The sequence below is a fragment of the Mustela lutreola genome, chromosome 13, assembly GCF_030435805.1.
Source record: "Mustela lutreola isolate mMusLut2 chromosome 13, mMusLut2.pri, whole genome shotgun sequence".
NCBI lineage: Eukaryota > Metazoa > Chordata > Mammalia > Carnivora > Mustelidae > Mustela > Mustela lutreola.
Window position 1 is genome coordinate 52,553,957 of NC_081302.1, and position 72,089 is coordinate 52,626,045.

General features: G+C 43.8%; 1 protein-coding gene and 1 long non-coding RNA gene across 2 annotated transcripts; both read right to left on the reverse strand.

Annotated features, from left to right (window-relative positions):
* Nucleotides 1-24,768: 24,768 nt before the first annotated feature.
* Nucleotides 24,769-35,024, reverse strand: LOC131814007 (uncharacterized). The gene is made up of 3 exons (XR_009347087.1): nucleotides 34,617-35,024; nucleotides 28,668-28,792; nucleotides 24,769-28,374 (listed from the first exon to the last, which is right to left on the reverse strand). It is a non-coding gene; the product is annotated as an uncharacterized LOC131814007 (long non-coding RNA).
* Nucleotides 35,025-37,543: 2,519 nt separating this feature from the next.
* OLFM4 (olfactomedin 4) lies at nucleotides 37,544-59,596 on the reverse strand. The gene is made up of 5 exons (XM_059144484.1): nucleotides 59,379-59,596; nucleotides 54,100-54,252; nucleotides 48,011-48,223; nucleotides 46,869-47,028; nucleotides 37,544-39,632 (listed from the first exon to the last, which is right to left on the reverse strand). Exons 1-5 carry the CDS (start codon nucleotides 59,544-59,546, stop codon nucleotides 38,830-38,832), a joined length of 1,497 nt encoding a protein of 498 aa, XP_059000467.1. The 5' UTR covers nucleotides 59,547-59,596; the 3' UTR covers nucleotides 37,544-38,829.
* Nucleotides 59,597-72,089: the final 12,493 nt, after the last annotated feature.

The window sequence follows — 72,089 nt, forward strand, 5'->3', positions numbered from 1 at the left end:
GTGATGCAACATGGAGGCTTAAGTGGGTAGAAGAATAAATGAAACAAGATGGGATTGGGAGGGAGACAAACCATAAGTGACTCTTAATCTCACAAAACAAACTGAGGGTTGCCGGGGGGAAGGGGTTGGGGAGAAGGGGGTGGGATTATGGACATTGGGGAGGGTATGTGATTTGGTGAGTGCTGTGAAGTGTGTAAACCCGGTGATTCACAGACCTGGGGATAAAAATATATGTATATAAAAAATATATGTTTATAAAAAATAAAAAATTAAAAAAAAATAATAAATAAATACAAATCTTAAAAAAATAAAAAAAAAAAAAAAAAAAAAAAAAGAAAATGTCATCAATCTTAGTCAAATGAATTTTAATTCAAAGATAATATCATTATGAGTATTATGCTTAAGTAATTTTATTTAATTAATCATAAAACGTCCTCACATATGCCTTTAGCCCCCAATAAATCATAAAATAGCTGACAAATTTTCTTTCCAGGAGAAAATTAAACATATCAGTTTGAAGCACTTTATTTTATATTATTGCTTGATGTGTTCTGAAATGAAAATGCTGTTTCAAAAGACACCTTCTTGCCCTTTCTCTCTACTTACACAATCATATAGGATGGCCATTCTCTTGTGAGCTCTCTTATATCCATGAATAAAATAAACTTCTCCAAGTTATTTTAAAGGAAAAGATGTGTTTTCTCAGGCTTGAGAAATATCTGAGCTTGTTTTTCTGAAACCTTGGCAGAAAAACAAGGACCAACTACTGAATAATCATTCAAATGACAAGTCTTCATTAGGTTGAATTACTGAAATGAAACTATTTCAGTAATTGTTATTCCTCCCTCATCCTATGCAGCAAGCTAAAATGAACAAAATACACTTCGGGTCTAGAAAGCAGATCCCCCAAAGCCAATTAATGCTCCCAAGCTAGTAGGATACTAATTAGCAATTATTTCTGCCCAGTGATGCCCAGGCATCCTGGGTTGCTAAATATTCCTCTTGTCCTAAACTGCCAGAGAACACTCATGGAATAGTGATAGTTGTTTCGAGGGTGGCTGACAGAATGTTTGTCTGTACCCATACCAAATGCTCTCCTTCCTCATCCCTGAGAAAGACCAGTGGGTGCAGACAAGGAAAAGCCAAGACAAGTACAGAATAAAGAGGGACATATTTAACAAAAGAAACTAAGTTGTGATTGAACAGCCTGCAAAGGGTGGCAAGCGACAAGAAGGAGGGATGCCAGTAGAAAGGAGGTGTGGTTTGGGAAGACAAGCAGGAGGAGGTGTGGGGAAGAAACAAGCAAAGAGAACACCTCCTCCTCCCCCACAGGGTGAATCCAAAACCAGTTCATATGGTGGGACCTAATTAAACCAAAAATAACTCTCCAGGAGCTCCAAAATCACTTGATGATCCTATTGTCTGTAGTAATCAAAATGCCTGGAGAGCATCAGTGGTGTGAGGAAAGGTAAGTCCAATTTTGAGGCAATCCTAAGCATTTTAAGGATACTTGGATTGTTGCCATGACTCTCGTATCTTCCTCCAAGCATGACCTTCCTAAAATAAAGAAAGAAATCTAATAATTTTTTTTTCCTTTCCAAAGGAAAAACTTAAAATGTGCAGTGGGTTTAAAAATATCTTTTTCATGCATAGGCTACAAAGCCCTTTCACTTGATGCATGAAAGCTTGAGGAGATTCACTGTTAAACTATGGTTCTCCTAGCCAGCACGTTTTTCTAGAGAAGATGACATGATTTTTACCTTTACTGAATTAAACCTAACACATATTTATTGAGTACCCATTACACTCAAGGTAGTATGCTGTGAGTTATAGAAAAGTCACAAATAAAATTGTGCCGGCCTTCAAAAATTTTGCCATTGGAAGGATGAAAACAGAGACTAAAATAAGATGAGTAGACACATTAACAAATGACTCTAACAGAGGCAAAATAATGGAAGGGCCATAAAAAGATATAAACAAAATGAAATGAGGTATCAAGGAAGGTGTCTTATTCTGTTCAGTCTTCTATAACAGAGTATGGTAGACTATGGTGGCTTACAAACAACAGACATTAATTTTCTCTCAGCTCTGGAGGAAAGAAGGCTGAGATCATGGTGGCAGCATGGTTGCGTTCTGGTGAGAGCCTTCATCCACATTGCAGACCCTCAGCTGCTTGTTTTATCCTCACAAGGTGGAGGAGAGCAGAGAGGGGAAGCAAACTCTCTGAGGTCTCTTCCTAGAAGGGCCCTAATTCCACTCAGGAGGACCCCACTCTCATGACCTCATCAAATCCTAATGAGTCCCAATGGCCCTGCCTGCTGAAAGCATTACATTTGAGGGATAAAGTTCCAACCTCTGAACTTGGGAGGCAGACAAACATTCAATCCATAAACAGAGGGAGAGAGGATACCTGATTTGTTTGGGTGGATTCATTCATTCATTCAAAAAAATCATGTCATGTGCTCTGCCCCTCGCCTGTGTCCTGTACCAGGACTGGTACACAGTGAACAAAACAAACAGAAAGGAAAAATAAAGCACCAGTTTGAACATTGGGTATATTTTTCTTTCAGTTGGTTTACTGGGTACCTTTTTCCACAGGCTTACCAATTTGTGACGGTGTCAGACTTTACTTTTTCCACGCAGAAGGTAGACATGTTGTTCCCAATCTTAATTTGCATTTTACAAATAACTAGTAAAATGGAAAACTTTTCGAATGTTGTGTATTTATTATTCATCCATATCTTGTGACTTGCTTTTTCTATCCCTTGACATTTTTTTCTACATTCTGTTTGTCTTTTTCTTATTCATTTATAGGGATTTTTAAATTTATTCTAGACACTGGTCCTTTCTCATGTACACAGAAAATAGCCCCTCTTAGTCCAAAGGTTGTTTTTAGACTTCATTTATACAGCATTTTGCCCTATGGAGTCAAATTTATCTAGCTTTTCCTTAATAGAACGTTTTTTTTGAACTTTTGAAAAAATAACTTTTTATCTTGAGTTCACATTTTTTCAATTATTTTCTGTTTTTTTGTTTTGTTTTGTTTTTACGTGTTTTCCCAGTGATTTCTTCTCATTGCCTAGAGTCTGTCTGTCTTTCTTTATTTCTCTCTTCCTTTTTTGTTGTTGTTGTTGCTCCTTGATGTCCTAGAGTTTCATTTTTCACATTTTTCTCTGGAATTTGTGTGTGGTGTGAAATAGTGACCAAATTCTCATTTGCTTTCCTTGAAGAAATTCACCTGTCTCAACGTCATGTACTTTGTAGGATTAGCTTTCTCCCACTGGTGTGGCTGTCCCCTCAGGAATGAATCAAGTGCCCAGCCTAAGTTATTCTCTGGGGTCTCTCTGCTCACAGATTCCTCCCATGTTCTCTATTTGCTGTGCTTTCACTTTCCTTCATGTATGTTCTTGTCCTAGTTTCTGTGAATTAATCACACTTTCTTCATTTCTTTGATTTTCCTTTACTCATTTAGCATTTTAAACTATGTTTGTTGCTTTATTCACTACACCTAAATTTTTCCTAAATATATATCATTAATACATATAATTATAATATACACAAAGCTATACATGTATAGGTAAATTTAAGTTTTTCTATTAAAGGCTAAGGTTCATACACATAGCTGTCATTCTTCTAAACTAAACTAGGACCTGTATCATTTAACTCTCTTCAGAATCATTCCCTTGCTGTTGTGCTCTGTTTGTTTGATTTTTAGGGATCATTTTGTTTTTAGCACATATAATGAACAATGTTGTTATTATTCTCACTGATTGTAATGTCAATTCTCATTTAGATTTACAACCATAATTTATTTGTTCCCTTTGCCACTTGCATTCTGCTTCTTCCTTCTGAATACATTTTTCTTCAAACTAAAGTCTCTCATTTAGCAATCATTTTTGGTGAGCGTGACCTGTCCCGTGTTACTGGGGACAGTAACCTTTCTAAGTGCTAACAGGTGTAAAATGCTTCATTCTTACGTTCACTCCTCTATTTAATTTTTTAAATAGATTAAAACAAGCCTGACCCAAAAAAATACAAAGCACAAGATATCCTACTCATTATAAATTTTTAAATCCCCAATTATTTGCCTTTGGGACTTCAAAAATCTATCCCACTGCCTTATGGCAGCTATCACTGCTAAGAAGTATGCTGCCCATATTATTATTGGAGATTGTGGTTTACCTCTTTACTCTTCCCCTCCATCGACTTTTAGGATTTCTCATTATCCTGGATATTCTGCATCTGTTCTACGGAGAGCTGAGGTGTGGAACTCATCCATCTATCTGCATCTATCTGTCTGTCCCTATTTTTCTCACTTCTTAACCTCCCTGTTGGCTAATTTTACAGTTTCTCTGCTCAGGCACGGTGGGCTTGACCAGTCCCAAACCGGTGTTTGAGCTTGTGGTCTCAGAGATCCTGCTCCACACAAGGCTCTGTGTCTTTGGGAGCTATCTTGGCATTGACCTAGTAAGATGGCTTCCACCCTTGGCCTGAGGCAGCAGTGTATCTCAGGCTGTGGCCCCCTGTGGTGTGATTATTATTTTTCCTTACAAGGAACTGAAGCACTTTTCCAGACCAAAGTCTCACACAGGGCATTCAATTTCTGGGACCTCCCAGCCCCACTCGGGGTCTGTGGACTTAACCTTTATCCCCAAGATACTGTTCACAGCATAGCCCCTCAAGCAGGCTCCAGGCCTCCCTGAGCAACATGGCTTTACTTCCTACTCACACTCTGAGTTCCCTTTTTATTTTTAACATTGGACAGCCTCGTAGCTTTTAGTGTGCATTTTAACTTTTAACTTTTAAATGTTCTACCCAGCAATTTTATTAATTTAGATGGTGAAGCATGTTTTATTGTGTTCAGTCTATTCTCCTGTCCAGGACATTTCTTAGTATTCAAGGTCACACAGATTGGAAACCTGAGAATCACATAGGATCCCTCTCCTCTACTTTAGTCAGTCAGTTACAAATCCCTACTTATTCTCTTCCTGAAGATCTCTCAATTTTGTGTCCTGTTCTCTCAGTCACCTGTATTACTACCAAAGCCACTTTCCCACTTTAAGCTACCAGACTTCCTTACCTGGAAATTTTCCTTCTAGTAACAAACCTTGGGGGGGGGGGGGGCGGTCCAAGCTATATTTTGACAACTAAGTCCTTTTTCTTTTCATCTCCTTACTGCCTTCTAATCAAGCCTGTGTAATGGCACCAAATTAATATCCATATTTAAAATATTTTATTTCTGATTATAATAGTAATTAATTATTCTATACATGGCATTGGGACATTGGTTAGCCTTTGGAATAAACAAAAAACAAAAAACTTACATCCCAATATCATATCATGTGCAAAAATACTATACTCTGCAAACCATAAAAGCACCAAAAGTAAAACATAATTTAAAAATTAGTCTAGTGTAGAAAAATCTTTCCTAAGTAAGACACAATACCTAGAAGTCATAGATGAATAAATTGTCAGGTCTTATTTCCTATAAATTTTAAATTTCCTTATAATAAAAGTGAAAATAAACAAAGATAAAAGTTAAGTCCCAAATTGGAAGAAATTTTAAATATCACATATTAAAAGACTCCACAAATTAATAAGATAAAAATGAGAGTCCCAATTTCTTAAGTGGGCAAAGGATTAACACTGTCAATTTACAGACTAAGAAATACAAATAGAAAATGTACATAAGAAAAGATCCTCAGCTTCATTAGTAATAAGGAAGACAAGTATTTTTAAATGAAATTTTGGTCTCAGAAATGGGAAGAAATACAAAATAGTGGTAATTTCATTCAGTGAAAAAATGTAAAAGAGTGAATTTTGCAAGTCATTTGACAGTATTTCTCACAATTTTAAATGCTATATACTCTTTGACCCAACAATTGTACTTGTAAGAGTCTTAAGAAAACACCTGCACCTGTGCACAGAAATTCATGTACAAAATACCCTTGAAGTACTGCTTCTTACAGCAATTCCCTTCAATGAGGGAGTGGTTAACATCTATTAAATTGCATCTATTCTATGGAATACTATGAAATCATCATAAAGACTGAAATAACCCATGTGTGGAAAGAGTTGCAGTGTGCAAACACAAGTCATTAGACAGAGGCATTGCATGGTTGTATCTAACTTGTAACCAACAAATTTGAGTCACACACATGTATATGAACACGCATGTATATGTGTACACACACATACATATGTGTGTACGCACACACATACACACAAATGCATAGCAAGGTAAACAAGGGACTGAAAGAATAAACCAAACTTTTTTAAAAATTAATGTAAGTTGGTGGGGAAAGTGGTAAGGAAAGCCAGGATTCTGTCTGTATATGTCTGAGTTTTTTAATCCTTTTGATGAAAATACATTCATGCAACACCAAAACTGAAGCAAAGAATCCTGAAAATACCAAAAAGGTCAAAGAAGAAAATGAAAACCATGTATAATCCCATAGTGATCTTACGTAAATGAAAATCTGATCCCTACACGTATCAAATCAATGGCTTGTCCTTCCCTATGAAATCAACTGCAAATGCCGTAGCAGGAAACATTCTTAGCCCTGTCTCCTTCCCAGCTTCACATCCTCTTCCCCCCAACCAGTAACCGAACAGCTGTCCAGGACTTGAAGTTTTCTGAATCCTCTGGCTATTCCTTCTGCCTGAAATACACTCTTCCACCCCTGACTGGCAAGCGATTGGTGGTTCTGTATCCCCTTTGCTGCTTCAGATGATGGTACTTACCTAAATACTTTTCCTCTCCTAGCATTCGTTTACCTCCTCTGCTAGACCATCCACATTTGAGGGAAGCAATTCATCAATGCCTGCCCCTACTTGCGCACCTACCCAGTGACTGGTACAAGCATTGGCTTCCTGGTGGGACACTCGGCAGGTGATGAATGAGGGCATGCATAAACGGAGGCATGCAAGCACGAGAGAAACAATACAAGAAAATAAGGATTACTGAGCAGCAGTGGAGACTCAGCTTGAAATGTATTACATTTCAAGGATCCAAATCCATCAATTAACTCCATTCTACCACTTCCTCAAACAACACCTAGGGGCACCTGGGTGGCTCAGTGGGTTAAGCCTCTGCCTTTGGCTCAGGTCATGATCTCAGGGTCCTGGGATTGAGCCCTACATCGGGCTCTCTGCTCAGCGGGGAGCCTGCTTCCCCCTCTCTCTCTGCCTGCCTCTCTGCCTACTTGTGATCTCTCTCTTTCTGTCAAATAAATAAATAAAATATTAAAAAAAAAAAAAAACACTTCACAGGTGGAGAGCAGAAGTGGAGCAAAGGGGGGAGAGTTGCTTAGGGACGCTGATGACAAGCCGGCACCATTCTGGAGTGGTGCTGAGCCCCTGCATAAGTGACTGGTTGTGGCTGGTGAGGTAGCAGGACCTGGAGTGCCAGCTCAGGGACTGAAGTGAAAGAACGGGGTGGTGTAAGTTGCGAGATGGGGTTCAAGTCAAAGCATTCCAGAATATTGTTTGTCAAAGCGGTGCCAAAATATGTAAGTAGCATGTGAATAAAAATGTATGCCATGGGAATGTCTTCCATGGCCAAATGTTTGGGAAACACTGGATTAAGTAAAGTAGAGACAATTCCCAGTAGCAGAGACCTGACTTGAGTAAACTGCTTTATGAAACATCAAAAGCAGGATCCTCTACCAACGTTTACCAAGTGTATTTGACATAGTCTATCAGTTTGCTAGGGCACCCCAAACTGGTGGTTTCAATAACAGAAATTATTGTCTCACAGTTTTGGAAGCTGTAAGTCTGAAATCAAGGCATGTTTACGGGTTGGTTCCTTGGAGGCTGTGAGGGAGAATCTGTTCCAAGCCTCTCTTCTAGCTTCTAGAGGTCTGCTGGAAATCTTTGACATTCCTTGACTTGTAGAATCACCCTAACTTCTGCCTTCACGTTCACATGTCATTCTCCCTGTGTGAGTGACTGCCTCCCTATTTTCCTTTTCTTTAAAGACACTAGTCACATAGGGGACGCCTGGGTGGTTCAGTTGGTTAAGCAGCTGCCTTCGGCTCAGGTCATGATTCCAGTGTCCTGGGATCGAGTCCCACATCGGGCTCCTTGCTTGGCAGGGAGCCTGCTTCTCCCTCTGCCTCTGCCTGCCATTCTGTCTGCCTGTGCTCGCTCTCTCTCCCTCTCTCTCTCTGACAAATAAATAAATAAAATCTTAAAAAAAAAAATAATGACACTAGTCACATAGGATGAAGGTTCCCCCTAAGACAGTATGACCTTATCTTAATTGACTAATTACATCTACAACAACCCTATCTCCAAAGAGTCACTTTCTGAGGTACTGCAGGTTAAGATTTCAACATATAGATTTTAGGGGAAAACAATTCAACCCGTTGTGTTGCTGGATGAACTGTGAAGTCCCCTGGTCCTGGCGCCTCAACTCAGTGAGACCAGAAGAAGTTGCTGAAGGTTCTTGGTCTGGTCACGAGAATGAATTTAATGACAGGCATGCAGCACAGCAGCTGAGTCACACAAGCAAGAAAGTTTATTGAAAACTAAATTACACCCTTGAGATATAAGAAGGATTGAGTGAGAGAAAGAGAGAGTGTAAGAGCATACACTGTGTGCCCTGGGGGTTGGATTTCTATCTTTTCTTAATAGCTGTTAACTAGAGGGTGGAATATTTATTACTTGGGGCAGAAAGCACGGTTTCCAAGCATTTTCTTCCTAATTTGGTCAGAGGTTTCCTATAATAGCATCCGCCATCTTGGGTCAGTCTGGTTAGATCCAGCCGCATCCAGAATGTTGCCAGGACCAGCCTCTGATCTTCCCAGTAGCCAGCCATGACTTCCACAATGCTCGCCTCCAGGTATCCTGCTTAAACCTAACTGCCTATGCTAACACTAGCATGCACTGACCTTTTGACATGTAATGTTAGCAAAACCGCTGCCTTGCTGAACCCAGTTTTGGTAAGAGCTGCTAGAGTAGATTCTCTATCATAAGTTTCTTCCAAAAGAGAGCTAAGGGTAGAAGCCCACATTCTCTGAGAACTTAGACTGCATCAGGCAATCCAGGAAAGGTCATATGGCAGTGACAATATTATAAATGAGAAATGAGAAATTTACAAATGAGAAAAGAAATTCTGATCACTGAAGATACCCTCGTAAGGTGACTGATCCAGGTTTCAAACCAAGGTCTGTCTCATTACCAGACCACTTCTCTCTCCACTCCAACTTGCTGTTTCCCAAATGAATATGAACATCATTAAAGTGAGATCCTTGCTGTGGAAATAATGGGGTTATTTTTCCACCCTTCACTAATGCCTAATCCATACAAAATGTGGTTGAGATTTGAAACAAAGCAAAGGCAGTGAGGCTTCTTTCTCATGGTTGAAATAAATCTGTTTAATATGTAGGAAGCACTCCTGGTTAAATGTTTACCTTTTGAACCCTACACTGAAGGAAATGGTTTCCTGAAGCTTTGGCTAATCTTTTAGCAAACTGTCAAACTAAAAACTTGGGTGCTTCTTGATGAGGATTTTAACTGCACTATTGATTATAGTGCAGCTAGAAACCATTTTCAGACTTATCTTCATATGATTTAATTGACATTGAGAGGTATTTTAATTGAAACGTTAGACTTCCTCAGTAGAACTACCCTTTGTTTCTAGCAAGGCAATCTAGCTTTTATGCTTTTAATCGCCATCTGTTGTTCAATAAATGTCAAATCGTTCCTAATGGTCTCTCTAAGCATAGGGTTGGTTCTTTTTTTTTTTTTTTTTTTAATTTGCTTTTGTACTCAGTGTTCGTTATGGGCAAATGAGTCCTTGCCATAAAAGAGAGCCATTTCTCATGGTGCTTCAGTCCCGTTAGAAGGAAAAAGTGATTAGAAATAAAGAGACAAGAGAAATGCTTCTTTCTTTTTTTTTAAACTCTTCTCAGCAGTGGGGAGATTTAGAAAGTCTATAAAAATGTTTCCTCTCAGCACTGCTGCTGATTTTACTCCCATTCAAAGCATAAAATGAACAGAGACCTCCAAAATCTTTGAGTTGCTTAAATTGTCTGAAAAGATAGAAGCTAACTAATATATTTAAAAAGGTGGGTAAGAGAGAACTTCCACTGGACTTAGCCAAGTTTGAGATGCACCAAGGAGCTCTTGACTTCATAAGCCAATGGGGTCTCTCTCTCTCTCCCTCTCTCTCTCTCTCTCTCTTTTTTTCTAACCTTGTGGGAATTTCATAGAGATAAAGCAAAACCATACAAGGACTCCATTACCCAGGACCCCACAGTGGATTCTAAACTGACCCAGCCTACTTTCCAGAGGTGGAAGAAGAGAATGGCCAGTGACTTCAAATGATGTTCAGCAATGAGAGGGAAGGAAAGACCCTCCCTGGGGAGATGTAGAAAATTCTTGCCAAAAAAAAAAAAAACAAAAAAAAAAACAAAAAAACAAAAAACCAAGAATTTTTTGCTTTTCCTCATTAGCTTCCAAACACACTATCCTCCATGAAGGATCATCTTATCTTCCAAGGTGAGGAAACCAAATGATACTGGCTCTTTGGAGCCCTGGAGAGCCCTGGACATTAGGATTGTAGAGCTGCTGGGAAGGAGGGGGAGGGGTCTTTCATTGGGACTTGCATGCATTGGGTCACACTCAGCTTGCAAACCAAGAAGTATGCTTGATTGCTTGGATAAGGGCTTGAAATATTCTCCAAGGACTGGAAGAAGTATATTCTAAGAAGTAATTAGAACTGGTTGAAATACAGGGCTATAAATGGGGGACTGGCACAATTTTACAAGAAACAGATCATAACTCAACATTCTAATGACTTTTTCTTTGGAGAAGGTCGGCAAAGCTATTAACAAGGGAAGTGGGCATGCAGAGTTCTCCAACCCAGACTGTGACTGAACTTTGAACAAAGTCCCTCCATCAGGATTCTGACTCTAATTACCCGAGCCGCAGCCTTGGCTCAGGAGCAATTGCCGAGAGGGGGTAAATGGGCAGCTGGGCTTCTGATGGCCCTTCTGTGCCTCTCTAGCCCTCTTCCCCGAAAGGGATAAGAATAAAGATGCTGACAAGCTCATTTTTTCAGGCACTATGGCCAAAAATACCACGGATTATTACAAATATTAAAGTTCTCCAGACCCAAATAGAATTTCCCAAACATTTAAAAAGAGAGAGAGAGAGGAGACTTAACAACAGTCCCTCTGTCATCCTGTCCTCTTGCTTGAGACACAGGCAAAAAAGTCAACATGGGCCATGTAGCCACAGAGGGATTTCAAAGGGGGACCTGTCCCCGGTGCCTCAGTTTGGAAACACAGCCTGGGTGATTTCAAAATGAACTCACTTGCCCCACAGCTGCTGTTGTTACTTCTGTACACATCAGCTATCCTGCTCATTAGGGTTATGCTAAGGTTAGGGAATGTGTATGTGTATTTTTGTTTCTCTGCTCCCCATCCTTCAGTATTCAAAACAGTGCCTGGAATCTCAACACATATTTTAAATTAAAAAATAAGAATTAGAAACTGTGAGTTTTCAGGGGAGCCTCAGAACAGCTTTGAGCACCTTCCAAATTATCCTGATCTTTTCCAGTAACCCTGGAATTTAGAGGGGGGCAGTATTACCTTCCTACATCCTTCCTGCTTTCTCTAAAAATCCAGCACCCCTCCTATTCTTTTGTTCCTCTGAGGGTTCATTACTGACTCAGGATGAACTTTGGCCCTAAGCCTCTCCTTTGCAAGGCCAGGACCAAACTGATCACCAGAGTCAGTGCCAATAAAACTATATGTCTAGATATAGCTCTCTCCAAGTGGCCTCACCAAATTAAAACATTTGGCCACTGGGCTCCAGAATCAAAGTACTGTCTAGTCAAAACTGGGAGGAACAAGAGGGAAAGATATTGTCAAAAGGTCATACCTTCCTTGCAGATCATTTATCACTCCTCAATCATAATGACTCCTGATGGCCTGTATTTCCGTCTTCCAATTGCCCTGTGTATGGTTATATATATCTTATGATTACATATGCCCAAAATGTCCTTTGCTTCTAACACTAGGCAGTGTTACTTTTATGTTGAACTTAACCCTCGTTGCTCTCAGCTTTGAAAAAAATTGAAGAATTAATGGATGGCATCCTTTAACCCAGCTCCTTTAGATGCTTCCACCCTTAGACTCCAGGTTGGTGGGCCTACCCTTGTCTTTGCTTCAGCTCACCTGAAGTCTGTTTATTTTCTGACCCTCTGTACTCTAGGCTCGGTTCTGTGGAACCAAGGTAACAATATGTTGCCTTAATTACTCTTCAAAGATGTTTATTGTGAGAGGACACCAGAACAGCTTTTCCAGCCTCCTGCTGTTAAGAATTCTAAAGGTTAAGGCCTCCAGTAAACTGTGATTAGAAAAAAAAATCAACGGAGTAACTACATAATCACCGCTATATTTAGCAGGCTAGTGATTTCCCGAGAAAGCTGGCATTTCTGCCCTGCAGCCTCCTTCAACCCCTCAGGAAGTCTTCTGGCCAGAATCTGTGACACTCTCCTGGCCCAGCACCTGGAGCAGGGCTACAGGCCTGAAATAGCTCAAAATATCTTAGCATCTCATATAATAAAAGGGAGTCCAACTCCAAAAGAGAAAAAGAGGAAAATGGCTTACCATAAAATGGTTGGGTGAGGTACTGCTGGTTCATAAAACAAAACTCTTACATAAAATTCCAATGAGTTTGGGGTTTCCTTAGGTTCTAATAAGGTATAGCCCCATTTCTCTCACTATCTCTCTCTCTCTCTCTCTCTCTCCCTCTCTCTCTCTCTTTAAGTAATCTCTATCTCCAGCCTGGGGCTAGAACTCGCAATCCAGAGATCAAGAGTTGAATGCTCTACTAACTGAGCCAGCGAGGCGCCCAAACAGCCCTCTTTCATAAATTGTTCAAGATCCCATAGTGACTAGTCTGGTATATTTGTATTTGGCGGTTCATGTCTCCTACAGACTGTGGGATTTCCTTTCTGTGGCTTTACTGCCCTCCACGAAACTCTTTTCCTTCTGATACTGCTTTTTTATTCTTCCTCCCCTAAAAAAAAAAAAAAAAAAAAAAAAAAAAAAAAAAAAAAAAAAAGCCTACTTGTCAGAACGTCTATCATTTATTCCTTAGGATATATTGGATTCACTTGTGGGAGGAAAGGAATGATTATTTAAATAATAATGGCTAACAAGTATTGAGCACTTTAACACATGAACATATGCTAGGAACTGCTCTAGGTACATTATACACATTAATTCCGTTAAGTCTCACAACCACCCAATGAGATAGTTGGCTATTATTTAATCCCTATCTTACAGATGAGAAAACTAAGGCACAGAGAGGCCAAGAAACTTGCCCAGGGTCACAGAGCTAGTAAGTAGAAGAGCTGGACTATGTGCCCAGGCAGTCCGACTCCACAGTCCACGTTCCCAGCCCCTAAACTACTCTACTTTCTACATGCTTTCACTACCACCACCTCTCCCCTCATGGATTTTTAGGGAAGAATGGAGCAGGATGAGTGTTAAGTCAGGCCCCTCAGCAATGCCCTTTTGATCCTGCCTACACTCCCGCTCTGCCCACTGTCACAGTGGGTCACAGACACCCAGACGATGGAGGGCATTAGAGAGACAAGCTGGTCTTCAGAGCTGTAAAAGGGAATAGAGAGCTGCCCACTGGGCTTTCAAACTCTTTCTTCTCCCTCAGAGTGTCATCGTGGGAGAGGAGGCAGGTCTCTGGGACCCGCAGCTTCTGCCAGAGCAGCTCCCCTTTCAGCTGCCTCACACACAGGGGTCTGGGATTTACACTGAACAGAGATTCATGGCTCAGGAAGGTTTGGAAACCCCTGGGGATGGAGCAATCACCTAGGTGTCAGGTTCCTTAATTGCTAAGCCCTCCTTGCCGCTGATTTACACAGCCCTGTACTCCCTGGAGAGGAAAGGCAGGACGGTATAGACCCAGGCACAGGCCGGAGTCTCTCTGCCAGTAAACTCGCTGTGACTATTAGCCGTCCTCGCCTAAAGCGGGGAGAGCACTCCTAGGGGAGGCAGACAGTTAGGGAAGACTTTGACTTCACCTTCAGCCCAGATAGGCAGGCTTGAAAAAATGGTTAAGGTTAAATGGGAAGAAGATGAATCTATGAGTGCCCGCCAGCAAGCACCAAGTATTTGGAAATCCATTTCTTCCCTTGTCTTCAAAATTCCTTAATTCAGTTAGACAGTGTCCTCCTGGGGTCCTCCTCCTATTTCTAACTTGCCTGTCCCTGCCCCGTGGAATTCTGAAGACCCACAAACAAGGGTGGGTGCATGTGTGTGCATTCGCATACATGACACATGCATGCACACACACACGCCCAGGAAACTGAAGCCAGGCCAGCTCCAGGCACCAGGAGGGTGATCGACCCTGGGTTTATTTCTCCGCAGGGCATCTGTAGATCAGAGAACCAACGTCCCGTTGCCAACCCATAACATAAATGTTATTCCAGGCACCCTCGGATTTACAGGCTCCCGGGAGGCCCCAGAGCACCATGGGCAGGGGAACACTGGAATCAGAAGGCGGGTGCCGGGATCCCCGTTCTGTCAATCACAGGCTGTGGGGTGTCAGCAGACTTCCTAACAGGACCTCTCTGTCCCCCAGATTTATCCTCTGTCAAATGGGAAGGGCAACAGTGTCTGATGGGAGCATGGTGGCTCTGAGCGAAAGGTGCTTAGAGCAGTACCTGGCGTGGGGCGAGAGTGGAATAAGCATTAGCTGTGTACCCTCCAGAGCGCGGAGCAGCACCCTTGGCCAGCCGGGCATCAGCCCAGCCACTCCTCCTTCCACTGCAGCTGCAGGAAGGTTGGCGGCTGCTGTTGCTGCAGAGTGCAGACGGCCACGGTTCAACAGGAAGATCAGCAGCCTTCCTTGTGAGAGACAAACAAGTTACAAGGTTCCTGGGGGAGGCTGGCACTTCATTAGGCTTTCTTCGCAGCGAAACTTAAAATTGAAAACGCTGCCCGAAGCATCCTGTGATCAGAACAAATATTCTTCATTCATTCAACACATATTTATTGAGCACATTTTTAAAATAATGGGCAGCTACATATAAACACTACCGGTATAAATGCTGTGCTAAGGGCTTTCTATCCACTTACAACAATGCTATCAGGGAGGTGCTGTCATTCTTTCCATTTTGTATATGCGGCTCAGAGACGGGAGGGAATCTGCCACCGGTCACACAGTATACGGCAGAACGAAAATTCCCCTGGAGAAATGTAAATCAAAACTGCAAAAATTTATCACCGCACACCTGCCAGAATATCTAAAATCAAAAACGCAAGAAACACAAGTGTTGGCGAGGTTGCGGAGAAAAAGAAACCTCTGTGCGCTGCTGGTGGGAATGCAGGCTGGTGCAGCCACTGTGGGAGAGAGTATGGAGTTTCCTCAAACAGAAATACAGCTGCCCTAGGATTCACAGTACTGGGTGTTTACCCCAAAATACAAAAACACATTAATTCAAAGGGATTCATGCATCCCTATGTTTATTGCAGCAGTAACCAAATTATGGAAGCAGCCTGTGTCTATTGATTGATGAATGGATAAAGAAGTGGCATATATATATATATATATATATATATATACACATATATATGTGTGTGTATATATATATACAGACACACACATATATATACACACAGACACACACATATATATACAAACACACATATATATATCAATCACATATATATCAAAATATCACATTATGTATATATGTCACATATATAATACTATATCACATATATGGGGGGGGTGTATATATATGTATATACATATATATGTGTGTGTGTATATATATATGGATCTTACTCAGCCATCATAAAGAATGAAATGTTGTCACTTGCAAAAATATGGCTAGAGCTGGAGAGTATAATGCTAAGTGAAATAAGTCAGTCGGAGAAAGACAAATATCCTATGATCTCACTCCTATGTGGATTTAAGAAACAAAACAAATGAGCAAAGGGGAAGAGAAGGAGAGAGACAAACCAACAAACAGACTCTTGCTCTAGAGAACAAACTGATGGTTAGCAGAGGGGTGGTGGTGGGGGCTGGGGGAAATAGGTGAAGGAAATTAAGAACACATTATCATGAGGAGCACTGAGTAAGTATGGAAGTGCTGAATCACCGTATTATACACCCAAAACTAATAAAACACTGTATGTTAACTACACTGGAATTAAAAGAAAAAACTTAATAAACTTAATAAAAAATGAAATAAAATTCCACCAGAACCAGAGCCTCGTTTTTGACCACTCTACCATTTCTCTCCTGTCTGAAGAACTCAGCCCTCAAACCCACACAGACTGGCAAGGTGGCCTGTGCTTTCTTCCTTCTCTTCCTCTGTTATCTGAAATGGGAGGCTGCACATCTCAATTCCTTTCTCAAGTCCTCACAGAAAAATCCGGAGGTTTTTGTCCACATGGCACACCAAAACCAGAAGGGAACAATGCTGGAGTAAGCATTGTGATTTAGCCACAAAAAAACCCAGGCTTCAGTTTAAGCTTTTTACACAACCCCCCTCTAATCTCTCTGCCACTATATCAGACAGAAAGTGTGAAGAAAGGCTTCCTTGTTTGCAAACTATACTAATGTAATTGGGATAAAAATTGTGTTGGTATGCCAGTCTTAGCCATTAAAAAAAAAAAATCCCAGTAGGTATTTTGGGCTGCTTTAAGCAAAGAGAATCTATAGAATCCTCTTTTTTTTTCCTTGAGAGAAATGAAATCCTTTGTTTATTGTAATTAGCAGCAAGTATTTTGTCAACTGAACAATAACACTAGACCTGAAGTATAGATAGTATAATTACAGAGTATTCTAAAGGTCTCTAAAAATATTCATAGTGACATCAAGTCAAATCATGTCTACCCCTACTGCCACACCGCCCCCCACACCGGATACACACACACAAAGAACTGAAGGACATCTTGCTGCCTGATTTAGCTACACAATTTCCATTCAAAATGAAAGTCACATAGCTAACACTCCATTCAGTTATTTGAATTTTTTATTAATAAAAATAAATCCATAAGGTAAATCCTATGGTTAAGGGACATTTTTAGCAGCTCCCGAAGGGGATCTCTTGGATACCATGTCACTCAGGCTCTAGGTCTTCTGTAGGCTCATCAGTTGGGCAGATGATGTGGTCACTTTGGTCCACAGTGACCCCTCTTGGTAGGGAAGATGCCCCCTTTACCAATTCAAAGAGCACAAGAACATCCCCGGCCTCAGCCCTCTCCTCTCAGGCAAATGCCAGGTTGCCACAGAAAGGGAAACTTTCTAGCTCTTTCCTGGGCAGCAATGCCTGCAGGCATTGAACCCTGGGGAACCCACACTCCTCCAGTGTCTCCAGCAGGACTGCAAGCCTCACTACACTCTTCCGCCTGGCAGAGCCAAGGAGCACGCTCACTGGGGACTGTCCTGCCTGAGGGTGGGGGCATGGCTCTGCTTTCCCCAGCTCTTGAGCCTTGGGGTGTGGTTCTGGCCCTCTCTAAACCTCGCTTTCCTCATCAATTAGATAGTGACAGTAGTACATACAGTAATTGTAAGCTAAAAGTGTGCTCACCACAAATAATAATGATGATGATGATGATGATGATGATGATGATGATGATAATTAAGGGGCAGAAGGGAACTCTGGAAGATTTTTATGGCCTTGATTGCAGTGATAGTTTCCCAGATGTATATGTATCCCCAAACTCATGGAGTTATATACATTAAATATGTACAGCTTTTTAAATATCAGTCATACTAAAATAAGGTAGTTTTTTTAAAAAAAGGAAATAAGTAAAATATGTAAAAATACATGGTAAATGCTCACTCAATTTCAGTCTTCTTGGTTTCTTTCCCATTTCATGTAGTTTTCTCTTCAATTTTCCTAATGGAATTAAGAATTGAAATGGTTGATTAACTATCTTGACAATAGTCTTTGGCAAAATTCTGGAAAAGGAAGCTAAAAGAAGGATGAATGCTGCCTACAGAGCATTAGAATTCCACTGGCCTTTAGCTAGCAATGAAGAGGAAATCCACGTGGGAGGAGGGAGGCCTGGGCCCTGAGGTTGGCCTTCTCCTTGGGGTCTTAGGGTGCTATCCACTGCCAGCCCCAGTGCTCTCAGGGGCCTGTCCTTCCCCTTTGTCCTCCAGTCCATGCACTGTAGCCTCCACCAGCCCCATTATGACCAAGCAGACACCTGGCCACAGCTTTTTTGGAAGAGTACACTAATGGTGAAGGGATCAAAAAGATAAATCAATAGGGGCACTCAGGTGGCTTTGTCAGTTAAGCATCAGACTCCCGATTTTGGCTCAGGTCATGATTTCAGGATGAGATTGAGTTCTAAATCAGGTTCCACACTCGGTGTGGAGCCTACTTACAATTCTTTCCCACTCCTTCTCCCTCTGCCTTTGCCCCTCTGCTCAATCTCTCTATCTCAAAATAAAATAAAATAAATTAACAAAAAATCAGATCATCTGATTTACACAATGTAGTTTATCATCTTTAATATGCAGCCTCAATGGGAAGGCCTCCCTGCCTGACTGCCCTTCTGCCCAAGTTATACCAACTTGTGATCCCTCCTTTAGACCCCTCCAAGTCCTTACCAAAGAAAGCAGAGCCCTGAGAAAATCCGAAAATTCCCCATCATGCTGGATGAAGGCCCCCTTCTAAGTTCTCAATCCCTGTCTGAAGACTACCTTGTCTCCAAGTGAGTGATTTGCCAGGAATGACATATGTCAGAAGCGCCCACACCTGCCCACAGAGGTGCCCCTCTCTGCTCACCAACCCAAAACCACACATTCATGTGTCAGTCAGTAAGAGAAGGCTCCTCACAGGAATCTCCTCTTATGTTTTCCATCTAACCCTCAGCCCCAGAATCAAAAACACCAAATGCCACAGTATTTGGCTGAAAATGGATATCTTCATCATGCTGGCATTACTCAACATGTCATTACTCAACCTTCACTTGGGACAGAGAAAAGTAGAAGCTACTAGTGGGTTAAAAGAATACTTGCACCCCATACAATGTTTTCTTCCCTAAAGTAGGTGAACACCTACTAGGAATACGAAGATTCTTGTTCTGGGGGTAATAACATCAGGACCCAGGTTAGTATGAGGAAACGAGAAGAATGTTCCCTCTTTTCCCTGAGCTTCCTCCTTCCCCACTTACTGGTTCTGGAGAGGACCAAAGACACTAAGTGCCTACTAAGTACTTTACCTAGGTCATTAAATTTTCACACAGACTCTTCCACTCATGTATTCTTGATATCCATTTTACAGATAAGACAAATAAGGCTTGGGGGTTAAAAATCTTTCCCAAGGTCACACAGCTTGAAACAGGCACTACACAGCTTCAAATCTTATGCTCTTCTTCTGCCATCATGTCAAAGCTTGCAAGGCACAGAGGCCACACACAAGCCCAGAATGGTCCCAACCAGGGTCCTATCGCCATTGTCCTTGGACTTAAAAGGTACAAAAAAAGTCTGACCCCCAAAGGAGGGCTTTGATAAGATTATCCACATAATAAAATATTGTGGGGTTTCTCCTCAGAAATAACTTGTGACGACCAAATGCTAAAATCTTTTGATGACTCAAGAATCCTAACTGCTTCTGTCATCATCAACTTCATGCAGATAAATGAGAGCAATGGCTAATAACCATTCTTCCAGACCAAAGACTTCAGCCACAACCAATCCACTGCAAATTCAGTCTTCCTTAGAAGCAAACTTCAAGTCAGTCCACTTTTGCCTACAAGTACTCTCACACTCTTGTCCAAGCCACTCTCTTGTCCTTGCGGAGCAGAGCAATAATCCCCCTCCCTGGGTCACTCTGTCCCAAACTCTTGTCCCCACAGCTGTCAAACTCTCTGCTTTTAGAAGCCAATAACTGCTCTTAGAATAGAACTCTGTCCCCCTATGATGGCTTCCATGCTTCTACCTGCTCCAACTCCTGCCTGCTCGACTCATATCTTATTTATGTCCTTCGTTATCTGTCTTTCTACCTGTTTCCAGTAGAACGTTTCTCACAGGAAACGAGACCTTCCTGTCTTGTTAAAAATGTGAGTGAATGTTGAATATATGAACGAATGTTATCTGTGACATGCAGAGAAATGCAAACTTTCCCCGAAAGTCTTGCTCGATTTGTTGGTTTGAGGAGCTAGGGAAGTGTAATGACCTAGAAACAAGAAGCCTTGGGTTTAGTCATTGCATTGCTACTTAACCTCACAGCACGAGTCTGGAAAAACTTCTTAACCATCTTTGGCCTCAGTTTCCCTGTTAGTTCTACCTTTTCCATGAACAGATGGGATGATGCTCCTGACTCAGCAAATTATTGACTGACTCTTTGCAAAGCACTCTACTGGATATCAGCAATGCCAAGAGAACTAAGACACAGCACTAGCTACGAAGGAATACACAGGTGACTCAGGGCCAGAGACAAGTACACAAATAATGTCTGATTTCCTACTACACGCTCTAACGGAAACCCAAAGAAGATACAATATGGTACATTTTGTGATCTCCCAGCTTCCTCTGGTGTTCACAGTGGAGACCGCTCTTGAGCTGGGTCTTGATAGCAGCCAGAGAATCAGAATAGTGCACGGAGCGTGTGCAGAGGCATGACGCATCGTCAGATGCAGAGAACCGGAAGTGGTTCTAGATGGCCAGTTAAGTGCAATAGCGAGGGGCACAGGTAGAAAACGAGGTTGCACAGGTGAGCTGGAGCATGTAACATGGAGCTTCTAAGTCAAGCTAAGGAGTTTAAACCTTAACCCTGCAGGACAAGTGTTTGGAGCAGAGGCATGACCTAACTAAGTGTATTTTAGAAAGATTATTCTGACAGCAGCCTGGAGGGTGGACTAGAAAGGAAACACAGTGGAAAGAGGACTGCAGAGCGCAAGCCGTGGTCGTCATCCAGGCAAGCAGGGTGGCCATAAGAAGTTACGGAGAACTGAAGAAGGAGTAACAGAGGCGTCGGCATTAAGAGACCCATGAATTCTCTAAAGCCTGGTTGAGTTGAAAGTTCCTAGCTTGGGTAGTCAACTTGTTGTTGCCTTTTCCCCAACAGGGCACACAGGAGGAGGGTCCGGTTTACTGGGAAATGTACAAGTTCATATTGGAACACCTGAGTCTGCTCTTACAGAAGCATGTGAGCGCAGGGGCGTTGTGGCCAAACTCTTGCTTTACAGAGGCCGGAGGAGCTGGGGCTGTGACCAAGTTACTGCACTATCCTGGCTCTGTCGCCTCTCCTGCAGGAGGAAGGCAAGTTATGACTGTCTCTTCCCTCGTGGGGGTGGAGCAAGGCTTTGTTCCACTGTTTGAAGAGCTGTGCCACACCCAGCTGAAAGGAGCTCTGTTAGGGAGGAGGAGCATCAGAAGACCTTGCACAAAGAGATGTCGAAAGGCTGCCTGCAGGGTAGGAGACAGGCTTGCAGGGGGGTTTGTTCTGGCTTCATAACGAGATTTAAAGATCCAGAGATGAAAATCAAGGGATACAGGCTGCAGAAGATATGAATTCGCTCTCCCTCCAGATGGGCTAACATTTGGATTGTTTTTCCCAGATGTAGGTGGCCAGGATTAAAATCCTACCGCTCTTCTCCCAAAGCGCGCGCGGGGGGGTGGGAGGGGTGGTGGGAGGCAGACCCAAAGGGCTCCTAAAGAGACAGCTGTCAGCTCATCAGCTCACTGTGGGGACAGCTCTGTGCAGAGGTGCGGAGGCTGGGACCAGTCAGGCTTCAGGCATGAGATGCAGCCCTTCATCAGCCCAGGGAGCCACCGTAGGTCCCCCCCACCCTCACAAAGCCCAGATGCCTGGAGAAAAAATTTGCTTGGTGCTAAGCACCAGATGGCTCCCTTTCAGATAAGACTTTCCAAGTATCCAGAGTATTCTTTCTTCTCAGCTCACCCCGGAAGCAGCCCCTCTGACTGTGCCTCCCCACCCCATAAGTTGCTCCTCCCTGGGGCCTCTGTGAAAATGGGTCAGCTTTTGTGAGTTCTGGAAAAGCAATCCTCCCCAAGCCCCCCTTACCAGTTTCTAGGAGAATCTGCTCCTTCTTGCTGCAAGATTGGCTCCTTCACACTCACCCTTTCCCTCCATCTTCCTCACTGCCTGGCCTCTAGCCCTTGAGTCTTACTTAATCTTCAAGGCCCTGATAAAGCACACCTCCCCGCAAAGCCTTCCTAGATTGCCTAGTAGGAGTTTCTCTCTCCTTGTTGTCCTGTTGCACTTTATTTGATATAATCCTGGGTTAAATCTACTTGCATTATAACTTGCTGTGGTTCTAAGTTTCTTTTATCCCCTCGATTTTCAGCCCCTGGAGACCAGGGCTGTGTCGGCTCACCCTGTTAGCCTCAGGGCCTGCCATGTTGAAGCTGCTTAATCAACGTTTGCTGAGTTCGTTAGAGTAGACAAGTAAAAGCTGCAAGTTTTACTACTGCAGAGAGGAGAGGCAGGGGCTCCCTGATTGAGTCTGCTTGTGCTCGACCAGCCTGGATCTCATAACCCGGCATGATTGCAGGGGGACTTAGGGATGTCTGGCAGGAGCCGTGGTTATATGAGCATCCCCTGGTCAGACCTGTCAGCAGTGAGGAAACACAGCGTCATGACCCTGGGAAGGGTCCTGGCTCAGATGCCTTGGTTGAGTCCTGACTACCTCGCCCAGTTTTGAGTCCTGAAATAAGAGACAAGTGTCTGCTCACATTCGGATCCTCCCTTTCATCTGTAGAGTGATCAGAGTCATTCCTACCTTTGCAGATAATTGTAGGAAGATAACTGTACATGCGCATTGCCTGGCGCCTGATTGATGTGCCTTGAGTTCTCCTAGTCACTCAGTCATTGATGGAGAATGTGAACAAAAAGAAGGCACAGGCTGGAGAGGGGGAATCCAAGCCTGTGAATGAGGATGGTTCTTCGGCTACAGCTTAGTGACAAGGTCTAGGTGTGGATACATCTGTAATTCTGTCCTAAAAACTCTGGTACCCACAGAATATGTCCAACAGCTGAGCTTTGACCACAGGGGGCCAAAGCTCTGCTTCCAGCCACTCTGAGCAGTTATTGTGAGAATAAACCACCACAGGCTGTTGAGACTTTTATGAGATGCAGACAGATCACACAGCCCGGTGCACAGTCCCTAGTAAGCAAGCTGTGAATAAGTGGTCCTGTTATTGTGATCTTTTTTTCCCTCTAGACTCTAAGCTCCATGGAGTCAGGAACTGTGTTTTGTTTCCTACACTATACTCAGATCCTTCACACAGAGCCTGATCGATGGGGGCATAAGGGAGCTTAATGAATATTTATTGAAGATATGAATACCCCTCTGACATTTTTTAACTCTAAAGCATGGAGGCTGTGATGATCCTTAATGTTTATTTCATTCTATGACATTCAGTGATTTCCGTTAAGGACCGGGCGTGGGGAGGGGGTGCGGGGCACAAGTTCAGATCAGGAAGCATTTCAGCTATTGAATCTGTGATTGCATTGCTTTGTGAACAAAAACAAATCAAAATTTTATCCTTTCTCAATCTAGTTATTATCTCTGTGCAGTAATTGGGGATTGAGAGAAATTTTGTTTCTTCTTTTTTCATGTTGACCAACAGACTTGTGAACTTGAATGCATGTTAGTAATTAATATGGATTAATTTGATTTATAAGCTTGGGCACACAACTTTACCCTGGAAATTCTGCAAATTTTCTTAACCACTGCCACAAGTGGCCAGAGAACAATCTGAATCCATGATCACTATGAGTTTCCTCCGGACCAAAGACCCACACTTCTGACCGTGCCCAAACTCATGGCTTCAGGAGTGGAAAGAAAGAAGGAAGCTACAATTTTTTGTATGCCACGCTTTGTGTAGGACTTTGCATTTCTCTAACGGTATTTCGTGCTAGCCACCAATAAGTATTTTAGGTCGTCTTCTGGGCACACTTCCCTTCTCCCTTGAAATTAGGTTTAGCCACATGACTTGGTTTGGACAAAGACATGTGAGAGAAGAAACGCATGTTCCTTGCAGGATTGTAGCGTTAACAGCCAGCATGCCATTTTGCACACTCGATTTCCCCCTGCCATGTCAATGTGCCACATGATGAAGTCTCCTTCAGCCTAGGACCCAGAGTAAGGAAGACCTAGAAGAGAGCTCCCACTAATCCCCATGAGTGAGTGGCATTCGCAAGAAGTACATCTTTGGAAGTTCAAGACACTGAAAGTTGGGAAGTCATTTGTTACTGCAATATAACCTGAACCATCTTGACTGACATGTTACATTAGTTCATTTCATCCTCATAAAAAAGATCCATGAGATGGTGCTGGGAGATGATTCTTCCTGGATCTCCTGCATTTCTACATACATGTCTTCCCAACAAAGCTATGGCTTTCTTTAGTCCAGAATATCTTCTCAAGAACCCCTGAATAGCAAATGGCCTGGAGAGGTAGAGATAGTATCACCCTCCAGAGGAAGGGGCAGGCACACTAACTGCTTATTATAAACTCAGGATCCCTATGCCTGGGGTCACTCTCCTAGGACACAGCTCCCCAAGTGCACAGGTATCCATCTGAGCCACCTGCGAGGAGAAGTTATACAAATACAGTGATGCTCATGCTTTGCTGTGTCTTGAGTAATAAAGTCCATGTTGTCTCCCAGCCTTTCTGAAACCATGACAGGCTAACATGTTAGATGGAAGGAAGGCAAAATTTCAGACTTTTTTTTTTTTAAGATTATTTATTTATTTATTTATTTGACAGAGAGAGAGAGAGAGGGAGAGAAAGAGATCACGAGTAGGCAGAGAGGCAGCTGGGGGGGGGGGCAGGCTCCCCACTTAGCAGAGAGCCAGATGTGGGGCTTGATCCCAGGACCCTGAGATCATGACCTGAGCTGAAGGCAGAGGCTTAACCCACTAAGCCACCCAGGTGCCCCCAAATTTCAGACTTTTCACAGATCTTGTCAGTGGATATTAACATCACCACTTTACACATGACAAAACAGAGTATCAGAATCAGTTACCCAAAGGCATGCTACTAATAATTGGAAAATACCATCTTCCCCACTATTTCCGTTTGTTTGCTATGCAAAACAAATCTTAAAATACCATTCATTTATTTCTGTATTCCTGAATTCATTCATTCATTCACATATTCAATTAATGTCTATTAAATAATTGCTTTACTGTAGCATCCAAGTACTATGCTTGGATGCTATTTTTCAGAGTTAAAAATTAGCATTGAATTATCACAACATACCAGTTTTGATACCTAAAGGAAGACATTTGAGACTGTCTTAATATCAGCATACATTATACCCATTTTCAACTGCTTTCCCCCCAGCAAACAGATGACCAGGAGAGTACAATAAACTATCAGATTCCCCATAATTCAATGCCAAGAGTATATTTTGCCATTGATTCAGTGATAGGTCTGGGAGCTCTGGAGATCTCTGGAGGAGACAGAGTAAGTGTAGAGTTATAGACCTCCGGGGCACCAAGGACACTCAGACCCAAGCAATGCCCTCGCTCCACCTCCCGCCCTCTTATAGGTGCTGCTGCAACAAGACAAGGTGGTGCCAGGAGCTCAGCATGACTAGCAGAACCAAGCTTCAGTGGAAACACACATACTCCCCAGTACAAAGCCCCAGGCTCTCAGATCCTAGGAAAGTTGAGCCAGAGCCTCACATCTGCCCCACTCCACTCATCCTTTTCTGCTGGGACATCATGAAAGGGACTTGGGCCCATAGATCTGGCTTCAACTCTTAGCTCAAACTCTAACCTACTACGTTAGTGATTTGGGTGTAGGATTTTTTAACCTCTCTGAGCTTCCATTTTCTCGTCAAAGAGCAGGATAATAATACCTAATTTATAAGATTTTTGTGGAAAGTAATGAATGAGCTCCCCTATGGAAAACACACGTGTCCAGCACATAGTAGTCTTTCAATAAACAGCAGCAACTCTAACACCATTTTGCTTTGACTGAGTAGGCAGAACATCCCTTCAAACACAAAGAAAATTAGAAACTAGGTGCAGAGCCACTGGCTGAAAGCCAAAGGGAAAGATAAAGCGCTGTAATTGCCTCTCCTGGGAAAAGCAATAAATCCAAGCAGCTGTGTTGCTCCCATTCTGTGGCAGCACAAGAGGGAGACTGTGTTGGAGAACTTCCGTCTCAGGACCTGAGTGTCCACCACGTCCCAAACATTCTGTGGGGTGATGTAATGGGTACAGAAAAGAGGTGAGCGCTGTTCATTCTTCCAGGAGTTTACTATCTACAGAGATGGATACAAAGGGAGGATTTGATAATAACAGATAATGAAGGTAGGTCTTCTTTATTATCTACCAAGATTTGGACAAGGAGAAGATTAGAAAATATTGTATTATGGAGGACTGAGAAAAGGGAAGTGATGTGCATAGGTGTTTGTGATGGGTGAGCTTTCATTCTGGGGACGGGGGTTAAGACATCCTTCGCATATAGGTACTTAGGATGGGCAATGACAGATGAAATTTCAAGAGAGATACAGGAGCAAGGAGGGCAATTAAGCAAAAGGAAAATAATGAATCTGACAAAGATTGGGTCCTTTCCGGGAACATTGAGTAATGGCTCTTTGGCTGGGAAGTATTATGGGGTAACCAGGAAACAGAGTCTACACAATGGACAGCCTCAAGAGTGCACTTAATCTGGTCCGCAGTGAGGAGGACAGCCTCAAAACTATGTCTAGGCAAGACTAATCTGGTGGCTGTGTGTAGGACAGACTGGAGGAGGAAGACTTTGGCAGCAGAGGGACCAAGTAGGTATGTAGACAGCACCCGAAGCATGAAGAATGGGAGCCCAGAACTGGGGGGTTAGAGAGGGTGAATCCAGAAAAGGTGAAGATTCTGGATTCAAGGAAGAGAAGCTTGAGGAGCAGCTTAGCACTGCCTAAGCCATGTGGCAGGCAAGCATTCCCTATGCTGGACCCAGAGAGGTATTGGCAAAGCACCCCTATAAGGTGGTCACCACACGCACACTGTGGAGAGAAGACATGTTCTTGAAGACCACTTAATGGGACCAGACTGGTCAAGGATATAGAGGGTACCTTTAAGCAGTAACTTTCTAACATTTAAGGGGTATTATCCCCAAGCAATATACTAGCAAAGAGCCTATAGACTCAACTGTTCTGAAAGCTTAAAGATGGGCATGATGACGGATGCCATTCCCCTTATCAGAAAACTGAATGAGGTTGGCTGAGCTTGTGAGGTCCGCTCAGGTTTGTGTGAGTCTCCAAACCAGCGAGAGCTGAGGCTTCCCGAGGAGGAGATTCTGAAGGATTCCCGAATCAGGGACATTACCAGTGGTCCTATGTGCAGCCCAGGAAGAGAAGGAAGAGGACATTACCCTTCAACTGACTGAGGGTGTTAAGTATTGGACTTCCCCTACCACACAAATAGCCCAGTGGCAAATCCTGACGTGAGCAGCTTTGGAGAACGAGCTTTACAGAGTAAAGCATGGCTTCTTTCTGCAAAGCAGCTCACAGTTTGAATCAAGATTCTGACATATGTTTATGTTTTGACCCAATAATTTTGCTTCTAGGAATCTATCCTAAGAAAATGATCAAACATGCAGGCAAAGACCTATGTGCCAAAATATTTACAAAGGGGGAAAAAACGGGGAAAACAAACTGAATTGCAACAATAGGGACATAGTTAAATAAATTATGGTATGTCAATTTATGAAATACTTTGTAGACATTAAAAATCCTGTGTTTGAAGAATAAGAGGAGATGTTCACAAAAGAATGCTAAATGGAGAAAGCAGCCTGCTAAATTATACATACTCATGATACCATGATGATCCCACAGTGGGAAAGCAGCAAACCGAGGGATGAAAGTGAGGCTTTCCTTCTTCATACTTTCATGAACCTTCAAATATTTCTCTAAATGCTTATGAGCAATAATAATAAGTTGCACTTGTTGAAGACCTACTGTGTGCCACATACAGTATTAGAAACTTGGTGCATATATCAACTCACTTTATCCTTATAACGACTCCACAGAACAGGCACAGGTATCAAACCCATACTATGGGTAAAGAAACAGAGTCTTGGAGATGGGTTCTTCACTCAAAGTCATCCAGCTAGAACAGGGTAGAGATGAGACTCGAAGTTAGGCCCCCAGGGTCCCAATCTCCCAAACATAGAACATTAACTGGCCTCCATGATTAGTAAATATATAGGTGTGCATAATGCTCTTAATTCCAAAAATGTTCCCTTTTCCCCTCTACCCTTTACTTTATAAGGAGATATAGGGTGTTTAGTGGAGGGAAGCAGGCCTTCAGCAACTGGACTCTGGTTTTACATCAAGCCGTTCACTGTTTATGCCAGTGGCCCCAACACACTGATGCCTGGAACTTCTTTTCTGGGGAAGAAACACAGATTATAAAAGGTCAATGAAAATTACTTTACATTGTTGTTAGCAACTAGCTAATTAAGTAAATTATGTGAAGTATTTAACACTAGAACTAGTCATTAGAGTTTACAAGTAGATTAAGAACAAACAGGAATGGGTTTTGTATTTGGGAATAAAATGAGATGGGAAAGAGATCCCCTGGGAACCCCAAGTGTGCTCCTTGGCAGAAGCATGACTGCTCACCAGGGCCCTAGGCCCAGCGCCCGTGTCAGCTGTGTGAGGACCTCAGGTGAGTCACTTACCCTCTCTGGGTCTCAGTTTCCTATCTATATGACACAGGAGTCAGTCCAGATGATGTATTGGTTCATTTCTTGCTCTGATCACCACTGCTTCTATGACAAGATTGTCATTGCTTCCATGGCAAATTCTATGACAGAAGATAAACCTCTCTCTGAGAAGCCTGGTAAGCTGACTACCAGGCACAGGAATCCAGCATTTTGCAAGACCTTCCTCCTCTTGGAAAGAGGACCCCTTCACTTCTCCACAGCCCGGCAGCCCCCGCTAAGAGCGGAAGCCTTCATCCAAGCTGCTTGTGATAAAGCAGTCAAAGTGGGGGGTGAGGCTGGGAGAAAAAAAGTGGGGATCGGGGAAGACGGAGAGCTTGAGGGTGCTGGAAGGATTTCTAGACCGTATTCCCACCCCTGCTTCCTTTCCTGGAACTGCCGAGAGAACTGCATTCTGAGTCCTTTGTTACTGTTGTTGTTTCTCTTTTTCCTTTGAAAGCACTGTCTATGGGAATAAAGGTTCATAATCTCAGGGATCGCTGAGCTAATTTATGAAATGGAGAAAAGGAAGTTATTTTCTGTGCACGTAGCATGATATTCCCCCTGACAATGCACACCCTGGGCCGCCAGTGCCTGGCTTGCTTCTCCTCCATGCCACTTGGTATTCTGCTCACAGCGCAGAACACAGGAGAGTCAAGGCCAAACACAGATGATGCACCATAGAAACAGGCCAAGAGCACGCTGTTTTCTGGGGACTGGATCCCGTTACCCTCTTATTGTTTGGGGACAGCAGGAAAGGAAAAGAGGAGCGGGCCCTTGGCAGTGTCTGAGAGACGAACACCCATGCTATATCTCCATAGGGCCCACCCACAGGAACCTCGAAGAACAAAAACCCATCTCCGAGGTGCATGGCCCCTGGTCAACCAGTAACAGCAACTACACCTCTAGCCGGCCAGGGGCCAGGCACTTGCAGGTCCCGTGGAGTATATGCAGTTAGCTGAGTTGAGGCAGAGCTAGAAGCTTTCAGGAAGGAATATGAGAACAGACATTGAGAAAATCTCGCCCATGGGCACATACCCTTGCCAGGAGAGAGTTTTTTCCTCTTCTGCAAGCCTTCCCTGCTCAACTTAAAGGGTCTTAAAACTACAGCTGAAATGAGGATGAGGAGAAACCAGTGACGACCATTTCTTGATTGACGCCATCGTTCAGACCTGGCGCTAGGGACTGGGAGGTATTGGACCAGCCAGTCTTCACAGATACCACACTTCATGGTTAAGGAGAGCTATGGAGACTGAGACTCAGAAAGTTTATGAAACCTGGCCAGGCTAACACAACTAGTAAATCACTGAGCTGGGGGGACCAGAACCCAAACCAGATCTGGTTCCACTGGGCCACACGGTCACCTCCCATCCATATGTTGAGTGCCTGCTACACAGTAAACACTGTGGATGGAAGTGTGTGCGTGTATGTGTGTGAGAGAGAGAGAGACAGACAGACAGACAGACACAGAGAGACAAAGACAGGGAAACAGAGTGTGTGTATACAAATCTCCAAACACTCTGGGATCTGAACGCAGGTCAGTCCAGCAGAGCGAACCACCCAAACCTGTCCTTGGCCATCTTTCCTGATTCCAAGAATCCTCCCTGTAAGGGCAGCCAGGCCGAGTTACCAGCCTTGACTTTCTGGAACTGGAAGCCTATGTGACTGTGACCTAGCCCCGGGGTCTCACAAACTACCCCTACCCCACCGCCACCTCTTCAGCACATGATACCCCAATGAGTTCCGTTTGGGCCACTGGGCCGGCAGTAGACCAGCCCACCACAGCAGCTTCGCAAAGCTTCTCCCCCATGGCCTCGGGGCAGCGGTCACGTGGTCACAGGGAGAGTCAGAAGCTTGAGGAGGAACCACAGACCCAGTGGGGCACTCTGCTCTGCATTTTTGGGCAGCTCGACTTCTTTCAGGCTTGCCTTGGCTTTCCCCCAATCAGCTCCTGTTTCTGGCTGTCACTAAGTTGCTGTGTAAAAATAGAAGCGATGTGGAGAACAAAGGCAGGGAGGAGTCTGAGCAAAAATTAAATGTCCTTATAACCGGGGGCCCACGGACAAGCGCTTGAAGCGCTTGATGTTCCTCCAGGAAACTCCCAGCTATCTCAATGTTAACGCTTTGCTAGAGGGAAAAACCACCTTATCTTGACAATAGCCAGGCCTCTAAGAGCTGGTGAGTCCTTCAGCACAGGAAAGTCCTTCTGGAAACTTCCCTATGTCTTTACGTTCCCCCCAGCTCCGATGTACACAATCAATTGCTTCTCACAACCCTGTGCTTTCATAAAAAAACACTTTTCTGCATCTCAAGAATTCTTGGCCATCAGCTCCGAACCCCAACCTTCAAAGCACATCACAAGAACATCTCCTTGCTGCTTCCCCCAAAACAAGAAAGACAATTAAGAGATTCAACAAAAGAAAGGAAACACAGTGCATCATCCTGCATGATGTGCCTACAGAGAGGGGGCAAATGTTGAACCTTCTGAGAGCAGAGGGGGGCCCACTGTGGAGAATCACACCAGGACAATAAGCACACACGGGACTGACCCATGCCAAAGCAAATGTATGGGTGGAATGAAAGTCTCCACAGTAGGGTCTGGATCGTGGCTCCTTCCTGTGCAGCCTGGAGTCTATTAGGAGGTGGTGGAGTGACGCTGGTTTCAAGGGAACTGTCAGAGACATCCCTCTTCTACACTTGGTCCCACCTCAAAGCCTCTAGGAGCAGCTTTCACCCTTCAACCTTCTCAGGCAAGTTGTTAAAAACAAACCTTTCTGAATAAATTTTCCTGGCCAGAGATATTGGCATTACAACTGGGAATAAATCCCTAAGGTCTGGGAGTGGCTGCTCTCCGTGGCCAGACCTGGGAATCCTATAGAAGACACAGGGGGGAAGCCAGCTGCCTCCCAGTCAGGGGAGGTCTATTTAGAAGAAAAACCACCTCCCCTTGCTTCACTTGCCAAAGGGTTTAAAGCAAATAACCTGGCCTTCAGGAATACTGAATCCTGAGGATTAACCGGCTCTAAGCTTCCTCAAGTCGGGGTTAATGGGAGCCAAACGCTGAGAAAGCAAAAGGTGTCAGGCTGGCTTCTCGCCCAGGCCCGAGAGGACCAAGGGAAGCAGCATCCCTGAGAAGGTCACCCCTGAGATGCCCCACTCCAGAATCTCCCATCTCCCTGAAAGCGATGGAGACAGCCCTGCAGAGCGCTGCCGCTGGCGGGTGTGCAGCCAAATGAGAGTAGAGAGGCACCAAGAGAGAGCTTCCGGAATCTTCTTAATTGGGTGCACAGAATCCAGAGTCTACTGACGACCATTTAAATACCAGCACCATTAGCTGTGTCGCTGTGGAACTACCTACCAGATGTGTAACAACCGTCTTTACTGGTCTGTGTGCAGCTGGCTATACCTTCTCTGGGCTCATGCCCCATTCACCCGAATGGCTGCTTCCGCATCTGCTGCAATGAGAGTGCCTCAGTGTCACCCTAGGACATGGTGTCCCCTGTGCCACCATAGGATGCCCAGTCCATGATCAGGCAGGAGAGTGGTATAGAGGTCAAATGACTGCTAGCATCTGATTTTTATTAAAAACAACATTTAAAAACAACAACAACTGTTCTCTTGCCACCAGAGTATTTTATTTTTCTGCTGGGAGAAGAAAAGCCCTGTGAATGTTTTATTCAGCAGGAACTAAAACACTGTTATTATAAAACTTTCTTTTCCAAACTAATTCCCTGAGCTTCCGCTGCCAGAATGCCTCCTCTCCAGGGCAGGTCTGCCTTCACTCATTGACTTCTGAGATCCTTCTAGAAAATCTGCCACCCAAACTCCAGCAAGCAGCAGATGGTCTCCACGGGGCTGTGGGACTCATTGTGGGGCAGCCCCACCCAGGATGGCTCTGAGAAAACCCACAAGCTGAGATCTTGTTGGAAAGGAGCACCACGTTGCTGTCCTTACCAGGTTGCTCTTCAGGAGCAGATCAGAGCCTGGTGATGGCCCTTGGGGTGGGGGGAGGGGTGTTCCTAGATGCACCGTCCCCTCAAGAGTTCTGAGTAAAGCATCACCCCCCAAAGTCAGCCTGTTGGCCAGGGACCCCCTAAGTTAGTAGAGGGAAATATCAGCCGAGGGGAAAATGAGAGACGAGGCATGCCCCAAATTCTGCAAGTTCCTAGCTGGTTCTACAAATGGAAACAATTCTTGTTCTCATCTTCATAAAGGGATGGAGGAGCCTGAGCCTTCCATAGGACAGTAGCGGATCCCTAAGATGGGTTCGCCTTTGATGTTGGTACCCTTCCAACGCCTCCGATGGAGTCTGACAGAGAACTATAAACTTGTGAAAGCCAGCTCCCCTTTGAGAACTCATCCAGACTGACCACTGTGGGAGGAGAAACTCTCCCATGATGGCAGCATCCGGCAGAGTCACCATTGAGAGTGAGGGGGAAAAAAAGACAAAAAACAACAACAACAACAAGAAAAAAAAAAAACAAAACAAAACCACCAAAACTCAGTGATTTGACTAGGAGATAAAGGACATGCTAAAAGAAGCAGTCAGCAGAGACAAAATGGGAACGGTAGCAATGGTGAAAGCAGCAGTCACCCAATGAGTTTGCTGTGCCCGAGACAGTATTGGCACCGGTATCCGTTTCCAACTCCTATCCTCTTCCCTGTGTCCCATAGAAAGAAGATTGAAACTGCATCTCCCAGCCTCCAGGAGAGCCACATTTCTGGGTGCATTTAGTCCAGTGAACAAAACCCACTTATGCAAGCTCCAAAAGGTGGAAGACTTGGCAAGTGTGCTAGTGGGCAAGTGGGCACCAGTAGAGGAGAGTTGGCAGCAGATGGATTCCACATTCCAATGGTGGCTAACCAGTTTGGAGAGGTGCAAAGATGACACCAGTGGTAGTAGCAGATGAGGTTTCTTGATTTCTAGATATGCAACCTCTAAGCTAGATGCTAACTGACAGCCTCTGGTGCCATACCTCCAGCCTCTCCAGGGATTTTGCGAGCACTCTCTCTCTATATTACATCTTCTTCTTCTTGCAATCCCTAGAGAGGCAAGCAGACTGGCTGGCTGTTCACCAACCCATTTTCTTTTCTCCTGTGTGCCCAACCAGAGGAGATGTCTCCTAGCCTTCCTTAGTGTTGGGTGTGACCCTAAGTTCATGGATTGTGACCCATCACAGTTGGGCACCACTTTCAGATCTGAGCTCAACAGCCAGCACCTCAAAAGCTCCATGCTCTTTTCCTTTCTATTTGTCCAACACAGACAAGCACAATGACCTTGAAGGCTCCTTGTGGAGACAGTGGAGCCACAGGATGGAAGAGAATGAGCCTGGGTCTCTGCATCACCATTTGGAAGGGAAGCTCTTGGCCATCACAGTGGCACCAGACAAAACCACACCCAGTGTGTGAGGGGGAGAGAAAGGTGTTAGATATAAGGAAGGGGTTACAGACACAGTGACTGAGCATAAGATGGTTGGTAGCAGTGGTCACTGAAGATAGGGAGAAAAAAACACCTGCTGTTCTGCTAAGTCACCGGGGCTGTGAGGTTTATCTAATAGGGCAGTTAGCAGCCCCCCAGTTAAAAGAAGTTGTTTCTGTTTCTGCACTGAACTGACAGATAAGAGCTCCCAACATAAAAGAGTAAATCATTGATAATACATAAACACATTATAGACCACAACCAAAAATAACACGTGAGCTGGCAGAACCTACCTAAAAAGAGAGATTTGGAGTCATTTTAAAGTTCTTGGGTAGAGCTTTAGGAATGAAATTCCTCTGATGTCTTATCAACCCAGGCCCATCATTCAATCCTTATCGTCCTGCACCTGCCACACACACTGAGCTCCAGGAAAACCATGGAGAAGCCCCCAAACACACCATAGGTTTTTCTTTCAGAATCCATAGGGGGTGGGGGCCTGGGAAACCAACCTTCCAGGTTCCAAGATGTCCAGAGGCGGCACCCAAGGAGAAATCTCTTCACTGGATAGAGGAAAGGCCATCTTTCTCCACAATGGACCTTGATTCCAAGAGCCATTCCCTTTGAATGAGCTCCAGGAGGAGATGCAGATCCCAGAGACAAGTGGGCGCATCCCAAGCTACAGATGTGAGGCCTGGCAACGGAAATGACAACTCAAATAGCATCTCTCATCGATGAGCCGGGCCAGCTGGTCTGTTCCACTGGCTGGGAGTCGTGCCTTAGAAATGGGCCTGCCTTTTTTATTTTCTGATGTGTCACAATTCACCCTTTTGTTGTTTCAGAACATTCTGGAGCAGGGGAGGCTAATCATTCCCCATGGTGTGACATCTGTTTGAGATGACTGGGGACTCAGGCCCAGAACCTCCCTACGTCATCCTAAAGGCAGCTACATGGCCACCGTTGCTCCATCCCCTGCCATTTCCCTTTCAGTGGTGCACGAAGCGGGAAGAGAGGGAGAACACATTCTTCAGGCTGGCAATGTAAACAAACCCTGGGAGAAATACACTGTACTAAAAGTAGAATACAAAATAAACACCCGTCCCTGCTCTGAGAAGATTGATGTTCTTGTTGAGTACAGCAAAGCCAGGAGAATCTCTGCACCTATTTTGGTCCCAGCCTTGATGGAAGCCAGTCTTCATTTAGGTCTGCAGCGGCTCAACAGACAAGGAAAGGAGCCTTAGTCTCTGCTGTTCATGTCTGTGTTTTGGTGTCACAACACAATAAACATCGGCTCGGAAGACCCGTCTTGGAGTTGAGGACAAAGAGGGGGTGCTCCTGCCTTTGGAACTCTTTTGTGACAGAAATGGCACCCGCTTAAAGAGTTGCTACTCACAACAAGTCCACATAGAGGAGAAGATGTAAACTCTGACCCCAATTAGCTTTGTATCTTGTCAACCCAATGACCACTCTGAACCTAAGACTCAAAATGAGAAACCAGGATAATAGCTCTTTGTTGAGGGCAGAGCATGTGCCAAAAACTGTACTAAACACTTTCTATATTTAATATCATTTAATTCACCCAAAAGGACCCGGAGGTAGGTGGTTTTATTCCATTATACAGAGAATGACATTGAGTCTCAGAAAAATTAAGGAAACTGCCCAAAGCCATAGCACTTGTCAGCAGCAGAACCATGAGCCAAAACCTGTTTTGCTTGACCCCTGAATCCTGTGCTCTTAACCCTGTGCATCTTTAATCGGTATCAGGACTGATCTGGGTAGAGATCTTGCGGCTCGGGGAGAGAGACTAGAGAACGGACCTTGAATAAGGCTGGGCCAAGGGAAGTTTCAGGTTTGACCAGCACTGCCAGGTCTGTAGGCTTGACTGACACCCAGAGCTAGGCCTCCACCACGGCAATTCCAGGTCATGAGAGAATCCTTGCAATGCGGGAGGTCACCTCCACTCTCTACATCTCTCCCTCTCCACCTCCCCCAAAATAATAAAAATGGAGGGAACCCTGAGAGGACCCGTTAACGCTCAGTTACCCACTGGGGTAATTTGAGTCCACGAGTTCTCTTTTTCAGGAGGAAACCTGAAGAAGCCAGACTCAAAAGGGCTGCCTATTGTATGATCCCATGGAGGGAGAAAACGGATCAGTGGTTCGCAGGGTCTGGGAAATGAGGGTAGAAATGACTACAGAAGGGCACAAGAGCACTTTGGGAGGATGCTGGAAATGTCTTATATTCTAATCGTGGTAGCCTTTATACAACTGTATGTGTCTGCCAAACGTCATTTAAGCAGACACTTAAAATTGGCAGATTTTACCTCACATAAATTGCATCTCAGTAAAGCTGATTAAAATATATACACACAATTCCCCCCACACCAAGGGCACTAGCTGACGAATCCTGAGCTAACATTTTCATTGTGTAACTGCATTGCAGTAAACCCCGGAAGCTGAACCCCTCAGCTAGTTGTTCGACCTTCCCAGTCAGGAGACATCCCATAGGCAGCCATGGCAGGCTGACAGGGCTGTGTCCAATGGGAAGGAGGTTCTGAAGGGAAATTTCAGGCAAGTGCTTCTGTAGCCACTGGAATGACTCTGATTGTTAGGGTTACCTTGGCTTCCTGCCTTCTTTCCCACATCTTCAGAGGTCAGACTGTGTATGTGATAGAAATGTTCATCTGGAAAACTGCCCAGAGCCAGATTAATATAACATCACTGTTTTAACTTGTATCTCACATGACATACCCGTCTTTATCTTCGTATCTCGTTGCATTTTGAAGGCCATACCTGTCTCTATGGTCAGCCTGGAAAATACATAATAATACCGCTGAAAATACTAAATACGCAGCTCCCGCCTACCTCAAGAAGTGTGGCATGCATTAGCAATGAGCGTTACTGTAAGACTAACTACACTAGCCTCGTCTGTCTATCGTTCCAGCTCTAGGTCACCTGTCCCCTTATGCATTCTCTTTGGTAAAGGTATCTATCTCTCTAGTACAGCCCCGTTAGTCCCTTTGCTTTCTGTCCAAGACCTTCTGTTTGGGGAAGATCTGGAGGCTTCTGACCCATGTTAATAGCTCAGTTGGAAAAGGAACATAAGCCACACAAATACAGTCTAACATTGGAAATAATCAGATCAGTCATGCAAATTAATAAGTACATAAGGTCATATCCCAAAAGAAAAGAGTGCAGTCTCATACAAAAAATAGCTGCCAGAAAGAACAGATTTTAAAGGAAAATGAAAACTAAAGAGCCAGCCCTGCCTCTGGACTCCTTTAAAAGCTCCTGATGCTCTTTGCTGTAAGGTGTGTGATCTCCTGGGCATTGCTGTCTCTAGGCAGCCACACTGCATCTCACAGCAAGGTAGAGACTACCCTAGTAGGGGTTTTATCATAATAAAAACAGAAGAGTTTAAAACAACACAAAAGACAACATTTTTACCAAAATACACTTTAATCGTTTATCAAAAGGGGATGATTACAGCATTGAAGGATAGACTGGACTCGTGAACATCGAAGGAAAGTGACCAAGACTGGATGATAAACCCACCCAAATGCACAGAAGCACAGACACCTGGAAGGTTCTCAAACTGCACTGGTTTGCTAGATACTATCAGTGTTTGTTCTTTTTTAATATTTCTTCCTCAAAAAACTTCATTTTCTCACAGCTTCCAGGCTTAAACAAAGACAAAAATTGCATGGAACAATTGATATGACTTAATACAAGTGTCACATATGCTCCAAGGGCTTTCTGATATAACCACATATGCTATTATTTCATCTGCCATGTGATCTTCCTACAGTCTTAGAGTCATGGAAATGAAACTTCATGAAGAGACAAAAAACCATGATTTTGTTTTTCTTATATCCATGCCATAAAAAAATGGTTAATTTTCATAAAAAGCAGGAAGTAGGGAATGGGGAGAGTGGGGGATGGGGGTGGTGGGAATCAACTGGGAAGTTTGGTTCTAATCTTCTGAGCTGCCTTTGGAATGAAGTTATGAGGTAGGAAGGCTCTCCTGACTCTGACCTAGGTGGACAGAGGGAGCAGAGAAAAATCTAGAGCCTCATCTGTAGGTCCAGCTGGGACTGATTTACAGTGTTCAACCTAATGCATAAAAGAGCCTTTCTTTAGAAAACTCTAAGTGTTTTACAGATATAAGCATGCTCTATATAAAACGTCATTTTATAATCTGCTCTATATAAAACGTCGTTCCAGGTGTTAGGAAGAAAAACAAAGATGGAGATTCGATCCCTCAAGGAGCTCCAGGTATCCATCTGCCTAAGTGAGCCCAGGTTTCTTCCAAGTACGGATGAATTAGCCTGGCTACATGGGGCAGAACTGATCATTGAGACATGTTGGGACAAAGAATCCCCAAAAGCCAGGCAGAGTTCTCTTCGAGTTCCTTCCTTTCCAGATGCTGCCTGGACTACTGACACCTTCCTGGGACCCACACTACCCCTATACCTCCCCACTCGCAACCACCCTGGAATGAACTTCTTTCCAGTAGGGAAATGTACCTCTGGAGGCAGACAGCTTCCAAAAGAGCTCATCAGACCAGGGCAAATATCCCAAGACTCCAGCGTGATAGAACTATTCTCCCAAATATCACTACTAAGCAAACACACTTCCAAATCCCCCTGCAGATAGCTAAATAAGTGAAAAAGACCATTTTTTTTTTTTTTAAAGAACATTCTCTGCCTCTCTCAACCTCACCCATTTACTTGGGTTCCCGGTTAAAGATCAGATCATAATTCAGAAGGTAACCATCATTATAGACAAAAAGTTTCTGCTCAAAAGGGTGATAGTTAATGCTCTGGATTCTTTCCTGCACCTTACGCAAGGTAATACCTAGCCTGCCCTCTTTGCCTGTGTTTGTGTCATAGTAGTAGAAAATCTCTTCTTCTCTGGTGTTCAGAGTGCGGGTGGCGTACAGAACCCCACATACCATGAAGGCATTGGAGACAGATGGCTTATACTGCCTGGTGTACCAAGTGTTCAGCACCACGAGTGTGGTGTCGTTGAGCTGACTAATCACCATGTTACCGGTGCTGGCTTCAGTTGAATAAATCACCCACAAGCCATTCTCATCCACAGCCAAGTCAATATCTTGCCAATCAACATTAGCATACGAAAAGCGGTTATTATAGGCAGCATCGGGGAGAGTCTGAGTCACTTCAGCCCTGTTGTTATTCAGGTTAATTTTGGCAATGTTTCTGGTGTTGTACCAGTTGACGTACATGTAGTTGTTATAAACCACGATACCAGCGCCTTGGCCATAGACGAGCCGCTGATCTCGGGCATTTGTGTACAAGAGCAAATCATCCAGTGTATTGTGGAGTCTGTAATACTCCAGAAGTCTCCCATCTGTATTCAAAGGGGCCACCCAGTACAGCCCCCCTTCTGGATGCTGGGGAGAGTAATCCCGACCCCAGGCACCATACTTATAGGAAAACCCTCTCCAGTTGAGCTGAACAACACTTGGCTTGCTGATATTCGCCACACCGCCGTGCCCACAGCTCCCTGTACAAACAAGAACATGAAAGGGCATTCTTAGAGAAAAACGAATAAGACACAAATGGTTTCATACCCTAAGAACAAAAGGAATCCATAAAGATTCTTCTTGTCAAGGTTGAGTGATGACAGTGGTTCTGAGGGAGAAGAGCCAAAACCCTCTCGGTGTCGGTCTCAACACAAACCCGCTGTGGGCTCTGGAGAAAACCACCTTCTGTTTCCATGAGCGGGCTTTCAGTTTGGAAATGGGGATGCTGAAGCTGCCAAGAGCTGTACTAAAAAGGTTTGAGGGCCCAGAAAGAGGAAAGGAGGACTTGATGGATTTAATAGATTGTCTTCTATCAGAAAGCATTTTGCAATTTTTTTTTTTAAATTACATCTTTCTTACAGAGCAATCAAGAAAGCAAGGTCATCCCAGACCCTACCTTTTTTCCCATAAAGCCTTCTATGCCCCCAGGACCAAGGACAATTGTGATAAAGGAGGAGACTGTCTTAGGCAAGTGTCCATGCCCTTCACCTTTCTGCCCCTCCCTGGAACCCCAGGGAGTACATAACTACAGGGGATGCCAGTGTTCCCCCAAGCCAATCTCAGAAGAGGAAGTTTGTGCTCTAAAGACACAAAAACGATTGTCCTGTCATGGCGGGATTTCAGCCTTGAGAAGCCGTGGAAGTAATTTTGGGGCAATATCGCCTGCTCTGTGCCCAAGGCAGAACCCACTACATAGTGGCAACATCTTGCTGAGTGATAAGGCAGGTTTGCTGTTCATACCACATATCCTACTGGGCCACAGAATGCCAGGCAAGGACTTCACCTTTCTCCGTCGGACACCGCCGTGGGACCAGACTCACTGGAGCCCTAAATCTGCCTTCCCTATAACACCAGCAAGTGACCCGGGCTGGGCAACTGGGCTTTCACACTGCACTCTGTGATGCCTACCAAGCCAAACTGTTTCTGAGCTACAAAAACAAAATAAAATTCCTCCAGGATTTTTATAATAACTATCCAGAGTTGAACACACAGTTTCTGGGATCTTAATAAATACCCTTTACAAACAGGTAACATTGTTTCTGGGATGACAAAGAAAATTCAACTTCAAGTACATTCGAGGTCATTTTCCCTCATCCGATTGCCTGGAGCAGAGCAGGTGAGGGAAGGAGGAACAGAGCCTGAATCACTCGATCTGGCTTTGAATGCTGGGATGGAATCAGGGAGCCGTGGAGAGCACATGGTGGGAGCTGGAACCAAAAGCAGAGCTCCAAAGAATTACCTGATTTATCACAGGGGGGCGGGGAGAAGGGCTGGTGAAGGGGGAGCAAAGCTTTGCCTGTAAGTCTGTGCCTCTGACCGATATGGAAAGACCCATTTCTCTCCTTGCTAAATGTCCCCCCCTTCTCCCCTCCTTACCCAAGGTCTGCTCAGAGGTGAAACCATTACTAGAAACCCTGCTTTTACTTTTCCAATCTGCTGGGGCTTTTTGGTCCCAGAATTACATATATGCTCCTTAAATGCTCTCATAAATCCGCAGTTGGTGGGAAAGCCAGCCAACCATACAACAGGTAGAGAAATGAAACCATTCTGTACCCAACCTCAAAAAATTTTGCATATCATTAAGCAGAACACAGTCACAGGTTTATTTTAATAATGCATGCACCATTTCATAAATAAAAAAGCAACGTGTGTTCAGCCAAGAGATTGCTCTCTACCAAAGAAATAATAAATAAAATTATAAATTATTATTTCTTCTCCTAAAAGTGATCTCTCAGATGAATGCTTGTTTGCTTTTGTTTATGAAACAATGCATGAATTATTAAAATAAAGTTAGCGGTGTGTTCAGTTTAATGATAACAAAAACTGTTTGAGTTTCCATATGCTACAAACTGAATTTTCTAGTTAAAATGTCTTCCCAAGAACTTATTTATTTAACTACATTTCACTCTGAGGAAATGAAAGAAAATCATGTTTTTTCTTGCAGGTTGGAAGACTTAGGAATTGTTTGCTTAATTGAATCTTGCTTTCCTGGAAAGAAAGTATCCCAAAACAATAGCAACAAAATACTTAAGGGAAAGTTACCATACATAAACATATCCAAGCATTAGCAAGGGGTTAAAGATCATAAACTGTTCTGCCTTGGATGTGGAAATCCTTAGATATAAAGGAACCAAAATAAACTTCTTTTAAAAATGACTACTTCTGGGGCACCTGGGTGGGATCCCAGGGTCCTGGGATCGAGCCATGAATCGGGCTCTCAGCTCAGCAGGGAGCCTGCTTCCTCCTCTGTCTCTGCCTGCCTCTCTGCCTACTTGTGATCTCGGTCTGTCAAATAAATGAGTAAATCTTTTAAAAAATGACTACTTCTACTGCCATTAATAATAATAATAATAATGGTTCATCATCTTCCACACCGACCAGGAAATCAAAAATTGTACCTGGTATAAATCCCAAAACTCTTAAAACCACAATCTCTGTTTCTTACTTTCCAACCATTCCTAAACATTCTTTTTTTTTTTTTTTTTAAGATTTTATTTATTTATCTGACAGACAGAGATCACAAGCAGGCAGAAAGGCTGGCAGAGAGAGACAGAAGCAGGATTCCCGCTGAGCAGAAAGCCCGATGCAGGGCTCGATCCCAGGACCCTGAGACCATTACCAGAGCCGAAGGAAGAGGCTTTAACCCACTGTGCCACCCAGGTGCCCCTCCAACCATTCTTAAACACTCTCCTGTCCTTTGTCATACCCCTCTTCTCGATGTCTTCTGGACCATTTTTAGGGCTCTGGCTATGGTCAAAGGAAGTGGAAAAAGAGAGGAGAACTGAGCAGCGCTGCCAATGCTACAGATGTGACCACAGCAGTGACAGACCAGAGAAAAGGCCATGGTGGGCTTCCTCGACTCCTGGCAGCAAGCCATCCTGGAAACACTACTGAAACTGACAGCCAGCCGGATGCCCACTGCTCATCCAGCCCAGCAGGAGCCTCCACTGTCTTCACCCCATCTATGCCAAGCTTTTCCCAACCCTCCCTAACTCTTACCCTCCCCCCCCTTCATTTTAAGGCCTTAGGGGTACTTCATTCCCTTCCTCAACCATCACAAGTTTCCCCTGACCCTGGGACAACCACCCATGCCCACCCATAAACCAAGAATGTAAGAGACCAATGAATTATTCTGCATTTTCTGGTAGAAAAGAACATGCCACAGAAACAAGAGTAAAAACACCCTTTCAGCTACCCCACAAGCAAGGAAGCCAAGATAACCTGGTGTTAATCAGGTTGGTGAGTTGTCAGAACTTTCCTGTTACTCTGGGAATCACAGGTGCACCTCGCTATCAGACCATCTATGGAAGGCAGCCTGGTAGAGTGAAATATTGGCAGATAGATTCCAAGTCAAATCCCGACTCCAGTACTTACTGGTTATATATAACCTTCTGAGCATTAGCTTCCTTATGTTAAAAAGAAACAAACAAACCCTAATACCTCCTCTGTAACTGATAAGAAGAGTGAGAACTCGTGTACGGTAAGTCAATAACTGGTAACCATCAGCATTATAATCACACTACACTGGAACTGAAGGTTCACCTGCCTGTCTCCCTTTCTACAGACTGGTTTCTGGAGGTTTCTGGAGCCATCCTGATAACCCTGGTTCCCCAAACAGGACCAGCCATGCAGGGGCACCAAATTAGGATTGTGAAATAAGGGAAGGAAAGACTGGTCAAATCTCCCAAACCCAGCTTACTGTATTTATAAAACCCCAGACTTCTACTCTGCTACATATCTTAGTTTTTCAAAAAGCCTTGTATCCACTCCACAGAACATAATACAAGGAACCCTTCACACAAGGGTAGCCTTGGTTGGTAATCTCCTCCTCACGTAATTCATTAGATCTGGCCATGGTATTCTAAAAATACCCTGGGAAGCCACAAGATAAGACTGTCACATTCCCTGACTTGGCTTTTTTTTAAAGCTTCATGGTTGTATTTGTGTGTGTGAGGTAGCAGAGAGTTTTTAATTTGCATCAACAAATGGGAATTCAAATTTCTTGCCCAATTTTGAAGGTTGGGTAAAAAAAAGTTAGCAGCTCGGTGCCAAACTCCAGAATTACAACCCATAAAGAAATTTTAGTTTATCTGATTAAAATTTTTACTACCAAAAAAAAAAAAAAAAGTCTTATGGTTCGTAGCATTTTTCTTTACACCAAAGACTATATGCAGAGGAAACTTAATCTGGAATCTGTGAGTGCAATCTCCGATCTGGACAACTGAGTGTTGAGTGAAGAGGAGAATACAATTCACTACACCAAAGACTATATGCAGAGGAAACTTAATCTGGAATCTGTGAGTGCAATCTCCAATCTGGACAACTGAGTGTTGAGTGAAGAGGAGAATACAATTCACTTGTGATCATTTTAGATAATTAACCTGGTCATAATCATAAAATAATTAAGACCAAATTAACTCTGAATTATTGGATATATACAACCCAACACTCTGCTTCTCCTATGGCTTGGGATTTGAGCAGGTCACCCCATATCCTCCATCAACCATTCACGGAGCGCCTCTATGGGTCAGCACAGAACGCGGTGTCACTGCCAAGCACGATGACGGTCCACCCCAGAGGGAGTGCGTACATTTGCCTATCTTCCATCATTTAGAGTCAGGAGGAGATCAGAAAAAGAGTCAGTTGTTTTCAGGAAACAAAAAGCTAATGAGCAGAAGGCCAATTATTTTATATTAGAAAGTTCTATGAAATGAAGCAGAAAAGGATGGCATTTGCGGCATAAACCAAATAGAAAGCATGTTTTATCGAGCCCTAACTCCATGTGCTGGTTCTAAGTCGAGCTGACCATGGGGGAAGCACGCGGCGACTGCAGGGGAGGGGCCCAGAGAACTCGGAGTTGCTTTATAGCTGCGATTTGCGCGCAGCCTTTTGTTCTGTGCAACTCTGCAGTGAAAAAAAGCAGACAGGCCAGATTTTAAAGTCCCATAATAGTGAGTAACTTTAATTAAAGTCTCCACAGGCTCACAACTTTGTGGTGCCTAGGGAGTTTCCAATTCTGCATTATCAACCAATCTAAACAGAAAGAGAGCAAGTAAAAAGAAATTGATTTGAAAACATGACAAAAAGTCAGTTTAATATAAACATCATAAATATGATATGAACAAAGCTGGAGGAGGGCCAAGTGGCTTGGCTGAGATCCAGGTACTACCAAGGTTGTGGGAAAGTGAGAAGAAATCTGGGTCCAATTTGCTTAAACAACACCGCTGGGCTGGGATGGCCCACAAAAGTCTAAGTGTGAGGACCTAGGGGAAAGTTCTAGAAAAAAAAAAATCTAACAAAAATAATCTAACAGACTCACTCGCTGTCCTCCTTAGATATACCAAACAGTGTACTTTGTCTCCCACTGCCACCCTTGAGTTACTGCCATTGGACACGTTAGGTCCTTTGATGGCGACAGAGCACAAGGGGCACTACATGTCCGCCTCAGTTCTGCCGCTAACCACCTGTGTGGCCTCGGCAAAGCAGCATCCTCACCACCTAAGTCCCCTCCTCCGGAGACACGAGGGACCTGAGCCAGGTTGCTCTGAATGTCCCTTTCCGTTCTAAAATGTCTTCACTCTAAGGAATACAGAGAAAACTGTGCTGGAAACATCTATGCCATGAGGAAAATCTGCTGTGGAGAAAAAGGAAGGAAGGAAGGAAGGAAGGAAGGAAGGAAGGAAGGAAGGAAGGAAGGAAGGAAGGAAGAAGGGAGGGAAAGAAAGAGAGAAGGGGGAGAAAGGAAGCCGGAAGACGGGAGAGGAAAGAACGGAAGACGGAGGGAGGAAGGAAGGAAGGGCAGGATGGGACGGAAGGGTGAAAGGGAGAAAGCCTTGCTCAGGTGTTATTAGGGTTTGTTGCTGCTTTGCCCCTGGCCTCACCGAGCGCTGCGTGGCCCCGCAGAATAAGCTCCCATTTTCAGCACACACTGAGACGGCTGATCCCAGACCGAATTTAACCGTAGCTTGTTAAGGAGGCCGAGGCTCGGCCTTCGTCCTGAACCTCCTCTGTACGTCCTACTGTGACAGACCGACAGCAAAGCAGAGGGAAGCATCGGTCTCCTGAACACCACCAAGAGGCTTACGACGATGGCCGTGTCTCAGAAAGCCTTAAAGAAACCAGTGACATTGATGGGGACCCAGAAACACACAGCCTAAGAGGAAACAGGTAGTGGGAAGAGGAATTAATGAAAAGGAAAAGAGCTGATGACGACGGGATGAGAAGGTACAGGCCCCTTCCAGGCAGAGGCGCTCATGACCCGCAGAGCGGGCTTCTCCAGGCCAGGGCTGTAGCTGAGGGGCCGAGAGGCAGGCTTCCGCTCCCCTGGAGGGTGTGCCAAAGCACGCCAGGACCCGCACCACTCCTGTCCCCAGCAAGGTTTCCACTTCGATTATCATCATTAATCATGGTAACCCATTCCAAGGCATAAGTGCCCGTCGTAGAGCTCCATGCTTCCCAAGACTGGTTTCATTAAGCCCCATGACTACCCTGCAAGGTGGTATGCTCCTCCCGTTTTATCAGTGATGAGATGAAAGATCTTATAGCTGGGAAGCTCAGGTCTTTGGGGTCCTAGAGCCATACTCCTGACCCCTACACTCTATGGCCTCCATTCCTGGAAGTATTACAGAGCACCCTTTCTAGGCTCCACCTAACCCCAAGGATAATCATTAGAGACTGAGAGGCCATCCCCACCCTCTGGGAACTCACGTCCGGGAGGGATGGCCCGCCACACCTGCAAGTCCTAAGGCCTCCCTCAATCCCAAGACATGCTAAACAGCAGGTGGATTTAAGGAAAGCATAAAGGAAAAATAAAGAGATGGAAGCAGGGAGGGAAGGAGAGGAGGAAGGCATACCCCAGGTCATCAGCCACAGGAGCCAATCACACAGCACGGCACGGATGCCACGCAGATTCCAGAAGCTCTCACCCAGCCCCGCCGACGACAGCTCCATCACCACAGAGATGGTTTTCTCATTAGCAAACATAAAGCGGACACGTGGAATGTGTGGCTCTTGTCTTAAATCAACTCATTGTTGGTGCTTTTCCGGTGAGCCCCGGAACGTGATGGCAAGTGGAGCTACTTAAGGAGAGATTTCCAAGCACGGAAGAGGAAGCTCAGAGCCGCCACCAGCCCGTCCTCTCTTCCCCACTGCCATCCCAGATCCCTGCTCCGCCCCGCTCTTAGCTCCTAACTGGGCCAGGCTCAACTCATGCTTACCAGGGGCAGGAGGAGGCGGGGCGGCAGGAACATTTTCACCTTTAGAGGCTTCGCATTCCTTCAGCCTCGTCTTGAGAGCCAGGATTTCCCGGCGAATGGCAAGAACGTTGTTTTTGTCTAGCGTCTCCAGCTTCTCTACCAGGAGAGTCATATTCCTTATCTAAGGAAATAAAAATTCAGAGCGACTTTATATTATTGTGCAATTTCTTTCATAAACATTCCAGGGCGGAATTTGTCACTTAGTGAAACATTGCTAGAGAATACACCTGAGATTCTCCTGAATGGTTTCATTTGGAAGAATACATTTTATGGTTTAGCGTGAACGCCTGTCACATCTCAGGCAGATGTGTGTGACAAGAAGAAAATGGCAAAGATTTTAACAGATTTAATAATAGAGCACAGGCTCAGTCTAAGCATCCACAGAGGTCCATTAAAGTTCGTTTCTAATAACCTTCCCTATAAACTCGTGTTTACTCATGTTGTATTATAATTAAGTTTCTAATGAATGGTGAGCACCAGAGAAATCTTCAAGTCTGAAATATGTAACTAGAATTCTCAATTGTAGTTCATGTCATGACCGCTCTAGTAAATTTTCACTGATGTGAATTACTCAGCCAAAACATTAATGCGATGGTCTTTATCCATGAAGAATAAAGGCTTCACCAAAACATACTCACAAGAGACTCCTTTAAGGAGGGTTGCCAGTATGTGAAGAAGGGTTCCAAGAGGGATCAAGGATCACATGATCATTCAAGAGGAGAAACAGACCAAGCAAGTCCAAAATCAGGTAAACTGTGGTTTTCTAGGCCCATGAGCATACATCCAGAACAGAGAAGGCACCTGATCTAACCTGGCCATGGAGTTGTTCAGAATTATAGCATCTCCTTCCTAGAGACGTTTAAAGGCCACTTGGTTCTGGGGCAGGACGACTGGATGACACCTGCTCCTCAGTGAATATGGTCCCATCACGCTGAACTTAGGTTCAAAGACAGATGTCCACGGAAAGCAGAACACGGAACATGCCATGTGGTCAGGCAAAAGTGCAGAACTGGAAGTCAGAAGAGAGCTGTGGCCTGGTCCCAGCACCTGCCCACTGAGGAGAACTTATTATTAAAGCTCTCAGAAAGGGGCTCACGCCTTACCTCCACTTCCAGCTGGTTGACCACAGTTGTACTTCCAACAACGCTGCCCTTCAGCTGTGTGATCAGTTTCTCCATCTCCTTCACTTCTATCTTGATCAGCTCGAAGTCCAGTTCGGTGTAAGAAATGGTATCCTTTTCCATGATCTCTACTCGGATGGTTAGGTTGGAGAGCTTCTTTTCATACACGCTGATTAACTGGACATACTCCCTCACCTAAAAGGGAATCAAAAAGCTAAGTCAAGGGCGCCTGGGTGGCTCAGTGGGTTAAGCCGCTGCCTTCAGCTCAGGTCATGATCTCGGAGTCCTGGGATCGAGTCCTGCATCCGGCTCTCTGCTCAGCAGGGAGCCTGCCCGCCCCCCCCCCCGCCGCCTACCTCTCTATCTACTTGTGATCCCTCTCTGCCAAATAAATAAATAAAATCTCTAAAAAAATAAAAAAATAAAAGCTAAGTCAATTCCCAAAGTGATACAATGCAGTCTTCCTCCACTGCCAAGCTCCTGGGGACTATCTGATTGCTGACAATCTTTTTCTTTTCCTTTTTTGGTAAAGAAATGGATCAAAAATATATTTGAGTAGGGTTTTTTTAGTCTACCTAAAGCAAACAAACAAAAAAAAATTATTACAATTGGTGGGGTGGATTTTGCACTAGCCTAGACCAAATATAATTTAGCTTCAGAGTCATCATGCACAAGTATATTTTAATTTCCATTTTAATGTTTGAAGATATTAGGTCTCCAGACTAAATTGGTTTCAACCAGGCCCTCAATGCATACACTGTGTCTAAATCAGGGTTTCCCAACCTCAGCATTGTTGATATTTTAGGCTGACCATTCTTTCGTCAGGGGTTGGGGAGGTGCAGCTTCCTGGCCTCTAGATGCCAGTAACACCCATAGACCATTCAGCTGTGACAACCAAAAATGTTCCAGACATTGTTAATGTTCCCTGGGAGCAAAATCACCACCAACAACAACCCCCTCCCTCCATCTAGAAACACTGCTCTAAATTTAAATATTTTCTAGAAGAGGGAGAAATGCACTAAGTAGAATTCCTTCTCTCACTGCCACATGCATTGAGTTTTGAGCCCCTCTACCTTTCACAAAGTGGCATAAAGACCCAACTTTACTCTATAATACATGAGTGTATATGCAACTGTCAAGTGCACATTCCATTAAACGCACCTACATTTATTCCAAGAACTGATTATTGCAATCAGACCTTTACACGTTTGTCGCATATATTTGAATGTCTGATCGTTAAGTTAAAATACTTGCAAAAATTCCCTTGTGGTTTAGTGTATAATTGGAATCTCCAAATGGATTTTCCAATAAACACATTTGGTGGTTCTTTTTTGTATCTGATCTCTGAAAGAAATGCCTTGCCTTTTTTTAAGGACCTGCTCATTAAAAGTTGCTAGTTTTACATTCTTTTTAAAAATATGAACATAAGTGATACTTTTCCCCAAACTGTGCTAATGTCAAGTAGCTGATCCGTGGGGCCTGGATGAATTCTGAGCCAGATGTTGGCCTATAATCCTCCTAATACCAAAGGCAGCCCTAACTTCTGTCATTTTAGCCCTTCCACTTAACCCCACTGTGCAAATTAGAGCAGACTCATAGGCCACAGACCTCAAGGGCTACGGCTTCAGGCAAAGAGGATTTTAATGAAAGTTGAAAATGCAGCCCTTGGCACTGCGAGTGTATTTCCTTGGGCAACTGATGCTCACTGACATCCGCTGTGCCATCACTCAGAGGCTGATAAGGCTGGTGACATTTTGGTGGATAAGGAGGTTAGGAAAAAAAAAAAAAAAAAATATATATATATATATATATATATATGTATATATATATATATCTCCTAACGAGTACCCCCTCTCAAAAGTATAAATGCAAATACAAGGTAGCCAGGTTTTAATTTCTATAAAAATCAAGCATAAAACCTTGCCTGTGATAATAATAATAGTAATAATAATAATAAAGCACCAATCCACTGCAGAAATGGAAGTTTGCGAAATGAGTATTCTTGTTGGCATTTGGCCTTGCCAGCTCTTGGAACACATGAAACACCCTCTGCTTTCCTGGAACATGTTGGTGGCACATCACAGCTGTTGTTCTACAGAAACGAGTGATCCAACTGTCATCTCTGCTAAATAAAATGTGGCTCTCCTAGATTCTCGCTGAAAACCAAGGCATAACCTAGAGTTTGCCACCTATGAGAATGCGTGGCATGCCTGCCCTTGTTCAGCCACAAAATGAGGTCTCTACAGATCTTTTTGAGAGAAAATTTGAGGTTCCTTCTGCTGATATTTAAAGGAAAGATGGTTGATGTTTAGGAAAATCAGAATCTTCCACGGAGTTCTAAGAAGGCAGAAGGGAGCGGCACCTGGATAGCTCAGTTGGGTAAGCATCTGACTCTTGATTTTGGCTCAGGTCCTGATCTCAGCGTGGTGAGATTAAGTTCCCGGCCCAGCTCCATGCTGAGCATGGAGCCCGAGCCTGCTTGAGATTCTCTCTCCCTCTCCTTCTGCCTCTCCTTCCCTGCCACCCCCCTACCGTTTGGGCACGTGCGTGCACTCTCTAAAAACATTTTTTAGAAGGCAGGAGGGAATTTGAGGACTTTCTTGACTTCAGTAGATTGTTCACACAAACTCTCCTTTACATATATGCCTCTCTAGCGTTGACAATGGGCAATTCTGAGAGCATCCAGTTCTCCCTGGAAGTGCAATGTCAGCAGAAGCAACCCGACTTGCCCAGAGATATGCAGCAAGACTACAGATCTAGGCCTAAGAGGACACCTCCGTGTGTCAACATCTTTACTGCAAGCTCCTCATCACTACAAGTCTGAGCTAAAGATCATCTGTGCTTGCCCTCAGACCACCAACCTAACATTCCAAGCTTCCATGTTTTTTTGTTTGTGATGCATATACTACATCATTGGTCAGTTCTAAGAATTGAACTTTTTTTTGGGGGGGGGGTTCACTTTAGGATGTCTGTTGTTCTGCACAGTAAATGTCGTCTCATAATAGATAGGGATGTCACACAGCCAGCTATTAGACTAAAGAATCTGTCTGGCTCATGTTTCTGCCTCAAAACCTGTGGTCACAATTATGGCCAGATTATTTGAAATAAATAAATGTAGTTGGCAACATACCATTATTTTAATATATCTTTAACAAAGTTAGTTGAGCTTGAGTGGATGGTGAAGACATATGAGATACCTTGGAGCTAGAGCCACCTAAACTCAAATCTGCCTTCAGTACTTAGTAGGCAAATCACTTAATTTCTCTAAGCCTACATTCCATCCTATAAACTGGAGGTAAAGATATCAAGCTTACAAGAATATTGGAAAGAGTAGAGATAATGCATATTAAGAGCCTCACTTAGGGGCACCTGGCTGGCTCAGTCAGTACAGCATGCAACTCTCGATCTCAGGGTTGTAAGTTCAAGCCCAACACTGGGTACAGAGATTACTTAAAAATAATAAAGTCTTTTTTTTTTTTAAAGGGGCCTCACTTGCTGGATGTCTATAAACTGCAGCAATTATTAGAGAAACAGTGATTTCAGGGTTTTTTTCCATCTGACCTTTTTATTTATATTTCACCACACAAGACATTGTTCAATCAATCAATGTTGTTCGTTTTAAGTTGCCTAAATGTCTCCCAGACTGCCTCAACCTTCTTGCGCATGAGAATCCACTAGCGAATGTGTCCTATTAAATAAATTGCCCCAAAGGCTGTAGAAAGAAAATCCTGAGCTGCCTTTTGTGTCACCCCGTCTTGAGTACCAGCACAAGAGGACATATCATAAACAACAGAAGAGTGTAAAATGCTTTCAGCATCTTATGCAGAGGCAGAGCCGTCTTCCCTGTGTACTGACAGATAATGCATCAATGCAAAGCAGTCAAAACCCCCTTCTGCCAGCGCTTCCAGTCGGGCATTCCCTCCAGGCCTCCAGGTAAACGGTGATTTTCAAGACGACTTAGGGACAGCTGTAATAATTCACCTGCAAATTCAAAAGCCCTCTGCTGAAGAGATAAGTCTGGATTGAAGGCATGACTGACTTCCCGCATCTCTTCTCGGAGGCTGGTAATGGCACGGCCCAGAGAAAAGGAGCTGGGATGATTCTGCTGACCCAAATTTCTGAGCTGCCTCACCCAGCCAAGAGAGGGATGACCTGTCCAATTACATCTCTTGACCTTTATGAACCTCCATTTTTCCATCTCTGAAATGGGAAGAACACTGACCCATCTGCCTTAATGAGTCTCTTGAGAGTAGAGCAGACCCAGAAGCCTCTGGAAAAGCACAAGAGGCAGCAGTTCTTACTGTTGTTACCATCATCCGTCATGCAGAACTTAGGATGCAAATCTCAACAGGGAAGTCAATTCCTTTCTTAGGCCGCAATCGCGGATTTCTTGAGGTCCAGCTACTTATGCTTTCAGACTTAAAAGTTCTCCCACCTACTCTGCACTTCCTTCCAGCCAATTATTAGCAAGGCAGATGCCACCTGCCCCCTTTACAGGACTGGAATGAAATGTCCCCATACTCTGCACCCTAGCAGGTCGCACACTTTCCGGAGCAGCATGGGGTTCCAAACTGCCCTTCACGGTCCTGCCAGCAAAGAAGACATGCAAATCAGCAGCTTCCACTATTTCAAAGCAAATGACTCTAACTGAAAAGATCTTTACTTAGGATTTTCCTCCACTTGTTATGTTTTTATGCATAACTTCTTAACTGTACTTGATTATGCTGGAATAAGGCTATGAATATTAATGACTGGAATTTATAATTTAGTGCTGTGCCTTTTCTGCTGATTAATTCAAGGACATTTTATTTCTTAAGAAGCTAGGTTCCTAGTGTAGTCAAACACATTTTCCTGGACATTCATTCAAACACAGAATATTTATCTACCAATTCAGGTTGAAAGCAGGGTCTCAGCCTCATCATAATTTTTGTCTGAAAGGATAACTGTGCTAGATGTTAAGGGAGCTACGTTGAAATTTCTCAGGGAAACTTATTTGGAATCTTGTAGGAAAGCCAGAGCTCCTTGTAAATTAATGGAGTTGTATTAAATAATGTATAATGTGATTATAGCCTAGCTTGGACTTCACCTGTGCAGAAAATGGGAGCCTTTCTAATTGATTTTTAACTTGACTAAAAATGGAGAAGGGGTCAAAACTGGAATGCCAGGTCACATTGCTCCAGCCAGCTCAGAGAAAGGCAAACCCTGTGGGATGACTTCCTCAGGCTAGAGAAAAGTCGTAATGGGGGAGGGGGGGTTGGAGTCAGGGTTTTTCCCAAGGCTGCATGACCTCTTAGAACTGACTCAAATTCCCAGAGAACTCTTCTATTTCGGTCTAATGCTAGACACATCTAATGTAATGTTCCAGCTGAGACAGCAGAGGATAGATAACACACAAGAGAGAGAATAAGAAAGAGACACACAGAGACAGAGAGAGTTAGAAGGAGAGACAGAAGAAGGGAGGGAAGAGAGTGAACTGGAAAGAGAAAATCAGAAAAAGAGAAAGGAAAAGAGGGAGAAAGATGGGAAGGTAAGAGGACAAGCTTCCAAGAGGGGGAGGAGAAGGAAGAGGGAAAAAAAGGAGGTGGGAGCTTTCCAAAAGTAAACAAAGATTTAAAAAAAAAAAAAATAGGAAGGAAAGGGAGAAAGATTAGAAAAGATGGACCAGGGAAGGGGAAGGAAAGACAAGGCAAAGCTGGAAGAAAGACGAGGAAGAAGACCAAAAGGAAGAAGAAACAACAGAACCAACAACCACATAAAAATTGCAGGGTTGGGTTTCACAGGGAGAGCTCAGGGCTTCTTTCCAACCACACGTGCAAAATACTGAGGTGAGTTTATCCGTGGCATTCACAGTCTCCAGCCCATTTTCCTCCTGCGTCCTCATTTCTCCTGCTCTAAAGAGCTCCGCAGGCATACGGTAAAGGAAATGCTAATGCCACCACAGGAGGCGAGCGTGCTGGTTTGGACACCATGAAGAAGGCTGCTTATCCAGTCCCAATAAAAAGGGTTTTGTTTTGTTGGTTGGTTTGTTCCTATCAAGATTTGGTTGGAAGAGGAAGAAAAGCAACGCTTACTTTAGAAAGCTCTTTCTCGAACTTCTGGGAGAGAACGTGAGCCGTGACTTCCAAGCGTTCCACTCTCTGCACGGGAAAGGCGGTGTCTGGAAGGGTCACGGAGCACTGGCAGGTGCCACGGTCATCCTCGAAGCCGGCGAAATTGGAAAGCGACTGTAAACGGGAATAAATTCAGCATCAGTAATAAGCTGGGAAATGAGCTTTTTGGGAACGGGAGTGACAGAAATTGGCCTGTCAAGAGTGCTCAGAGGTAAGCAAGTGGAGTCCAATACATAAATGAATTGAATCGGAGTGCCTGGGTGGTGCAGTCGGGTAAGCGGCTGCCTCTTGATTTCAGCTCAGGTCTTGATCGCAGAACCCTGATCTCAGGGTTAGATCGAGCCCCTCTAGGCTCATGCTCAGTGGAGAGTCTGCTTAAGATTCTCTCTCTCCCTCTCCCTCTACCTGTCTGCCCTTCTCCCCATTCACGCTCACTCTCTCTCTAAAATAAATAAATATTTAATAAATGAATGAATGAATGAAGAGGATCAGAGACATAAGCTAAAACTGCCATGTTCCCCAGGCAGTGATTATACTTAGTTCTGCCACATCTCCACCAGCCCGGCTAAGCCACTGTCAGACTCCTCTACCTAGAGGAAGATTCTCCTTTCTTGAGGAGGCTTCAAGAAAACTATCACTGTTCCCACATAAGGAAAGGGAGAGAAGGAACTGATGGGCAACCTACATTTGAATTCCGATTCTACCACCTAGTGGACACGAACCCTCTGTAAGTCCTCTTGCTTTCCTCAGCTGTCTAATAGAGATAACCCGCTTCACAGTGACATCCCCAACAGTGACTACGTAATGTAAACCAAGTCCGTGGCATGAGGTAGGTGATCACTCAATGTCACTTTCCCTTTCCTTCCATGCACCCATTTTCTTTTCCCTAACCCCAACCCAATGCCTTCCAATGAATGGAATGGGAAAACCGTATCATGGATATGGAAAACCATCATGGATACGGGTTACAGAGAAAATATACAGTGAAAATTCACATCCTCTCTTCACCCAGGAGTTACATAATTAACATGCTTCAAAATGGAAACAAACCAGCCATTTTTAAAAGACTGAATAATGTGGGAGTTTGAAGGTTTTGTGCAAAAAAAAATTAAGTTTTCCAGCTTACCACTTGCAGAAAAGTCATTTTAAAATATTTGATGTTTCTTTAAGATATTCAGGCTCACACTTTGGTGCCGCTGCATATTTTAAAATGACAGGTTTGAAAGATCCTGTTTTTCCTTTGTCCCCTTTGAACTTCCCCAAGGGGATCCCAGCAAGATTAACATTTTTTTTTTTTTTTATTACGACTGTTGCCTTCCAGAGGAACTCTTGGCAGCCGACTGCCTGAGCTTTACAATGATCTCATCTGATGGCCAGGCCAAAGCTCACCTGTGGACCTGAGACTGAAATGTCTCTGAAACTACCAAGGGCAGAGCAATGGCTCACAGAAATTGAAGAGATGAGGCCATACCTCTCAAAGTTTAGGAGGTCAGCTGGCTGCAGCTGGGACGGGGTGTTCTGTGCATTTAGTATGTATCAACCTCCGTGATTTCCAAACAAGCTGGATCTAGATGCTTCCATAATCAAGACGTATTCTGTCAGTGACCTCTGGACCAATTAATTCAGACTTTTTTGCAACTAAATTGCTTATCAATTTAACCTAATCTTCTTTAGGATGAGCAAACACACACACACACACACACACACACAATGTTTATATACATATAGATTCCAAGTAAATTCTTGACATTGGTCTCAATTCCCTTTGCCAATCATGTCCCAAACCCACAGGAATTGGGGAGTTAGGAGGAGAGACAAGCAGGTTTATGCTGAACCCAGGGCTGGGTATTTGCCCAGGATGAAGAAGGCCTGGACGAGCGACCCCAGAAGTCTGCCAGACCAGCTTCCCTTGGAAGCAGCTTTATCACTCCCACCGAAACTAGAAAGACTCCCATTCAAGCACACCAAGGCTTTTACAGGAGGACCAACATAGCGTGAACTTCCAAAAAAACCAGCTTATTATACCAACTGTCTACCCTCAAAAAAATGTCTTGTGTTGCATTTTGACAAGGGGAGGTTAATTAGCCGCACAAGACAGGGTTGAACCACTCTTAGAGTTCACTGAAAAGCCCTGTCAAATCAGAAAATAGTGGAGATCATCAAAACAGTCTCTCGACAATCAACTAGAAACCACCAGCTAACAACTTTGAGTCCTGAAGTTCACCTGAAAGGCAGGCAAATAATTATGAGCCCTGCTGACAGCCATTCCACTGTCTTCTATTGAACATCTCTGTCCAAGCACTCTGGACTCCCCAGCTTCCAACCTGCTTATCATCAGCCCAGCGTGCGCAGCTGACATCAAAATGGTCCATAAGTTTGATCAGTGTCTCCCATTAGAGATATTTCTGCTCCTCACATTCAAAGACAATGAAGCTAATGGTGACGGGTCTCTCTCTTTGCAGCGAATGCTTAAACTCTACGTGAGTGTAACAGGAAGAAGGGGAGACACAAACATGCTCTTGTCCCCTTGGCCTTTGAGAGGGTCTGCAATCTCCCTTGTGGGGGACAAATAGGACCCTCTGTACCTTATAAGACACCTCACACTGATGGGGTCTCATGCAGCATGTGTTCAATTAACATTTACTGGTGTCTACAGCTCTCCAGGCCGTGGCATTAGGGAGACAAGTTAAGACCCAATTCCTGCCCAGTGAATCGGGCCCATTGTCACAAGAGAGCCTTCCTGTCCTCTTTTCAACAAACTCAAGCTCCTTAGCCTGATGACAAAAGCACACGACTTCGTGTTCTGACTCTGCCAGTCACCGTGTAGAACAAACATGGCGCCTTCTCTTGTCTGTGAAATGAGGACCCTGATATCGGCTCCTTCTTTGTAGGAGGATATCTGAGGCATGTGGAGCGCTCGCTCAGAGTGCTGGAGCTGAAGGTGTGACTCACATTTGTGATTTAAGGTTGCAATTGGCTCTAATTAGCAGCCAGGTCTAAGTGCCTGTAAAGATTCAAGGCATAAAATAATGGTACTCAACATTTTCAAAGTACAGAAAATGATACGTTTGGAGCTTGCTCAATGACAGTTATAAAGGGGTTTTCCACCATTTTCCAAAGAGCTCATCAAGCTGACAGCCAGCCCTAGAAAATTGGGTTTATAGTAGAAGTGACACCTAGCCTGCTATAAAAAAGAAGTTGGGGTAGTAATACTGACTCACCAGAGGGAGATAAGTAAACCAGGAAGGAAATTAAAACCTCTAAGTACAATTTAACTACTAGTCCTTATCTACTTTTAAATAGTTATCTTTTTACCAGACAACAGACATACTGGATTTCCTGGGTTCTTGACCTATATTTTATTTTCTTTTATTTTAACTGGTCATCATCCCCAACTGCTGGTTTCTGATAGATGATGAAGGCTTCAAAATAAATTATTTATCATTAACTTCTTTCTTCAAAGTCAGCCAGTTCGAATTGTCCCCAGAAGTTACTTGTTAGCATCATGGAATAAAACAATGCATCTGATTTCTGGCTACGAAGACTATCTGGGCATATCTGTGATTCCCAAACTATTCTCCTCTTCAAAATAAGCTTTTATCTCTACTCTCCACTGCCCCAAAACCTAGAAGGCTGCCTAGGGAAAGATGGAGAAGAGGATGGGCAGACTAAGTCTGAGCTATGTAATCTGTTGGCTTAGTGACTTTACACCATTGATGTCACCTCTTTAAGCCTCTGTCTCTACATCTCTAAAATGAGACCATTAATTTTACGTATCTCTGCGCATTAAATAAGATAACACATTCTATGATATTATGTACTAAGCGAGCCCCATCATTTATTAGGCACTCAGTGAACATTGCTGTGGCAGTTTCTATCTGGGCCCTACCCAAACCATTCATTAATCAACAAGTTTCCTTTGCCCACATTGTTCTTTTATTCTTAAGATTTATTATTTATTTGAGAGAGAGAAAGCGTGTGTGCACAGGAGGAAAGGCAGAGGGAGAGGGACAAGCAGACTCCCCACTGAGTGAGGAGCCCCAAAAGAATGAGGGACCCCATCCCATGACCCTAAGATCCTGAACTGAGCTGAAATCAAGAGTTGGGTGCTTAATGCACCAGGCCACCCAGACACCCCTGCATTGCGCTGCTTTTGCCTTTGCTCTGATGGCAAGAAGGAAATTTCAGAAAAGCCTTCTCCTCCCATTTTCCCAATGACCCTTACATTCAGACTCAAGCACGTCAGCAGCAACCTCACCTGTGAATAAAGATCATAAAAGTGCACAGGAACAGCCTTTGGGGAAGTTAAGGCTCCTCCATCCCAGGGCACACCGCAGCAAGGAAAGCCTGGGTCTTACAGAGCAGGGCTCCTACAGTGGCCCAGAGCCCACATGAGCTGGAATGAGGAAATGCCTCCTGACCCCAAAGTCTCACAGCTCCCTGCCTCTTCCCAGCAACTCAAAGACGATACAAAGAGGTCTCAGCTCCCAAGGAATGAGGCTCAGGACACAGCCTAGTAATGCGGCCTAGTTGGGACAGTCCCTTTCCAGCACATTCTTTGGTTCTTGCTGTTGTTGTATGTTTTGTTTTGCCTATTTATTGTTACTGCTGTTGTTTTGGAAATGGCTTTTATGATTCCCTATGGGGAACATCGAAGAGACTTAATACTCTTCTGGGAACATATCCACACATAAGAGCACTTTCCTAAAGACCTTCCCTACTTCTGTCATCCACCTCCTCCACAAACTAGGTTCAGAGAAACCTTCAGGGCTCCAGCTGGAGCACTGTAGCTCTCACTCCCTCGGGGCTATTCTCCATGGTCCTCAGGGTCCCCAGTGGGCAGCAAACCAGAGTAACTTTTCTGTATCTTCTGTTGGCAGGGCCCCTTCCCTAAGAGTTCTCATCTAGGATAGAACCTGGACATCTCTATTTTTAGAGTCCCCCTCTCACCCTCACCCCCAACCTCTGATTCTAAGTTGCAGCCAAGTTTGAGAACCTCTTTCAAGTTTGGATTCTTTCCCTAAAGCCCCCAGCGGAAGAACCAAGATGTCATCTCCCTGGCAAACAATTTCATTCTTTTACCCAGGTTTTCATTCATTTCCGGGGCACCAGCAGGTAACAAAGGGAGCTCTAAATCTGTTAGAGTACTCGGGACTGGCCATCCATGAAATTATATTCAGATCCCCAAAAAGCAAGAAGAAGGGAATGAACACAGCTCTTGGACTGTGGGGCATCCTCACCTGAGACACGGAGCCAAGGCTGGGACCAAAGCTGTTGTTGAAGCCGGATCTCAACACAGAGTCGGGGAAAGGACTGGAGGGGGTGCTTGGGATCAGGGGCTCCAAATCCCCTGGGGTCCGACCAAGGACGAATGGAAGGGTTAGGAGGCAGAGGAGGCCTGACGTCATCTTGTGCTCTTAACTGGAGCCCCTGGCTTCTGCAGAGCCCAGGGGCTTCTTATAATGCCCAGTGGGGATTTCCCCACATATAGTTTCCAGGAATAGGAAGCCGCCAGGGAGCATGTGACCACCCCAGAAGGGTCAGGACACCCAGGAACCTGAGCCACTTTCACACCTTGTCACTGAGCCCCACTCTGGCAGCTGCCTATAGACCTAGGTATCTCCTGTCAAATATTAACTCAAATGTGTTTTTTTGATGCCCAATATCTGGTTTCCAACTTGTAACTTCCTTGAAAGAGATGGGTTCAAAGCAATCTTTATGGATGAATTAGAGCTTAAAGGTCCCAGGCGGGAAAAACAAGCTTCAGTCCTTTGCCCAGAAGCTGTTTCTAATTTTTCCCCTGGCCCCCACCCCCACCTCCCATTTTACTGAATGATGTTTCCCAGAGAAAGTTAGGGAACCTAGTTCAGAGACTGTGAATCTCCCCAGGGGAACTCCCTCTTTAGCTACTACTCCCCAAGCTGTCTCTGATGGCCCCCTTATAGAGCCTGCTTCTGGACAATTTTTTCTCAAAAACCTCCCACAGAGGGAGAGGTCAGCAGTGTTTTCACCCTGGATGCTCAGTGAGGGCTCCACACTGCCGAGCACTTACCATGGTGAGCTAGAGGAAGGAGAAAGTCTCTGAACAGGAAGTTGCCCAGACCCGTCAGGGGGGTTCATGGTGAGTAGTTCTCCAAAAGTCTCTATCCAACTGACCTCCACTGGTCTAGACTATCTGGCCCGCTGATCAAGGCATGTTCATCATGAAACCGAGAAAGAGCGAATCACCTTCAGGCTCCATTTGGAAAATCTGCCTTCCTCCCCGTAGAGTAAAAAAGTGTTGGCCTGAATACTAAAAATCGGCTTTCTCACTCATTAGTTAGTGGCCTTAGGCAAATCACTTAGCCCCTCTAGTGTTGTAACAATTCCTAAATTGTTAGAATTAAATGAAATATTATATGAGAAGCTGCTGATAAGCTCTGAAACACTATACAAATGTTGTATTTTATGTTTTGGGGGTTTTATCTGTAATTTCCTAAAACCTGGCTCCTTATGTAAGATTGTTGGGTGCAGAGCAGGGAAAGAAGTCCCCTTCCCCACTTTCTTCCTCATCCTGCCTCAGGAATGCTTTGGAAAACCTGGTCTGAAGGGTTCTTTCACCACATAAAATCTCAGATGTTAATGTGAAAAACAGAGCCTTAAACCTGTAGTACATGATTCAGATACTCAGAGGAGGGGAAGGGCAAGAAAAATATGAATGAATGAATGAATGAATGAATGAATGAAGAGTGAGGGAAGGAGTATAGGAGAGAAGGGGAAATGAAGTCTCTCTCTTTGTGGTGCACCCAAGGCCACTGGGGCCACATCCTGCATCTGGGGCCCCACATTGCCCCTTGCCTCAGGGGGCTGAACAGATGTCCCACCTAAATCAGTCTCCCCAACTTTAGGACCCAGCCATCCAGGCTGCCATTGCTGCCTCCCCACCGAAACACCTCACTTGAGTCACACAGGATGACTTCACAAGCCACTCTTACTCCCGTAATCACATGGATGTGGTGATCAGAGGCAGTTCGAGTAGAACTAGAAAGCACGGGAGCCTTTTCTGAGGCTCTCTGGAAATAGCACTTCCCCCACATTATCTGCTCCAAAGGGCATTTGCAGTGGAGATTGAGGTCATGGACAGGGAATCCATGGCCAGCAGTTAAGGGGTTGGGGGAGTATTTCGTAGCCCCCGCCTCTCATATTCTGCCCTATGTAGAGTTACCAGATTTAACAAATAAAGATACAGGACACCCAGTCCAATTTGAATTTCAGATAAATAGTGAATCATTTCTTAATACAAGTATATCCCATGTAATATTTGGGACATACTTATACTAAAATAAAAGGATGTTCTTTATTTAAAATTCAAATTTAACCGGATGTCCTATATTTTATCTGGAACCTACTACTGAAAGCTCCTCTCACCACTTGGACAGAGCCTCCTGGGGCAGGATAAAAGCTGCAAACATCACTGGTCCCTACGGGAAGCAATTCAGCCTCGGTCTCTTTGGCTTACTGTTCTAGCCATTCGCTGCCCAGTCCAAAACAGGAGAAGCAAGGACATGTGTGAGAATGAACACTGGCACGCCAAATGTGTTGTCTTGAGACTGAAAGCTACAACCGCGGTTATAGGAGGAGAGCCTTCCTCTCCCTGCCATCGCATTTCCTCTCTTCCTCCAGATCCCCATCATAGCAAAGGGCAAAATCTCTTCTCATTTGCCGGTAACCTCTGTCTGTGGCTATAATGAGCTTTCCTTTTCCCTTTTATCAAGGAGCATGTCGGTGCCCTTGCCAGGAAAAAAAAAAAAAGAAAAAGAAAAAAAAAATCCCTCATTAACAATAATAGTCTGTAGCCATGGCTACCTTTAGGGGCTTCTATGACCAATCCTTTAGGAGACCCCTTTCCAGAGGGGTTACGTTCACACAGGAATGAGGCAGCAATTCTCCTGAACACAAATGTGCCCCAGCCAGAAAAGAACCCTCTACCCCCCACACGGTGCTCTTAAGCTGCTTTGTTCCCATGTGCCTCCGGTTCTCAGAATAAAACTTTAATCTATGTGGTAGCCTCAAATGCACAAAAGAATTGGTGATGCCTCAATAATGAGATTATTAATAATAATAGTTTGATCAGTTCCTCTGCAAATATCTTTGTCCTAAGAAAAAACAAGCCTCCTGGTTATGTGACAGCCTCAAAGACAGGAGAAAATTATCAACACTGCAAAGCAAACAGTGTATTATTTATAAAAATTTGTTCTGACACTGGGTTCTCTCTAGAGTAAGAGGGTCACTGAAATTCACTTGAGTAAGAGAGCATTCCTCACTGACAGCTTGAAGCAAAGTTACTGTTTATGCACTTCATTAGGGGAAATCCCTAAAGCTGTACTTCTTGAACAGTTGCAACAAACAGGAAAGATGTCCATATAAATATAGCCTTAATTTAATTCCCTTGTCACTAAAAACCAATGCCAAGCATAACTGTGGTACTTTCAGAAGAGAGTGTCTTTAGGGTATCTGTCTACAAAAGATGATAGAAGTCATGTTTATTTCATAGACTGATTAAAGAGATTGTGTTGCGGTGACCATTTTCATGTCTGTTGACTCTGTCCCCCAAAGCCCTCAAAGCTCTATTAGCAATTCCAGTAATCATGTGTAAAAACAATAATCAACTGACACCACTCATGTACCCCAGAAAGAAGGTTAGCAATGTGTAGTGGGCCCTCATTAACAATGTGTAGTAGGCCCACTCTGTGTCAAGCATCAGGCCCTATGAAGAGTTATCAAGTAAGAGAAAAGCACATAACTTTTGCTAATGACAATGTCTAAGCCCGCTGTGAAGGCAGGCCACATTAAAGAATATTCTAGAAATAATAACAAATTGAACACAAAACTGCGGAACAACTGCATAGACCATGGCAACCAAATCCAAGCAGCAATGGGGGAAAGCTTACCAGATGGTGAGCTTCTTAAGGATGGAGATGAAGACCTTGTTGGTTTTGAACCTAAAAATGTAGCTCAGTGCTTGGCACTTGGTGGTAGATAAATATTTGCTCATTGGAAAAATATATTTCATAAATATGTGAATGAATGAATGGATGAATGAGTGAATGGGTGAATGAACAGATTGACTTAATAAAAATTATAAAGGAGGGTGGCTCAGTCAGTTGAGTGTCCCACCCTTGATTTCATATCAGGTCATGATCTCAGGGTCATGAGATCCAGCCCCACATCAGACTCTGTGCTAGGTGTGAAGCTTGCTTGGGATTCAGTCTCTCCCTCTCCTTCTGCCCTCCACCCCCTCTCCTACAAAAAAGAGTTGTGGAGGAAATTCTTAAGTTATTATTGGAGAAAATATTAATTTTTTCAATGACTGTTAAGGAAAAGAAAATGGGTTCTCAGCAAGAACAACTGCGCAAGTGGAAGAACTTAGGCAACCTCAGTTCTCTCCAGGGTCGCAATTACACCCAGGCCTCTGCAGTCCATTTAAGCAGCCCTACAATTCATCCTCAGATAAGAGTTCCTCATACTGTTCCTCAGCTTGACCCAAAACCCCAAATCGACATTCCAACTCCATAAGCATATTGTATATCAGAAATTAACTAGCTTTGGCCATCCCACAATGGTTTAGAAGACTCAAACCACAAATTATGGGATTTTCAACTAAAAACTTATGTATTCAACCCACAGGAAAATCAACAACGTTGACAAAATGCAGATCCAAGCTAGTGCAAGGCTCTGTACAAATGCTGAAAAGCACCACCAGCAAAGACATGTCGGAAGGTAACATATAGTGTACTGACTTTTCAGTAATAAGGCACTTTATGTTTTTCACAAAGAAAGTTTAGACTAATGAGCCACAGGTGTGCTCAGAGTACTTCCCTCAGGGCTGCTAGTGTGGACTCAGGATACGCCAACCTCCACCATGGTGGATGGCCTCGAGCTTATCTCTGGACTCCACAGGAGAGTCTCTGTCCAAGTAGACCTAGGACCATGGACTTCCCCCTAAATTCTTCTTGCCATTTTGTGACCACTGCATTAAGGCATTCCCTCACTGCATCCCCATAGCAACACCTGAGTTTGCTACTGGATATTGTTTAAGCACTCACCCACCCTCCATCCCTCAAAGGCCAGGTGAGTTGGTTTTCACCAGGGGTGTCGGTGCTTCCTCCTCTTGCTTATCTGTCCCATGGCAGAAGCTTGCCTCCCATCCAAGTTACAGATGTGAGTTACGAGATCAGGCTTCCCCACTATCTATAGTCAGTTGTGTCTGTCTAGCTTCATACGTCTGTCACTGTGAGAAGGAGTCAAATTCTTCCTACACCTGAAAAGAGCTGCACCTGGAAATTCTATATGTGACTACTGCAACCACTACAGAATTTTCAGATTTAGTCATATCTTTTAATTCTTGTTTGTGTGTTTGTTTCCATTACTTCCCTGGCCTGAATCTTTTCAAACCCTATAAATGCCAAGTCCAGGCTAGGAATTCTGCACTTGGGGATAAGTCAACGGAGCGAGAAGGACTAAGAGTCCAAATACTGAGCAAAACAACTGGATCTGCCAGCTTCTTAGCTGAGTGACTTTGGGCACTTAAGCACAGCAGGACATGTCGCATCTGAGCTGTCCAACATGGTAGCCACTGGCTGCAGGCATCTCTCAAGACATTGAAATGTGGCTAGTCTGAACCAAGATCTGTTCTAAGGATAAAATACATGCTGGATTTCAAAGACTTTGTATGAAAGAAAAGAATGTAAAATATCTCATTAGTAATTTTTATGTGGATCACATGTTGAAGTGGTAATATTTTAGATATACTGAGTTAAATAAAGTATTTTATTAAAATTAATTTCACCTCTTTTTTTAATGTGGCTTCTAGAAAAATTTTAATTACATGTGTGGCCTACATTATACCTCTGTTGCACAGTGTTACGGCAGAGCATCCAGAATTGTTAACTGTGATGGAGAAGCTTCTGGAGGTTACTGAAACATCAGAAGTTGTACCAACTGGCTATTCCCACTGACAGGAGGCTAGCTAACAAGGTTTGTTCCTGTCACTGGATTTCAAATTTAACAATTCTTCGTGAGTGTTACATGTCACAAAAATTCTCTCTAAAGAGCCTCAAAATGAAATTATAGGTAATTTTTTATCTTAAAAAGTTCATCATGTGAAAGAAAGGAAATATTTTCCAGAGCTATTAGGGACAAAGTAAAGGAATAATGTTAAGAATTACCTCTACAACAGCAGTCACATGGGGTTTATTTGAGCTCAAGAGGTTGAAAACCAAGATATTTCACATAAATTTCTATGTTTAGTGTTCCTTTGGGGGCAAAAGAAATATAGAGTAGTGGCAGGCCCACATTCCCCATCTCAGGGAGCAGGAGCTGAGAAGCAGGGCCCCCTTTAAACCACATACCTACCTACTTCCCAGCGGACCATGGTTCATATTATTCACCTGGTCTCTTTCCTCAATGGGCATGACCTATCTAGCTTTTATAGTCCTTTAGATATCCAGTTACTATTCCAAAGATTTCACATTTGAAAAACCAGTTTTTCAGAGGCCAAGAAAATTTGTTCAAAAATCAAACAAACAAAAAAACCAAGAATGTGGCAATTTGGATATTGCATTTCCTCTGTTAGACCAGAACAGCATAATGTTAAAATGTATTACCACGGATTACATGCCATATCACTAAACTTAGATTTATGAGTTTTGGAAAACAATAAGAACACAATGAAACAAATTTTGAAACTGCTATTTAAATAGAACAACATTTAATGAATCATAAAATGAAGCAATAGCCAAACATGTGCAGGAAATTTATGCAAATATGATCACAGAACTATCAAATAACTCAAGCTCATCTATGATCATTTAAACATAATTGAAGCTGGCTGTTGGCTTGTCCATCCTGGGCCTCACTTAACACACCCTAACCTAGCCCACACATGACTTATCAGTGATTTGGCCCATGTGGGGCACAGAGAAAAATGAAAATGTAAGCCTCTTGCTCAAAAATGATGAAGAATTTTAAGTCATAGCAAAGCATCAAAGCCAGCATGAACCCCTCCTAAGCGTGGGGCCCTGTGGGACTGCCCAGGATGCGGGCCCATGAAGCTGGCCGTGACTATGAAAGGGGGCATCTCATCAGTTCTGGGGGAGGTTAAGTCTTCCTACAGGAAGGTAAGTCCCAAGACAACCAATACCTGAAACATTATTTTATAATCTCTATCATCTACAAATGGAGTTGGCAGCAGCATGATGGAAAAGATGCTCTTGGAGCTGTCACCTGTGCCTATCAAGCAAGAATTGGCAACTCACTGCTGGAACCTGAGAGACCCAGCAATATTATGATGAGTGGACAGAGCCTTTTCTTATTTCATCTTACTTTTAAGAATTTTGCACTTGGGGGTTGGTGGCACCTGGATGGCTCAGAGGGTTAAGCCTCTGCCTTTGGCTCAGGTCATGATCTCACACACGGTCCTGGGATCAAGCCTCACATCAGGCTCTCTGCTCAGCAGGGAGCCTGCTTCTCCCTCTCTGCCTGCCTCTCTGCCTACTTGTGATCTCTCTCTGTCAAACAAATACAGAAAATCTTTAAAATAAATAAATAAATAAAATTTTTAAAAAAGAATTTTGCCCTTGGGGCACCTGGGTGGTTCATTCAATTAAGTGTCTGATTTCGGTTGAGGTCATGAGCTCAGTGTCATGGGATGGAACCCCATGTCAGACTCCCCACTCAGTGGAGACAGTCTGCTTGTCCCTTTCCTTCTGCCCCTCCCCTGTTTGTACTCTCTGTGTCTCTCTCTCAGATAAATTAATACAATCTTAAAAAAAAAAAAGAATTTTGCACTTCAATTGCTACATAATAACATTTTACAGTTTCAACATTCCTTCTATAAAAGCTTGCTACTATATTTGGGATGATGGTGACTTTGATGTCGTTGGAAAAATTAATATTTAATGGAAAGTTTTCAAGATTATTTTTTAAATAAGTAACATTTATAAAACATTGACCTCAATTTTTTGAGTGTATTGCTTCATTATAACCCTCTAGTGACTAGACCAGCTATTACCAAATACAAGTAGTCTCTGCAAAATCTTGCACCAGAGACCCCCCACCACTGTCTGGGTCAAGTGCATCAATTATGCTCCACCTGTTCTCAGTTGAGTTTTGATTTGTATGAATGGGTATCTATGCGTGCATGTGAATGTTTGGTGTTACTGAGTTCCCAATTCTATGAGTGGAGGAAAGAATAACAATAATAATGTTTATTTAATAGGACTATTCATTTATTTATGAATCTTTAATGATCATGTTCTATGTGTCAGACACTGTTCTAGGCACCCGGTGATTTAGTAACAAAAATAAAAATCCCTTCCTGGATCGAATGGTTTAATATCAGACAGACAATGAAAAATATAAATAATTAATATGTCTATAATGTCTGATGGTATTAAGTACTATGGAGAAAAATACATAGGAAAGAAATGGGAAAAATTCAGGGCAGGGGATGCATGTTTAAGCAGACTAGTCAGGGAAGATCTTTGGGGGAAGAAGGCATTTGTGTAAAGGAGGTAAGGGAAAAAGACATGCGGCTATCTGAGAGGACAGCACTCCAGGGAAAAACAAAGCAAAACCCCAGGGCGGGTGTGTCATTGAATGACACAGCAAGGAGGCCATAAGGCTGGCAGGGAATGAAGTGGAAGTAAGATGGTGGGGTCAGAGGGAATGCCACATTGCACTGGGCCTCAAGACCATTAGAAGGACGTTGGCTTCTACTCTGGGTAAGTAGAAGCCATTTGAGTAGAGGAGCACCATGATCTGATGCATATTTTAACAGGATCACTGACTGCAGTGTTGAGAACAGACTGTGCTGAGAAAGTACTGGAGGCTTCTGAGAGAATCTGGGCAGGAGATGACAGGGTTTGGACCACAGTGACAGCAGTGGAGGCAGTGACACATGGTGTTCAAGATGAAAATATCTGCTGTGGGCTAAAAAAGAAAGAGAAGAGTCAAGGCTGACTCTGGGGCCTCTGATCCTAGCAAATGGAAGGATGAAGTTGGCATTAACTAGAAGGAGAACGTTTAGGAAAGAAGTTCACGGACGTTTGGGAATGCAAAGTTGGAGATGTTTTTTAGACCTCTAAGTTGTGATGTGGTGTAGATAACTGGATAGATGAGTCTGGGAATTAAGAAGAGAGGCTCAAGTCCATGATAAATATTTAGAAATTGTTAGCACAGCAATGATACTTAAACCCATGAGACTCAGTGAATCATCAGTGGAGTGATTATAGATCACTCTAGATCTGAGATCCAGAAGGTTCTAAAGTTAAAAGTCAGAAAGCTGTGAAGGTAACAGCCAAGGAAATAGAGAAGGAGCTGCCCGTGAGGTCAGAAGGAAGCCAGGCAAGTGCAAAACCTTAAAATCAAGGGAAGAAAGAACTTCAAGGAAAGAGTGATTACCTATGTCAAATGACTCAAAAGGGTCAAGCAGCATGAGAAGCCTGAGAATTGATGATGGTATTTAGCAACATGTGGGTCAGAGTGACCCTTTGTGAGAGGAATTGCAAGAGAGGGGTGAGGCTGAAAGCATGTGAGGAAGTTTACAGAGTGAGAGAAGAAAGAAATTGACAGGAAGTAGAGACAACTCTACCGAAGAGATTTGTTTACAAGGGTACCAAATAAATGCAAGGATCAAATGAGATACTGTAGGTGCAAGCAGAGTTTGGAAACTATAAAAAGCACTTTGTAAATGCTGGCAATGAATGTAGACACCTAAACACATTGTGTTCTAAGAATGTCAGCCAGACTCAAGAATTTCTGTGCCCAGTCTGAGCCTTAGAACCTCAGAAGACTGTGTTCTCATTAGACTGTGTTCTCCTTTCTAGGTTTTTCCAAGAAACCACTAAATCCTCAAAAAAATCAAAATTCAAAGACTCCTGATGGTGATAAGCATGGCCCACTAAACTCACCTTTTCAACCTAGTTTTACAATCAGCTCACAAAGTCCAGGATGAGGAAAAAAATCAGAGTTTAGACAAAAAGAAAAGCTACAGTTACACTTTAATAAGAGGTTCTTTGTTCTCCAAGGTTGCAGAGCCTTGGAAAGTTCCCAAAATAACCAATACGTCCTACTTCATTACAGTATCGAGAGGTTACAAAACAAGAAATTTCCAGTAAGAGAAGTGTCCTCACCCTCTGCTACTGAGAATTCACACCCCTGATACAATTGAAGGGTGTTGCAATTGTTCAAAATGAGCATCTGTCCTGTTCCCAATCTGGAATGTCAAGTTAATATTTTATTCCTGGAGATAGGCAGGAGGTGCACAAGGTGCCTGTAGGAATGGGTCCATAGGCTAAGGCAGGTGTTCTTCCACCCAGTTTGCTCCAACCCTTGGGGACCCAGGCCTACAGACAACTTAGAGCCAGGCTGCCCAGCTCAATGCACTGAGCATGAGGAGGGGAGTGGGGTCACACTCAGAGCAAAGCCAGCATTTAGAACAACATGAGATGTGGCTGAGGGGGGAATCTATGTCTTTCTATAGATCCATCTACCAACTCTTTCACCCAACAGATGCACCAGGCAATACACTGTAGACCAGCACAGTCCAATATATAGACACAATGCAAGTCACAAAGGTAAGCCTCATATGTGATTTTCAATATTCTAGTAGCCACATTCAAAAGAATCAAAAGGGGGCACCTGGGTGGCTCAGTTGGTTAAGAATCTGACTCTTGATTCTAGCTCCGGTCATGATATAGGGATCCTGAGATCCAGCCCCACATCAGGCACCACACTCAGCAGAGAGTCTGCTTGAGGTTTTCTCTCTCTCTCTCTCTCCATACCCTCACCCCATTTGCACACACACACACACACACACACACACTCTCTCTCTCTCTCTCTCTCTCTCAAATAAATAAATAAATCTCTTTTAAAAAAGGAATAAAAAACAGGTGAAATTAATATCAATAAAAAAGAAATTACTATCAATACATTTTATTTAACCCAGTATATCCTAAGTCTTATCAGTCCAACAAGTAATCCAGATAAACAATTATGAATGAGAATGTAAAATTATTCCACATTGTTCTTTTTTTTGGACTGAGTCTTTAAATCTAGTGTGTGCTTTGGACTTGGAGCTCATCTCAGTTCAAAGTAGCTACATTTCAAGTATTCAATAGCCGTTTGGGGCTCATGGCTACTATATTGGCCAGGGCAGTTCTGGACACTGGGGATTCCATCGTGAACAAATCATGTCTTGCCTTCAAGAAGATTTAAGAGGACTTCTTGAAGACTGTCAGGAGTAGACAGGATTCAGACAAAAAAGCAGGCTATCAGAATCATGCCAAAAGAGAAAGAGAGAGAGGCAGCGTGTTAACAACCTGCAAGAAAGTAGCCCCTAATCAGATCTGAGAGCGTGGGGCTGGAAAGACTACCCCAGGAAGTAAAAGTCTTAGCTGAGCCCCTCAAAAGTAAGTAAGAATCAAAGAGAAAGAGAGTCAGGGCCGGGTACAGGAAAGGTGGTAAAGACAGAGGAGCAGCCTCTGCAAAGTCCTGGGGGCATTAAGAGAATACGGCATGTCTGGGGACTTCAAGTAATTCATTATGGTCAGAAATTAAGAGACTTAGGCTACTAAGAATGAAGCCCTCAAAGTAAAGAGGGAGCAAACCACAAAAGGCATCGTGAGCCATAGTGAGGAGGTTGGGCTCCCTCCTGAGGGTGATGGCAGTCCTTAAAGAATTCTGAGCAGGGATTCTTGGTCATCCCATTTTCTAGGTTCTTCTACTTTAGGCCCTTTTTTTTTCATTGTGGAATGGACAGCCCCTACAGGTGAGGTAAGCTGCTGAGAGTTCTCAGCTGGCTGGTGACAGAGTTAAGACCAGAGCCCTGATTGTAACCAGGAGCCCCCAAGATCCTTCGCCTATCCCACCAAGCAGGACACAGGAGAGTCTGAGCAAAAGGGGGAATGTCAACACACTGAGGGTTGTTTTGGGGGGTGGGGGTGGGGACTGGGGTAACTGGGTGATGGGCATTAAGGAGGGCATATGATGTAATGAGCACAGGGTATTATGTGCAACAGCTAAATCACTGGACTCTAGAACTAGTAATACACTATTTGTTGATTAATTGGATTTAAATAAAATTTTAAAAATTTTAAAAAATGTAAAATGCCATGGTCAATGGGCACACAGCAGATGTGGTAGAACAGATCACACCAGGAGGTGAAGCAAAGAGAGTCAAGGGAGGGAAAGGGAGAAGTGACTGTCCTGGAGGAGACCTGGGCAGCCAGCTCTGGCTCTGCTCTCCTATCTGAGCAGGACTGGGATAAAGAGAGAAAGCCCATCTGGTGAGAAGGGAAAGTGCAAATGTTAAAATAACACTAAAGACAGACACAGGGTAAGCACCTAGACTGGAATATTCTCACCCTCCATGTGCCAGGAGGTAGAAAGTGACAGGATGGCTGTGGTGCGTCTTCTAGTTGTATCCCTTTTAAATGTTGTGTTTATATTTAAAAAAAACAAAAAAACAAAAAACAAAAAAACCAAGGCACATTCCAGACCACTGTCTCACTTGCTGAATTTCTGGGCAGGGTCCGGCCTCACCCCCATCTCTGCACATGGCCTCTAGTTACAGCCTGAGAAATGGGAAGAGATTATTAATCCCTATCTCAGGCTCAGGGAGATTAAGAGGCTCCTCTAATGATACCCAGTAAGTTGGTGGAGAAGGCAAGTTGTGGACCCACATCTCCTGGCTCCATGATCCCCCAAAGTAGAACTGTGCAAGGGAACTTAATAATCCAATAGGAAGCTGGTTCAAGGCCACTGGCATCATCATCTAGCAGTTCCACTATGTGGCTTAAAGCCTTTGGGTGTGATGTGTTTATAGCTGTAGGTTGCAGGGGTTAGGACGTGGACATCTTTGGTGGGGAGTAGGGAATATTATTCCATCAACCATGGGAAGGCTAAACATT

Bases quoted from the DNA above. Each gene is read 5' to 3' on its own strand.
- OLFM4 (XM_059144484.1), bottom strand. From the start codon at position 59,546: ATGACGTCAGGCCTCCTCTGCCTCCTAACCCTTCCATTCGTCCTTGGT. The intron at 47,029-48,010 runs GTAAGGCGTGAG...TTATTTCCTTAG, and splicing joins TCAACCAGCTGGAAGTGGAG to ATAAGGAATATGACTCTCCT. The intron at 39,633-46,868 runs GTAAGCATGAGT...TTGTTTGTACAG, and splicing joins CCCGCCTCCTCCTGCCCCTG to GGAGCTGTGGGCACGGCGGT.